Source organism: Arachis ipaensis, chromosome B1 (assembly GCF_059453495.1).
Source record: "Arachis ipaensis isolate K30076 ecotype BB chromosome B1, ASM5945349v1, whole genome shotgun sequence".
Classification (NCBI taxonomy): domain Eukaryota; kingdom Viridiplantae; phylum Streptophyta; class Magnoliopsida; order Fabales; family Fabaceae; genus Arachis; species Arachis ipaensis.
In genome coordinates, this window is record NC_142436.1 from 118,762,315 (window position 1) to 118,834,403 (window position 72,089).

Consider the following 72,089-nt stretch of genomic DNA (forward strand, 5'->3'; position numbering starts at 1 on the left):
TCCCAAACCCAACCCTAAATGGCCGAACCCTAAACCCCTCCCCACTCCTATATAAACCCCTCATTCCCTCTTCATTTTCACACAACAAAACCCTCTCTTCTTCCCCTTGGCTGAAACCATCTCTCTCTCCCTCTCCTCCATTTTTCTTCTTCTTCTACTTCTTTCTTTCTTCTTTTGCTCGGGGACGAGCAAATATTTTAAGTTGGTGTGGTAAAAGCATTGCTTTTTGTTTTTCCATAACTATTTATGGCACCTAAGGCCAGAGAAACCTCTAGAAAGAGGAAAGGGAAGGCAATTGCTTCCACCTCTGAGTCATGAGAGATGGAGAGATTCATCTCAAAGGTCCATCAAGACCACTTCTATGAAGTTGTGACCAAGAAGAAAGTGATCCCTGAGGTTCCTTTCAAGCTCAAGAAGAATGAGTATCCGGAGATCCGACTTGAAATTCAAAGAAGAGGTTGGGAAGTTCTCACCAACCCCATTCAACAAGTCGGGATCCTAATGGTTCAAGAGTTCTATGCAAACGCATGGATCACAAGGAACCATGATCAAAGTGTGAACCCAAATCCAAAGCATTGGCTTACTATGGTTTGGGGAAAATACTTAGATTTCAGTCCGGAAAATGTAAGGCTGGCATTCAACTTGCCAATAATGGAAGAAAACGCACGCCCCTACACAAGAAGGGTCAACTTTAATCAAAGGTTAGACCAAGTCCTCATAGACATATGTGAGGAAGGAGCTCAATGGAAAATTGACTCAAGAGGCAAGCCGGTTCAATTAAGAAGGCATGACCTCAAACTAGTGGCTAGGGGATGGCTAGAGTTCATTCAACGCTTAATCATTCCTACTAGTAACCGGTCTGAAGTTACTATAGACCGGGCCATCATGATCCATAGTATCATGATTAGAGAGGAGGTGGAAGTTCATGAGATTATACCTCAAGAACTTTACAAGGTGGCTGACAAGTCCTCCACTTGGGCAAGGTTAGCCTTTCCTCACCTCATTTGCCACCTCTGCAATTCAGCTGGAATTGACATAGAGGGAGACATCCTCATTGAAGAGGATAAGCCCATCACTAAGAAAAGGATAGAGCAAATAAGAGATCATGGGCCTCAACATGAGCATGAGGAGATTCCTCACCATGAAATCCCTGAGATGCCTCAGAGGATGCACTTTCCTCCACAGAATTATTGGGAACAAATCAACACTTCCCTAGGAGAATTAAGTTCCAATATTGGACAACTAAGGGTGGAGCACCAAGAGTACTCCATCATCCTCCATGAAATTAGAGAAGATCAAAGAGCTATGAGGGAGGAGCAAGAAAGATAAGGAAGAGACATAGAGGAGCTCAAGAGCACCATTGGTTCTTCAAGAAGAGGAAGACGCCACCCTCACTAAGGTGGACTCATTCCTTAATTATTTATTTTCCTGTTTTTCGATTTTGGAGCTTTATGTTTTATTTATGTTTGTGTCTTTACTATATGATCACTAGTGTCTAAGTGTCTATGCCTTAAAGTTATGAATATGAATCCATCACCTCTCTTGAATGAAAAATGTTTTAATTACAAAAGAACAAGAAGTACATGGTTTCGAATTCATCCTTGAAACTAGTTTAATTATTTTGATGTGGTGACAATACTTTTTATTTTCTGAATGAATGCTTGAACAGTGCATATGTCTTTTGAAGTTGATGTTTATGAATGTTAAATATGTTGGCTCTTGAAGAATAAGGAAAAAGGAGAAATGTTATTTGATAATCTGAAAAATCATAAAAATTATTCTTGAAGCAAGAAAAAGCAGTGAATACAGAAAGCTTGCGAAAAAAAATAGAAAAAAAAGAAAATAGAAAAAGAAAAAGCAAGCAGAAAAAGCCAAAAGCTTTTAAAACCAAAAGGCAAGAGCAAAAAGCCAATAGCCCTTAAAACTAAAAGGCAAGGGTAATAAAAAGGATCCAAGGCTTTGAGCATCAGTGGATAGGAGGGCCTAAAGGAATAAAATCCTGGCCTAAGCGGCTAAACCAAGCTGTCCCTAACCATGTGCTTGTGGCGTGAAGGTGTCAAGTGAAAACTTGAGACTGAGTGGTTAAAGTCAAGGTCCAAAGCAAAAAAAAAAAGAGTGTGCTTAAGAACTCTGGACACCTCTAATTAGGGACTTTAGCAAAGCTGAGTCACAATCTGAAATGGTTCACCCAGTTATATGTCTGTGGCTTTTATGTATCCGGTGGTAATACTGGAAAACAAAGTGCTTAGGGCCACGGCCAAGACTCATAAAGTAGCTGTGTTCAAGAATCAACATACTGAACTAGGAGAATCAATAACACTATATGAATTCTAAGTTCCTATAGATGCCAATCATTCTGAATTTCAATGGATAAAGTGAGATGCCAAAACTATTCAAGAGGCAAAAAGCTACAAGTCCCGCTCATCTGATTGGAGCTAAGTTTCATTGATATTTTGGAATTTATAGTATATTCTCTTCTTTTTATCCTATTTGATTTTCAGTTGCTTGGGGACAAGCAACAATTTAAGTTTGGTGTTGTGATGAGCGGATAATTTATACGCTTTTTGGCATTATTTTTACATAGTTTTTAGTATGATTTAGTTAGTTTTTAGTATATTTTTATTAGTTTTTAAATAAAATTCATATTTCTGGACTTTACTATGAGTTTGTGTATTTTTCTATAATTTTAGGTATTTTCTGGCTGAAATTAAGGGACTTGAGCAAAAATCAGATTCAGAGGTTGAAGAAGGACTGCAGATGCTGTTGGATTCTGACCTCCCTGCACTCAAAGTGGATTTTCTGGAGCTACAGAACTCTAAATGGCGCGCTCTCAATTGCGTTGGAAAGTAGACATCCAGGGCTTTCCAGAAATATATAATAGTCCATACTTTGATTAAGGATAGATAACGTAAACTGGCGTTGAACGCCAGTTCCATGCTGCATTCTAGAGTCAAACGCCAGAAACAGGTTGCAAAGTGGAGTTAAATGCCAGAAACAGGTTACAAACTGGCATTCAACTCCAAGAAAGACCTCTACACGTGTAAAGCTCAATGCTCAGTCCAAGCACACACCAAGTGGGCCCCAGAAGTGGATTTCTGCATCATTTACTCATTTCTGTAAACCCTAGTAACTAGTTTAGTATAAATAGGACTTTTTACTATTGTATTTACATCTTTTGATCATTTTAGATCTCTAGACCTCCATGGGAGGCTGGCCACTCGGCCATGTCTACCCTAGTATCACTTATGTATTTTCAACGGTAGAGTTTCTACACACCATAGATTAAGGTGTGGAGCTCTGCTGTTCCTCATGAATTAATACAAAGTACTACTGTTTTTCTATTCAATTCAAGCTTATTCCTATTCTAAGATATCCATTCGCACCCAAGAACATGATGAATGTGATGATTATGTGACGCTCATCATCATTCTCACTTATGAATGCGTGCTTGACAAACACTTCCGTTCTACATGCAAACAAGCTAGAATGAGTATCTCTTAGATATCTAATACAGGGGACCGAGTCCGAGATATTAGAATCTTCGTGGTATAAGTTAGAACCCATGGATGGCCATTCTTGAGATCCGGAAAATCTAAATCTTGTCTGTGGTATTCTGAGTAGGATCTGGGAAGGGATGGCTGTGACGAGCTTCAAACTCACGAGTGCTGGGCGTAGTGACAGATGTAAAAGGATAGTAAATCCTATTCCAGTATGATCGAGAACCGACAGATGATTAGCCATGCAGTGATAGCTCATTGGACCATTTTCACAGAGAGGATGGGATGTAGCCATTGACAACGGTGATGCCCTACATAAAGCTTGCCATGGAAAGGAGTAGGAATGATTGGATGAAGACAGCAGGAAAGCAGAGGTTCAGAGGAACGAAAGCATCTCTATACGCTTTTTTAAAATTCTCACCTATGAATTACATAAGTATCTCTATCCTTGTGTATGTTTTATTTATCTTTTAATTATTAAAATTCTATAACCATTTGAATCCGCCTCACTGAGATTTACAAGGTGACCATAGCTTGCTTCAAGCCGACAATCTTCGTGGGATCGACCCTTACTCATGTTAGGTTTATTACTTGGACGACCCAGTGCACTTGCTGGTTAGTTGTGCAAAGTTGTGACAAAGAATTAAGATTATGAACGTGCGTATAAAGTTTTCAGCACCGTTACCAAGGAATGGAACTGTCACGATTTCTGCGCACCAGTAAGTTAATGACTTTATTAGTCTTAATGACTTAGCCGTTAGCTAGTAACATAATTTTCTCATTGATTCGTATTCTCGAAAAGTCATTCTTGTCCAGAACAGTGTCCCAACTCGAGTTTGTTGACTTAAGGACTTTGTCAAAAATACCTGAATTTAATGGACCAAGCCCAAATAATTTTTTTGTTGCATTTATAAACTATCTCAATACATTTTTTAATGAACCATTTGGCGTCGTTCTTCCGACCTCCTTTGGTTGCATTCTGGAGAAAGACTTTCATTCTCCTGAGTTTGTAGACTCGTATATTATGACTGAGACTACCAAATCGGGGCTAGCTAAGATCCCCCTTGAAGACACATTGCCCCGAGTTTAAAGGATGCTTCTTTGCTCAACTACCCTTGTTAGGGATACCGAGGTGAAAATTTCAAATCTCCATTCTAAATTTTTGTCAAAGGATAAAGACGTTGACAATGCAATAATCCAGATTTAAGGTTTAAATGCATCTTTGGCCTCTCTTCAAGAGAAAAATACCATTCTTCAGAGAAAAGTTATAGGTTTGGAAGAAGCAAAGACTTCTTCTGATACCAAGATTGAGAATCTGAACAAACAGGTTGCCGAGTTCATGAAGGAGGTCGAAACCCTCAACCAGTCAATCACAAAAGCTGAATGTGCTGCTATAGATGGGTTATTCGATGCTGAGCATAACATGCTTGAGCAAGCAAAACTCTTAGCTCTCGACTTGGATGTCTCTCAAATCAGTGCTTTAAAGAAGGCTGTTAATGGAAAAGTGGTAGAGATCTTGTAAAAATCTTTATGATTTTTTTAGATTATTTGTACTTTAAGTTTTTGCACTTAGGACTTTTTATTTGCCTTTATAGACAAGGTTTTTTATTTATCTTTGTGGACAAATTCTTTTTCCTTTTTTCAGGAATTTTTTTACCTTTGTGGACAAATTCTTTTCTCGTTTTCTCAGGAAGTTCTTTTTTTTGTCTCTGTTGACAAGTTCTTTTTCTGTTTTCTCAGAAATTTTCTTTAGGTACACTTGCGGTACATAGCCGGTCCCAAGCCCGAATAAAGGAGGAGGGTTGTGTTAGGTCTTCGACAACCAACATAAAAATATAGTCGAACCCCCATGACATGAATCAAAGACATTATTGTGCTAAAGCTAGGTCGTTGTCCGGAAGTAACACACTGTATGGCTTGAGTACGGTGTCAAATGAGCAAGAGCCGCTGCATCGGTGCCCGGATGTAGTGTTAAATGAGCAAGGGTTCTCGTGTTTTTGTGAACGGACGAGGGTAAATAAGCTAGTTCACAAAGTAAAAGATAAAGAATAGGAAAGGTGAAGAATAGGAATGGGGTTGGAATAATTGTGGATAAGTAGTGGAAGAAGGACGTAGTGGATGTCAAGAGGATGGGAGATCGGATCATCTCTATCAAACTTGTGGTGGAGGGAGGTTCTTTCCATGTGATTAGTGCCTATGCACCGCAAGTGGGTTCGGACGAACAACACAAGATAAGGTTTTAGGAGAATTTAGAGAGTTTGGTTCAAGACAAACCTTTGGGAGATAAGATTTTCATAGGAGGAGATTTAAATGGCCATGTTGGTAGAGAAGTGACTGGATATGGGAGTATTCATGGAGGCCATGGTTTCGGGGTGATCAATGCCGATGGTAAAACTATTTTGGACTTTTCCTCAACCTTTGAACCTTTGATCTTCTCATCGCAAATACATGTTTTAAAAAGAGAGACGAACATCTTATAACCTATAAGAGTGGCATGACAAGCTCTCAAATCGACTTCTTCCTGTTGAGAAGAGTCGACCGAAAATTTTGCATTAATTGTAAAATTATCCTCGGAGAGAGTTTGACAACACAACATAGGGTGCTCGTCATGGATTTCCGCATTGAGCAAAAGTTGAGGAAAAAACATTATATGAAGAACCCAAGGACGAGGTGGTGGCGGATGAAAGGTGAGGAACAAAGAAGCTTCCTAAGACGGGTTGGAGAAGAGGCAAAGTGGGATGGAAATGGAAGTGCGGAAGAGATGTGGAGGAAAATGGCAGAAGTTATTAGAAGAACAGCAAAATAAAGCTTTGGTGAATCTAAAGGAATAGGACCAAGAGACAAGGAGTCCTGGTGGTGGAATGCCAGTGTACAAAAAAAGATAAAGATAAAAAGGGAGTGCTTTAAAGAGTGGTCTTTATGCCGCAATGCAGATAACTGGGAAAAATATAAGGCGGCTAAGAAAGAGACAAAAGTGGCTGTAAGTGAAGCAAGAACAAGAGCATATGAGAGTCTCTACCAGTCTTTGGGCACAAAAGAAGGAGAAAAAGGTATATATAGAATCGCAAAGAGCCGTGAAAGAAGAACGAGAGATTTGGATCAGGTTAAGTGCATAAAGGATAAGCATGGAAAGGTGTTGGCTCAAGAGGAGAAGATTAAGAAAAGGTGGAAGAGCTACTTCTACGAGTTATTTAATGAGGGACAGAAGACTCTTCCGAGCCTTGGTCGATTATGCACAAGGGAAGAAGATCAAAACTTTGACTACTATCGAAGAATTCGAGACTTCAAGGTAAAAGAGGCTCTAAAGCAGATGAAAAATGGCAGGGCAATAGGACCTGATAATATCCCGATTGTGGTTTAGAAGGGTCTTGGAGAAAAAGGTATCAACTGGTTAACCAAGCTTTTTAATGAGATTTTAAGGTCAAAGAAGATGCCTGATGAGTGAAGAAAGAGCACCTTGGTACCTATCTACAAGAATAAGGGGGATATACAAAGTTACGAAAACTATAGAGGGATCAAGCTTATGAGTCATACCATGAAGTTATGGGAAAGGGTGATAGAACGGAGATTGAGAAAAGAGACACAAGTAACAGAGAACCAATTTGGATTTATGCTAGGTAGATCTACCACTGAAACGGTATACCTTTTAAGAAGGATGATGGAGAGGTATCGTAGTAATAAAAGGGATCTACATATGGTGTTTATTGATTTGAAAAAAGCGTATGATAGGGTACCAAGGGAGGTCTTATGGAAGGTTTTAGAAAAGAGGAGGGTAAAGATCGCATATATTCGTGCAATTAAAGACATGTATAATGGGGCCACAACTAGTGTGAAGACTCAAGGTGGTGTGATAGAGGAATTTCCTATTGGTATAGGATTACACCAGGGATCATCCTTAAGTCCATACCTTTTCACATTAGTCTTGGAAGTACTCACAAAGCACATCCAAGAGCCTGTGCCATGGTGCATGCTTTTTGCCGATGATATCATCCTTATGGGAGAGTCAAGGGAAGACCTAAATAAGAAGTTGGAGTTATGGAGAGAAGCTTTAGAAGTGTATGGTCTGCGCATAAGTCGTAGCAAGACGGAATATATGGAATGTAAGTTCAGTCCGAGAAGGGAAAACCCTAATATAGAGGTGAAGATTAGAGAAAACACCCTACAAAAAGTTCAAAGTTTTAGGTATCTTGGGTGTATCATACAGGATAATGGAGAGATTGAACATGATGTAAATCATAGGATCCAAGCAGGGTGGTCAAAATGGCGGAGTGCATCTGGTTTTATATGCGACAAAAAAGTGCCTTTAAAACTTAAAGGTAAATTCTATCGCACCGCTATAAGACTGGCTATGCTTTATGGTACGGAGTGTTGGGCTGCTAAAGGGGAGCACGAACACAAGCTGAGTGTGGCAGAGATGAAGATGTTGAGATGGATGAGTGGTCATACGTGATTGGATAAAATAAGGAATGAAGATATAAGGGAGAGAGTTGGAGTAGCACCCATTTTGGAAAAGATGGTTGAATCGCGTCTTAGGTGGTTTGGACATGTGAGAAGAAGGCCGATAGAACATCCAGTCAGGAGGGTGGATGAGATGGAAGATGGACAAGGGGCGAAAGGGAGAGGAAGACCTAAGAAGACCATCCATGAGGTGGTCAAACGAGATCTACATGTAAATGGTCTCTCTGTAGACATGACACATGACAGAGCACAATGGCGTCGTTTGATTCATGTAGCCGACCCCACTTAATGGGACAAGGCTTTGTTGTTGTTGTTGTTGTTGTTGTATTTGCTGACAATTTCTTTTCCTATTTTTTCGGGAAGTTCTTTTTCCATTTTTTCGAAAAACTTTTTAGTTATTTTGAACTTTTGTTTAGACAATTAGGCTAAGTTTACTTAAAACTTTATTGCCTTTAAATTTCATAGGCTAAGTTTACTTGAAACTTTATTGCTTTTAAATTTTATGATTGTGCTTTTACTTTTTACTGCTTTTTTGATATTAGTATTAATTGAACTTTGTTACCGTTATACTGGTAGTGATATTGAATGTATTTTAAATATTTGTTATGCTATTGTACCGGCAATAACATTTATGCATATTAAATAGGTAATAATAAACAATAATATATGGAGTAATTGACAATCATTGATATATCAAATTGAATTATCTAACGTAATCAAGTACAAATAAACATAGGATTTAGGCCTCATTAAAAACATAAGTTAATAAAAAAAGAGCCCCTTTACTTCAATAGGTTTTTAAGAATAATACCTTTTGAGATGGATAGAACATTTGAGGTGGATAGAATTCGATGTTTCTCAGGAACATTTAAATTTTCTAACTTGTATGTCCTTTTATCCAGATTTTTCTTAATCCTAAAGGGTCTTTTTTAGATAGGGTTAACTTTCCTTGAGATACCGAGGTGCTGGTGATGCACCATTATTTCGTGGTACATTTTGTACTTAATTAAGTGGATTTTATCCACTAAACTCACACTTATTCATATAATTCGCATGTTTTACATTTTCCTTCCTAACTTTGTGCTATGATTGAAAACATGCTTCTTTGGCCTTAAAATTTCTAATTATTAATCCTCTCTTATTACCATCCGGTGTCGTGATATGTATGTTAAGTGATTTCAGGGTTTATAGGGCAGGAATGGCTTAGAGGATGGAAAGGAAACATGCAAAAATGGAAGGAATACAAGAAATTGAAGGAATTGTTAAGCTGTCAAGCCTGACCTCTTCGTACAAAATCGACCATAACTTGAGCTACAAAGGTCCGAATGAGGCGGTTCCAATTGTGTTAGAAAGCTAACATCCAGGGATTCAAAATGATATGCAATTTTCCATAGTTGCCATGTTGTTAGGCGATGCACACGTGTGATGTACGTGTACGCATGACACGCGCAGAAGACCATCGACGTGTACGCGTGATGTACGGGTACGCGTGACATGCGCCACGTGCAGAAATTGCAGAAGATGCTGGGGGCAATTTCTGGGCTCCTTTTGGTCCAATTTTTGGCCTAGAAAACACAGATTAGAGGCTACAGAGTGGGAGAATCATTCATTCAATCAAAGATACAACTTTCATTCACATAATTTTAGGTTTTAGATGTAGTTTTCTAGAGAGAGAGGCTCTCTCCTCTCTCTAGGTTTTAGGATTCTTAGGTTTAGCTATTCTCAATTTCAGATTTCTATCTTAGTTTAATTTAGTTTTCTCTTCTACTTTTATTTATTCTATTACTTTAGTTTATCTATTTCTCTTGTTGATCTCTTTATGTTGCTATTTTAGTTTATGAACTCTCATGTTAGATTTGATTTTCTATTTAATGCAATTTGAGGTATTTCATGTTTATTGCTTCTTCCTTTATTTGTTATCATTGATGCTTGCAATTGGTTGTTTAGATTTAATATTCCATGCTAGTTTTCTATGTTTTTATGTTATGCCTACCAAGTGTTTGATAAAATGCTTAGTTGGATTTTAAATTAGCTTTTTATGTTCTTAGCGTAGATTGAGTAATTGGATACTCTTGAGTTATCAGGCTCCTTTGTTGATTGATAATTGAAAGTTGCTAGTTGATTTGTATCCATCTAAATCTAGTCTTTCCTTAGGAGTTGACTAGGACTTGAGGAATCAAATTGATTCATCCACTTGACTTTCCTCCATAGTTAGAGGTTAACTAAGTGGGAACAATGGACAATTGATGTCACAATTGTTAAGGATAGCTAGGATAGGACTTCTAATTCTCATACCTTGCCAAGAACTTTCTTAGCTATTAATTTACTTTCTTGTAATTTACTTTTCTTGTTCCTTATTCAAAATCCCAAAAAGATACTTTTCCATAACCCATAATAACTACACTTCCCTGCAATTCCTTTGAGAGACGACCCGAGGTTTAAATACTTCGGTTATTATTTTTATTGGGGTTTGTTACTTGTGGCAAACAATTTTTTGCATGAAAGGATTCTTTGTTGGTTTAGATACTATACTTGCAACGAGGATTTATTGTGAAATTCTAAACTGTCAAAAATCCGTTTATCAAAATGACGCCGTTGCCGGGGAATTACAAATGTGTGTCTTATTATTGGTTATTGTGAATATTGTGAATAATTTTACTTTTTCGTTTCTTTGTTAGCTATTTTTAGTTTTAGGAGTTTATTCTCATAGTTTCTTATTAGTTTTTGTTTTTACTTTCTTTTGTTACTATGAATTCTCACCCCTTTGGCTATGAGTTTGGTTCAAATTATGTTGTAGGAAATGGAAGATATAATGAGAATATGCATCAAGGTTGGAACAATTAAAGATGGGGGGAGCCACAAGGATTTAATCAACCCTTTCGGCAACAACCTCCTCCAATGTGCCATGGGCAACGACCATTCTATGATGCATCCCAAGACAATGGTTATGGTGGACCTTTTCGTGACAACCAACCTCCACCAAATTACTATGGTCAAGAGCCATTCCAGGGTGCGTACCAAGACGATGGATATGGTGGACCCCCTTGTAGTTACCAACAAGCCACACCATATGCCTATAAACCCCCTCCTCAACATAGCCTTGAACCACCATACTCACAAGTACCCTACTACCAAACATCCTCATATGATCCTAACCCATATCCACCATATCAACCACCCTATGAGCTATATGAACCATACATAGAACCACCCCAATTCCAACCCAATTACTCCCAAGAACTACCACCTCCATATACACCATGTCCATATCCATCAACCCAAGAGCCATATGATCCTAATCATGCAATCCGAGCAGAACAAGAATCAAAGGATCGTCTCAAGGAAACAATGGATCAATTTCAAGCAAGCATTCATCAATTGGAGCGACTGGTATGCCGAAGAGCACACGAAGCTCTTATGGCTAAAGAATCTCAAATTGAGAACAAGGAACTGAAGTGTGTTGTGCAACAAGTGAAAAAGATGGAAAGTGATAAACTACCACATCTTTATTATGATGAATCACCCTCTTATCATGAACCTTTCCTCCCAAGTAATGAGCCCTCATATCCACCTCAATCTTCAATGCATGACACTCTTGGTGTTCTTCTTCAAGGGCAAAAGAAGATGAAAAGGGAAGTATTAGAATTATGGCTGCCTTGACCGAGGTAGTAAATCGATTAACTTTCCAACATTTGGACACTTAAAGTACTCCCATGGCTACATGTGGAGAATCAATAGAAGAGCCTAGCATGAAGGAGACACTAGAAACTCCGGTGGACAATGAGGAACGTGGCTTTGTATTGGAACAAGTGGAGGAAGCCGTAATAGTTGAAGAGGAAGAAGTGGTTGAAGACTTAGGAGATGCCGAACCTCCATGGGATTCTAGAGTTACAGAGTATCCCTCCAAGAAGATTGAAATTGATGTCAAGGAAGCTAGTGCACAACCTCCATGGCATATTCCCTATGAAGACTTAGATGGGATAGATCAAGAAGCAAGTTCCCTTGGTGATGAGGATCATGAATCAAGTCCTCCTAGTGATGAATCTACATCCGCAAATGAACTCCTTGAATATGAAGACTGATGAGTATTTTGGTGAAAAATAAATTTCTCCCAAAACACACAAATCTAACCGGCAAGTGTACCGGGTCGTATCAAGTAATAATAACTCACGGGAGTGAGGTCGATCCCACAGGGATTGATGGATCAAGCAACTTTAGTGGGTGATTAGTTTAGTCAAGCTAACATTGAGTGATTTGAGTGACCATTGAAGCCAACAGAATGTAAATGACAAGGAAAATTAAAGTGCAGAAAGTAAATTGCATTGAAACTTAAAGAGCAAGAAATGTAAATTGCATGAAAGTAAAGGGGATTGGGTGCAGGGAAATTAAATAAAAGCAATAAATCAAAGCTTAGAACAATTGCAAGAGAAATTAAAGAAAAGTAAATTGCAGAAGCCAAGAGAAGGTGAAGTAGTAAACAGGAATGAAAATTCAATTGTGCAGAGAAAGTAAACAAGAAAATTCTCAAAGTGAGATTGAAACAGAATTTCTTCAATTCTCAACCCAAGATTCAAAACGAAATTGAAAACTAAGAGAGAGCTCTCAAATCCTAATGCTCCCTCGTGGAGCCAGCCTCCTTAGAAATATGAAAATGATGCCTTATATAGGCTTTACAAAATGGAAATGAAAATGAAATTAAAAACAAATTACAATTAAATGAAATTCCTATTTTATCTATTTCTTGTGCCTTTGAGTGATGATCATTTGGTCCCTTGCTCTTGATGGAATTGGGTTGATAAAGGCCTTGGTTGATTGCTCTTGGAGTTTGAAGAGGAACCGAATTGAACCGGGTTGAGTTTGCAAAAGTTGGACCAAAAGTTGGAGCTAAAGTTAGGGGTCTATCTTTGGCTCCAACTTTTCATAGCAGCCCACAAAACTTGCTGGTATGAACGTTGGTGCCAACGTTAGGGGTCTAACTTTGACCTTAACGTTGGCCTCCCTTATGCACATTTATGGCGCCAACTTTGTCCTCTTGTCATGTTGCCAATTTTATGCCCAATATAGACTATCATATATGGTTGGAAAGCTCTGAATGTCAGCTTTCTAACCCATTTAGAATCATTTCAATTGGACATCTACAACTCAAGTTATGATCATTTGAAGAGGGCATGGTCGCTGGCTTTGGTGTGCAGCGTTTGAGGTAACGTTTGCCTCAAACGTTGGCGAAAACGCCAGTTCTGGAGGCTCAAACGTATTGTCCACCCCATACTATTATACATTGTTGGAAAGCCCTGAATGTCTACTTTCCAATGCCTTTGGAAGCACATCAATTGGAGCTCTACAGCTCGAGTTATACTCCGTTGAAGGTGCAGAGGTCAAGTGGCCTCACTGCAGGTTGCCACCATGTTCGTTTATGTACATTGCGGGGCAGTTTTCTCCCTCAATTTTAGTGTCCACCATGCAGTGCCATATATGCTTAGAAAGCTCTTGATTCCTACTTTCCAATGCTTCTTGAATCACCTCATTTGGAGCTCTGTAGCTCAAGTTATTCTTGTTAGAAGTATACCCCTTCAAGCTGTTGTGGTGTGTGGCGCCAACGTTAGCCTCAAAGTTAGGGGGCTAACGTTGGCGCAAACTTTTGCTCCTCCCCTTGTGAATTTCATGTTCCAACGTTAGCCACCAAGTTAGGGGGCTAACGTTGGCGCAAACTTTTGGTGCCCAGGGAGGTTCTCTTCATGCCAACGTTAGCCTCAAAGTTAGGGGTCTAACTTTGAGGCTAACTTTTCACCCAAAAGATTTTGCTTCCTGGTTCAACTTATTCCATTGTCCTCTCATTACTCCTAGCCATTCCTTCTTGCTTCACCCTTTCTCCAAGCCTTCTTCACCTATCATTAATCAACCAAACACATCAAAGCTATGCTCAAAATCATGAGATATTCATTCTTTCATAATATGTGACAATTTTAGCATAAAACCTCATGAAATAGCATGAATTCATACATGGTTGATTAAATCAAAGGAAGCATGAAAATCTACCCACTTGGCTTGCTTATGGCTCAAGAAAGTGCATAAAACCTATTGAAAACAAAGGAAAAAGGCATAGAAAAACATGACATGATGACATGTCATCAAAGACTCTTCTCTTATTGAGTCTAAAAATGATGTGGAAGCGGAAGTCCTTCGGAAAAGGGTGGTCGGAAGTTGAGTACGCTTTGTCAAGAATGTTGGAGACTTCTCCACCTAGGTGGCCATCTACTCCTTCATTTGAGTGGGTAAGACTTATCTCTATTCGCTTTACTGTCCCACTTGAATATGGTATTCTTGAAACGGATGGCCAACTTAGGAAGCTTTGTGGCATTAAGCGTAAGAGAAGGATATTTAATGGTTGGAGTTGTAAATCAAGGCTCATCAAGGACGATACTTCAAGAGCTAGATGCAAGGGTGGAGCTAGTGAACATTTGGTTGGATCTAAGAGAAGAGTTTGGTATTGCATTGAGAATTCGGATTGCTTGCCACCCAGTTGGAGCGATGATGAACAACTTACAGACGGGTGTAGGAACAAGATTTGGGATCTCGGCATACAAGGGGATCAACTTTGGGAGCTCAAAGCTTGTGGAGAACTTCATCAAGGCTTGGTAAATTTATTTGGAGATGTTAAAGCTTATTGGAAGTCCAAGCACTGGTGGTAGTTTCAAGATGAGTTCAAGCACAAGCCACCATGACAAGGAGCTCACCAAATGTCCAACTTAAGGACTTTAACTAAAAGTGCTAGGTGGGAGACAACCCACCATGGTATGATCGTCACTTTTTATTATTAGTTTTATTCAATTTTTTTTATCAGTGTTCATTTATAAAATTCTGCATAATTACCTGCATTCTGCATAAAAAAAATTTGCACCTGACGCGTAAGCGTCGATGACGCGCACGTGTCATGTGTCAGTGCGTGATATTGAGAAAATGGACAGAGAGTTATGCTGGAACGACGCGGGAGGGGTGCTAGGTGCACAGCCAGACCCACGTGTACACGTGCCTCACGCGTACGCGTCCCCTGCGTTTTTGTCAATCCACGCGTAAGCGTCAGCGACGCGTACGCGTGGAATGAAAAATCGGCGTAGTAAGGTAATTGAACAGAGAGTTGGGCTGCCACTGTGCTAGAATCGCGTGAGCAGTCACGCGTACACGTGACCAACGATCACGCGTCAGTGTGCATTTTTGGCCACCCACGCGTACGTGTCGCATGGCTAATTCCATTTTCACGCGCACGCGTGATGCGCGCGCATGCGTCGCGCCTTGTTTTTCATTTTTTTTACTTCTTTCTTCTCTCCTTTCTCCTTCTTTCCTCCTCCTTTCTTACTTTCTTCTTCTTCTTCATTCCTTTAACTTCTCATCCTTATTCTCTTTCATTCTATCTTGCTTATTGCATTTACATACTTCCACTCATTGTATTTTAATTTTGTGCATGTTTTTATATTCTTTTCTAAATTTGATACTTTTTCTTCGGTGTTGAATTTCCTTGCTCGACTGTTAAATATCTCTTGCATTATTCTCGTGCTTCATGACTTGTTTTATTCTGATTGGGTATTATTATTCATAAGTCAATGCTAATCTTTTATAATACTTGCATTCCATTTGCATTGATATGCACTTATACTATCTTGCATTACCCACACTCTCTCCCCTATTGTTACAATTTTTGCACTATTGATATGCCATTTGCTTCTACTATTTTCTCACTTGTATGTTGTAGCTACCATGTGGCTGAGATCCTCATTATTTGGCATTAACCCACTCATATTTTATTTGTTTTCTTATCTTTATTTCTGGGTTACTTTTCTTCCCTTTTCTCTTCTTTCAGGATGGCCACCGAGAAGGAAAAGGAAGAACTTCTATATGGGGCGACAAACAAGTTTCTCTGCACATTCTTTGGAGAGAAAAACGTCAATTGGAGCCACCCAACCACTTGCATATCTTAGCATGCACCGATGACGGTGCAATCTTTAAGTGTGGGGAGGTCAATGCCGACTTTCGTGGGTTAGTTATTTCCTATTTTAACACCAATGTTTAAATTTCCTTGTTAAATTTGTTGTTGCATTTGCATGTTTGATAGTATGTTTGTTTGATTTTGTGCATGCTCTTCTACCACTACTTGGTTGGAATGATAAGTTCTTTTTTTTAAAGACCTTTTTTATAGCATTTCGCTAATTTAAATTAAAACTTTTGTGTTAAACTTGTTTGAAGATTATAATTTGGAACATGGTTTATAGCTAAAAACACATAACCTGTGAGATTTTGAGCTTAATTATATGGTTACATCATTTAACCATGATTTTTATTCCTGTGTGTTTTCTTCCCTATGATTGCAATCTATAGTTTGTTCCATTCTATATGTCCATTGTTTAGTGTATATTCATGCATACATATGATTGAGGCCATCATTTGTTATTAGCTCACTTATCCCAAATAGCCCACCATTTCATTTACCTTTGTTTGCCACTTTGAGCCTTTTAACCCCCATTTGTTCTTTATATTACCACATCACTAGCCTTAAGCGGAAAAACAATTAATTATCCGATTTGAATCTTTAGTTAGCTTAAGATAGTGTGTGTCAACTAAGTGTGGGAAAATGTGGAAACTTGAATTGATGAGAATGTGTTGTGTTTTTACTGACAAATATTAGAAATTTGGGTGCTTACTCATGTGAAAAAATTGAAAAAAAAACCATTTGCATTGATATATTATGCTTTCATTTATATACATATATATATATATATATATATATATATATATAAAAGAAAAGAAAAAAAGAAATAAATAAATAGGGGATAAAATTACCCCAATGCTAAGTTCAATAAAAAGATCAATGCATATGCGATGGAATTAAAAAAAAAATTGATACATGAGTATATGATGCAAAAGTGGGATTTTTGAGTAGCTAAGCATGATTTTAGAATTATATAGAGTGTGTGTGTTAGGTGAGAACTTAGGTTAGTTAAAGATTCATATTATAGCTCACTTGGCCATACATATATCCTCACCCTTACCTTAGCCCCATTACAACCTTGAAAAGACCTCATGATGTTTGCATTTATACACTAAATATTTGTTGATTGGTTAAATGAAGAACAAAGTTTTAGAAAGTATGACTAGAGAAGAGTAGAGTGAATTAACCCTAGACACTTGAGCGATTAGAGTGAATATACACTTCCAGTGAGGGTTCAATGCTTGATTCTGTGTTCCCGGCTTTCATAAGCTATCTTCTTACAAGTTTACTTGTCTCTTATTGTGTGATTTGAATTAGTGAAATCTGATTTCTGTTTGTCTTGGAGAATTTGTTTACTTTTAACTAAGTAGGTAGAAGTATTTTTACATTTAGTTGTATTCATATAGATAGGTTTCATTTCATAAGTTTTACCATTCCTCTTCACTCCTTTATAGCTTCTCTAGAGCTTAGCATGAGGACATGCTAATGTTTAAGTGTGAGGAGATTTGATGCACTACTATTTCGTGGTACATTTTGTACTTAATTGAGTGGATTTGATCCACTAAACTCACACTTATTCATATAATTCGCATGTTTTACATTTTCCTTCCTAACTTTGTGCTATGATTGAAAACATGCTTCTTAGGCCTTAAAATTTCTAATTATTAATCCTCTCTTATTACCATTCGGTGTCGTGATATGTGTGTTAAGTGATTTTAGGGTTTATAGGGCAGGAATGGCTTAGAGGATGGAAAAGAAACGTGCAAAAGTGGAAGGAATACAAGAAATTGAAGGAATTGTTAAGCTGTCAAGCCTGACCTCTTTGTACTAAATTGACCATAACTTGAGCTACAAAGGTCCAAATGAGGCGGTTTTAGTTGCGTTGGAAAGCTAACATCCGGGGCTTCGAAATGACATACAATTTTCTATAGTTGCCATGCTGTTAGGCGACGCGCATGCGTGATGTACGCGTACGCGTGACACGCGCAGAAGACCATCGACGCGTACGCGTGATGTACGCGTACGCGTGACATGCGCCACGTGCAGAAATTACAGAAGACGCTGGGAGCGATTTTTGGGCTCCATTTGGTCCAGTTTTCGGCCCAGAAAACACATATTAGAGGCTGCAAAGTGGGGAAATCATTCATTCAATCAGAGACGCAACTTTTATTCACATAATTTTAGGTTTTAGATGTAGTTATTTAGAGAGAGAGGCTCTCTCTTCTCTCTATGTTTTAGGATTTTTAGGTTTAGTTATTCTCAATTTCAGATTTCTATCTTAGTTTAATTTAGTTTTCTCTTCTACTTTTATTTATTCTATTACTTTAGTTTATCTATTTCTCTTGTTGATCTCTTTATGTTGCTATTTTAGTTTATGAACTCTCATGTTAGATTTGATTTTCTATTTAATGCAATTTGAGGTATTTCATGTTTATTGCTTCTTCCTTTATTTGTTATCATTGATGCTTGCAATTGGTTATTTAGATTTAATATTCCTTGCTAGTTTTCTATATTTTTATGTTGTGCCTACCAAGTGTTTGATAAAATGCTTGGTTGGATTTTAAATTAGCTTTTTATGTTCTTAGCGTAGATTGAGTAATTGGAGACTCTTGAGTTATCAAGCTCCTTTGTTGATTGATAATTGAAAGTTGCTAGTTGATTTGGATCCCTCTAAAGCTAGTCTTTCCTTAGGAGTTGACTAGGACTTGAGGAATCAAATTGATTCATCCACTTGACTTTCCTCCATAGTTAGAGGTTAACTAAGTGGGAGCAATAGACAATTGATGTCACAATTGATAAGGATAGCTAGGATAGGACTTCTAATTCTCATACCTTGCCAAGAACTTTCTTAGCTATTAGTTTACTTTCTTGCAATTTACTTTTCTTGTTCCTTATTGAAAACCCCAAAAAGATACTTTTTCATAACCAATAATAACTACACTTTCCTGCAATTCCTTTGAGAGACGACCCGATGTTTAAATACTTCGGTTATTATTTTAATTGGGGTTTGTTACTTGTGATAAATAATTTTTTACATGAAAGGATTCTTTGTTTGTTTAGATACTATACTTGCAACGAGAATTTATTGTGAAATTCTAAACCGTCAAAAATCCGTTCATTAGCTGGCATAAGCATGTTTCAGTACCTGGTCTCCAGCTTGGAAGCTCCTACGTCTAACTTTGACATTATATCTCTTTGCAACCATTTGCTTTAATGCTTGTTAAGCTAAATTGGTTGTTGACTAACTTCATTAATAAGGTCAAGATTCATTCGATGATTGAAATTCTCGAGTAGCAATCTCGGACTAGGCTCTCCAAATTTTCATTGGATTCTGGTCTCAAATTCTCTAGAACTCGGGAGTCAAATTCCACAAAAAATACAACAATGGAATCTTTGGTTTTATCCTTTAAGGTCAAACTTGCTTTATTGCACTACAGCAGCTATCCGTTCTCCTCAGATAGTAGTTACATGACCTTCAAAGGTCATGACTTCATCCCAAAACTTTGCTGGTATAAATGCTCAAAGGTCATTTATTGTCTTCCTTTCCAAGATCACATTGTAACCTATTGAATCCTTTAGGATCACATTGTAACCTATTGAATCCTTTAGGATCACATTTATTATCTTCCTTTCCAACTTATGGTGTTGACAACCTTGGGGTTGAGGATTGTCCCAAACTTTCTGCCTTATTAGGTGATAGAGTTGTCCTGAACTTTTGGCCTTATTGGGTGATAGAGCTAGGTTTTACCTTTTAGTTGAAACCACCTTCGACACGTCTTCATCTCACATATATTCCAGTGCGATCTGATGAATTTTCTCGATAGACTTTACATCCTTGAAAGTCAACTATCTTTTGAAGTCACCTTCTAGCAAACCAGCAATGAGGAACAAGCACACGCCTTTAGGAGTCCGTGTGTTAACCTCTAGTAAGGCCTTATTAAAGTTATCCAAGTAATAGATGCTTTTTTCACTCTTTGCTCTTTGTCAAGTAAGAGAATCTGGTGCTTGGCCTGAGTTTCTCTAGTAGTGAAATGTGCTAAGAAATTTGTCTTGATGTTAGTAAAAGAGGATATGGATACAAAAGACAAAGTGTTGAACCAAGCCATAACTGGTCCTCATCACGTTGGGGTGAGTCTCTCTTATTTTTTTGTGGAGAGCGAGAACAACGACGATCATCCTCCTGACATTGAGAATGGGCCTCTCTAGGGTCCTCCTTTCTCGACTATGTTCCCGCCCTCTAGTCGTATGACTTCGGAAACGAGATTGCCTTGATTGTGATTGCTCTGCAAGTTGTCACTCTAACTGTCGCACTCAATGGCACATCTCTTTCATGGCATGGACATAGTTCTCACCTAAGCCAGTAAAATAGTGAACTACAAGGTTTTGAACTTCCTGACATTCGAACCCTGTGAAAACTTGATGATGTTCCTGATTAGCAGAGGGAGTAACATCGGTCTTATATCTATCATCTTATTTTGTTTCTCCTTGAAAGGAGTGTTTGGGTTAATTACTGATTGAATTTTGTGATTAGTTGTGGAACCAACAGTGTACAATACCCACAGACGGCACCAGTTAGGACCTTTTGCGGAGGTTACAAGCTGAGAAGATATAGAGATCTTAACTTAAGCAATGTTGGAACTAGGTGGGGAAGACAACCTGCAAAATACTCTGATGCTTAAGTCAGTAGTGTTTTAGGTGATAGAGTGAACCGTGTGTTACCTACCGTGTTACCTACTGAATTTTCCTTTCTTTTTTATTCTGTTTTTCTGGTGTAACATTATTAGAAATTTACTACCTTTAATGTATGCTTTTAATGACATCATTTTGTAGTTTTGTGAGTTAATGACTTAGCCATTAACTATTAGCGTAGTTTTCTCATTGATTTGTATTCTCGAAAGGTCATTCTTTTCTAGAACAACATGTAAATCAAATCAAGTTGATTCAATTTACTATGTGTATCCTATACAAGTAGTAAATCGAATCAACTTGATTCGATTTACTACTAATACAACATATACACAATACATCGAATCAAACTTTACTATTTATACAAATTATTTATGCATCATTAACTTTAAAACATAAATATTTTACATGATTACCAATTATCTTTGGTATATGGATAATATCTTTTTAAATGGACTTGATTTAATGTTTGAGTAAATGATTTCTTTTCATATTTATTAAAATTAGTATTGTTCGTACCTTTTGGTCAGAACGAGATGAAGTGTTCTGGAGACCCCAACTTGAACTGTGTCCACACCAGGCCAGGAAGGCTTCTTGCAAAGACATTCCATTGCCTAAGTTAGAAGTGTTCGTAGGAGATAGCGATGGATTTTTTGTTACCTGTCTCGAGTTCTCTTGTTCCATGTTTTATATCTTTCTCGGGTATTCTATTAGGGCATTTATTACCTCGGATGTGTGTTTCATTCTTTGTGATTTTTTGTTTTGCAGAGTAATGTCATTGATAAACTCCAATTTTGTGGTTTATTTTGTATTAAATTAGGTAGATTTTCTCAACTTTTTTCACATTTATTCAATGAAATAGCATGGTTTTGTAATTCTCCCTAAATTGTGCTTAATGATTAAAAACATGCTTTAGGCCATAAAATTGATAATTTAATTCACTTTAACTCCATTCAATGCCTTGATATGTGTGTTGAGTGATTTCATGTTTAGAAGGCAAAGATTGGACTGAAGGAATAAAGAAAAAGTATGTAAAAATGGAGAATTCATGAAGAAATGAAGTTTTGGAAATCTTCCATGCGAGGTGTACATGTGACCCAAGCGTACTCGTGACCAGAATTCAACAAGCGACGTGTACGTGTGACCCACGCGTACACGTGACAAGCAGCACATGACTTCATTAATGAAACACGATGGGGGCGATTTTTGGGACTGCAGAAGCCCAATTCAACTCATTTCTAAAGCTATTTCAAGCAAAATTCAAGAGAAAACAAGGGGAGAGCAATTAGGATAGTTTAGTAACATGCTTTAGGTTATATTCTAGAGAAAGAAGCTCTCTCTTCTCTCTAGAATTAGGATAGAATTATGTTGGATTTTCCTTAGATTTAGGTTTAATTCTTGTTTTCATTTACTTCTCCTTTTAATTTCTTGTTGCTACATCTTTGTTCTTTTAATTCTTCTTGTTAATTTCTTATTTTAGTCACTTTTATGTTTATGAACCTTTGTTGATTTTGATTTCTATTTAATGCAATTTGAGGTTATATGTTTCTTATTGATTGATTGAGTTATTATTGTTGCTTTCTTGCTTTTGGTAATTTTAGAATTTATTTTTCTTGCTATTTTACCATGCTTTTCTTTTAGTGCCTTCCAATTGTTTGATAAAATGCTTGGTTGGTTTTTAGAGTAGATTTTGGTACTCTTGCCTCTTGATTGAGGACTTATGTCCCTTGAGATTATTGATATCCAGTTCCATTGGTGATTTAGGGTTGTTAATTGGTTTTAGGACCAATTATGTCCACTTGACTTTCCTTCAATTGTTAGAGAATAACTACATAGAATTAATCCTTTGTAATCATCATATGTTATGGTCAATGGTCCAAGATAGGAAACCTTGACTCTTGATCCTTGCTATGAGTAGCCTTTTAGAATTTATATTTCTTTAATTGTTGGTTTTAATTTCTTGCTCATCAAACCCAAAAATCCCAAAATATACCTCATAACCAACACTACTAGAAAAATCACTTTTAGCGGCCATTTATTTTGCTTTTAGCGGCAATAAAAATAGCCACTAATACATTTACCGGTAATTAGACATTAGTCGTCTTATGCTTTGTCGCTAAAGGTTTTAGTGGCAATTATAACATTTGCCGGTAAAGACTGTTTTAATGGCCGCAAAAAGTATATAACTTTTAGCGACCATTTTCTTGGCAATTTATATGGCCACCAAAAGTAATTCTAAGATTGCAATATTATTCACTTTTAATAGCCATTACTATTGCCTCCAAAACCCATTTTACCGGCAATTTATATAGCCACTAAAAATAATTCTAAAATTGCAATATTATTCACTTTTAGTTGCCATTATTATTGCCGCTAAAATCTTAACTTTTTTAATTACACTCAATCTTTTAGAAATAATAACCTATCCTTTTTTAAAATTTCAAATTATTTTTACTAACAATTATTATTATTGTACATAATATAAATATACTAAAATTAATTACTATAAAATAAAATATTTCATTAAATTCAAAATATTTATACACAAATTTCCCTTAAAAAAGATACAAGGCCAAAATAATGAAGAAAATTTCCAAGAGAGAGGAGCACACTTATCAATAACTCATGGATTTCCCCACACCCAATGCAAATTATTTGTACAATCTCTTTATTATCTGCTTCTATAATCTCATTCGTATTGAAATTATTTGTATGTTGATCGGCTCTATCCTGACGGCATATATATTCTCCGCCGTCGTGTTTACTTCGTACAAGATCATCAGCAGAAGGAATGCTTGTAACTTAGGTAAGATCCTCCCTTTCCATAGTATTTGGTCCACTATTACTGCTATAAAGAGCTTGATGAACTCTAACATACAATGGTTCCTCCAAGACCTTGCTAAGTTGATCATTTTTCGTCATTGAAGCCACAGCCTATAACAATATTATATATATTTATATTAATTGCTCCATTTCAATAAATCAACTTGTGAAGAACTGCAATTAGAAATAAGGTCATCATCACCCGATTAGTAGAAATATAGTGGGAACCAACTAAATGAACTGTGGCAGTACGCTCATTCCTCACTTTAATGCTTGAAGAACCCATCATGCAACAAAAATGATATTATTACATGTAAGAAGTCAATTTTGAATTAAAATTGAAATCCTGTAATTTTATTACCAATTCTAACCCAAACCTAAATGACTTGCAAACAGTTGTCATTTCTCAAAGTATGAAAAACCAAAAAACCAAAAAATGATACTCACAGTTGTACTCGGTCCACCCAATAACTTGACTTTTAAGGTTGTAAATGACAAGTTTATTTGAAAGCACCAAATCTGCAATAGATAAATGAAAAGTATTGTTGAAATTCAGACATTACTAAGCATAATAGTAATAATCATAAAGTTGGCAAGGGCAAATGTTTTTAAGAAAAATACCACCCAGTAAAGTCATATTCTTGTTATCTCTGGACTGAGTCCTACTGTTTTGCCAACCAATGCACCAGAAGTTACCCTGTAGATAGGCCATGTTAGTATTTAACTTATATAAGTATTATACATAACATCTTCAAAACCACTCCCACTATAGGCCCTTCCTTTCAAATCTAGCCACCAAACAAAGGATTTTCATAGTGCATATGTTGTTCCATCCAATAGCAGAACACCATATATAAGCAGAACATGAATGCATAAACATTTTATTTTTAGATGTGTACTCAAGAAAGATAAGATTATGATAAAATCCCGTCAAAGCACTAATACTGTAGAAGGATGAGCCAATGCATATTAATGCGTCATACCTTCCAGTGTACTAAAAGCATGTATACTCGTCATGGAGAGTCTGGACTTTTAAGTCAGGTTATTGAGTAATTATCTATCCCAAGAATGCAATTTAAATTAAAATACACAAAGTTGTAACATAAAGTTTCTCAAAACAATGAAACTCTTATATACCTTAAACACTAGTGGCTCATAAATTGCTTCAGGTAGATAGGCCAAGGTTGTGCCACTGTCAATTATTGTCTCTTTTCTGTCCCCTTGTTGAGATGCATCTGTTGATAGACTAAGAAAAGTATGACCAACTTGAACCCCCTGTCATATTGACATTGTAATAAGGCCTAATTTTTTTCCCATGTCAGATATCTCAAAATATGGATTTTTGAAAAGGAAATATCATAAACAGAAGAATAAAGACTTAGTATCCAAGTCTGGAAAACCTTTCACATGTTAAAAAACAAAATTATCCTAAATGAGCAATTTATAACACCAAACATAGTATATTTGATAAATGACATACTGGTCTTGTAATAATCGAGTCACATTCACTTTAAGCTGCACAACATGCCCAATAGCAAAAATACCACCTCCATTTACTCCATTTAAACAATGAGCAAATATCTTTTTCACTTTGCCAGAAGAAGCAAGTTGTGAAATCAATGAAGAATCAGCTTTTCCAAATCCAAGTATTCCATCAAGTGCTTTCTTCATTTGATGAGCTTATATCTCCAGACTGTCTAGCACCACACCTTAAAAAATCAAAATCTCATGTTAAATTGGAAGGATGGAAAAATAAAAAATAGAGGACCTATTTAAGTATATCAAGTTAATTTATCATACACAATTACCTATGAACACAATTACCTACATCATAAGGCTTCATAGAGAAAGAAACCTTAAGCATATGGAATGTAGGTATAAAGAAAAAATTTCCAAGCTTTTTGCTTACTCCATTGAAGTAACTTCTTAAGTACTGACTAAAAACTCACCGAAAGTAACTTCTTTCGGGTGTCACCTTCTGCAAAGTGAAGTCTCCAACCACATCAATTCTCACAGCATCCTTGACATCAGGAATTACATCAATATTGAAGCCAGTGATGCTTTTTGAGTCAGAAACCTAAAAGCAAATTAAGCAATAAGCATTAAGCATAAGTGTCTTAAAACTTGGATCTACATTGGAATTAACTTCCTTAAAGAAAAGACAAAAGAAGAAATAAAGAGAGAAGGGTCTAAGCGCATACCGAATTCAAAAGAATAACTACCAAGTCATCTTGATAGTACTCAAACAGATAATAGTGCAATATAGCCTCCCATGATTCTAAAGCACATATTGTACCATGATTCTTACCATTTGTTATAAAGAGGTGTCTCCCATGAAAGGCATAAACCTGTAACAAAGAAAAGAATTCATCATTATCCTATTTTATCTATTTAAAGAAGTAAAATTACAACAATGCAAATGACTGATTTCAAGTTCTAGATCTAAAAGAATGGACAACAAAAATATAGCATAGTTATAGTGTAGATAGCATGCTTTTCAATCAGTGCGTGATGGTGTACTTGTACTAGACCCTTCATTATATTCAGAAACACTCCTCAACATATCAAGAAAGTTAGATACTTCTGCTGTCTTGGTCTCTACTAAATTATCTCTATCTCTTGCAACAACCAAATATAGGAATAAATCATAATTAGCAAAACATCATACTCATCAACATTGTACTCATCAACATCAAAATAAGCTACCCTTAAAGCAGTGGTATCATATACTTTGACTTCAGAGTGAGACCTTCCATTATAGTCAAAAGTCAACAACCACTCATAACTCCAAATAATTTATAGAATTTGCAATCCACTTTGATCACTACATCCTTTCACAGAGTCCATGTTCTTAAGACTTTCAAGCAACACCAGGAAACCTCAAACAAGAAAGAACAAGTACAGAAATTCGATACAGCACTAAACCAGATACCTCACCATTGTTGCTGTCAACAATCTCATAATAAACAAAATTAACCATACTGACTGAAACCAAGGTTGTGCAGACCAAAATCTAGATTTAGAAGAGAAAAAGAAAGGAACATTCGACGACGAGTAATCATTCAATTCAACCATTATTTCAGAAATCTAGTATCTCAGAATAAGCAAAAATTAACAAACTCAAACAGAAATTAGAAAATCTAGAAACTCGTATTATTAACAAAAGTACAAAACAAGCAAAATTAAATTGAAGCAGCAATGCTTACCGGCAGCGAAGGAGGAAGGCAAGTGATGGTGACGGAGGAATCGGAAGTGACAACGATGGAGGAAAGAAAGTGAGCTCGAAGAGTGCATGTTGACCTCAGAGAGAGAGAGAGAGAGAGAGAGAGAGGGGGGGAAGGAGAGAGAGAGAGAGGGAGAGCTCAAAAACACGACAACCGACTGAGCAACCTTCGCGATGGCAACGCCACGGGATCAACGCTTCCTTTGTGCGACGGCGATGAGAAGAGGAACGATGAGAACTGAGAAGAGTTCGGTGATGAGAAGAGTTTAACGGCACCCACTTTCTGTCCCGCCGGCGGCGACAACACCCTCTACCGAAGGAGAAGAGTTTGGCGATGAGGGATGGTGATGGTGGCTGGGTTTAGGGCTAGGTTTCTTAGAGAGTAAGAGAAAACAGGTGACTGGTGAGGTAGTAGGTGTCCGTGGGTTTTGTTTTTTTTACTAATTGTTATGAATAAATTATTTTAATAAAAATAATACCAGCCATAGTATAATGGCCACTGAAAATTTTTCATTAAAGATAATTTTTCTTATATTTTGATAAAAGTAATACCAGCCATAGTAGTGTGGCTACTAAAATTTTTTTATTAAAAATAGTTTTCCTTATATTTTTAGTGGGCAATAGTAATAATTGCCATTATAATATATAATATTAATGAAAAATATATAATAGCCACAAAAACATAACTTAAATAAAAAAATAGCGGCCATTGTATTGTTGCCGCTAAAAGTTTGTCGCTAAAACTAATTATTCTTGTAGTGCAATAACATGAACACTTCCTGACAATTCCTTTGAGAGATGACCCGAGGTTTAAATACTCTCAGTTTTTATTGGGTTTGCTTAAGTGACAAACAAATTAAACTTTGATTGAAGGTTGTTTGTCGATTTGGATCTTGTTCACACCCTGGTTCGAGCTATCCGATCCGGGATGATCAACAATAAAGCGACCGACCTCTTCAGGTCAGGCTATCCGACCTCTTCTCAAAAGAAGTCGGTCAAATCGACAGAAAAGCCCAGTAAAGGGCCCAAATAGAGGAACATGACCCAAATCCAAAGGCAGTCCAAGCCTATAGAGATAAAGGCGGTTCCCTTGAAGATAAGCTTACCACAACTCAAAGATAAAGATAAGATAAGATAACTAACTTATCTTATCTAGAAAGGTCACTCTACAACCACTATAAATACACTGGAGCACCCAGGTATAACTCATACTCTGATTCTACAATAAACCTGCTTAATACCCGTGCTAACTTAAGCATCGGAGTCTCTTGCAGGTACCCCCCACCCTCCGGTGACCAAGGATCAGAAGTGCGGCCAGTCCAACAAGTCGGACACAACAGCTTCGGCCGCTACCAGCCAGCCAGACACGTCATCTCCGACCAGTACGGAAGATCTCATCCGAGATCAACCTACAGTTTCAGGTAACCCTCGGAACATTGGCACCGTTGTCGGGGAACTTGGAAGTCATCCCATCCCATGGCGGACGACCATGACAACGACCACGATTCAGATCTGGAGGTTAGAACACCGCACAAAAACACGGATGCTACACCAAAAGATACTCCAGAATCTAACGGAGACAAAAACTCATCAAATCCAGGAGTAATAGAAGCACTTCAAAATCGTTTAAAGCAACTTGAAAAAGAAAGCCAGCATCAACGAGAAGTTGGCAAGGATCTACAAAGAGAGGTAAGGCGACGTCGAGAGCTAGAAGATAAAATCCTACAACTCGAAGCCGATCTCAAAGCAAAGGCTACCCGGACCACCCCTGAGGACAATTCACGCAAAGATCAAGATCCATTCACTAGGGACATCATGAAAACTAAAATTCCTAAGGACTTCAAACTCCCGGATATGACTCTGTATGATGGCACCACAGATCCCAACCATCACCTCAGCAACTTCAGAAGTAGAATGTACTTCACCGACGCCTCGGACGCTGTTCGCTGCAAAGCTTTTCCAACGACCCTCACGAAGACAGCAATTAGATGGTTCGACAACTTACCTCCTAAGTCCATCTCAAGCTTTGACGACCTAGCCAAAAAATTCCTGGCCAGATTCTCCATCCAAAAAGACAAGGTCAAGCACGCCCCCAGTCTACTAGGAATCAGGCAAGGAGATCGGGAAAGTCTTCGCAACTACGTGGAGAGATTCAATAAAACATGCCTAGACATACAAAGCTTGCCAATAGAGGCCGCCATCATGGGCCTCATCAATGGCCTACGAGAGGGACCTTTTAGCCAATCTATATCGAAGAAATATCCCACATCTCTGGATGAGGTGCAGGAGCGAGCGAAAAAATATATCAACATGGAAGAAAACTCTCGGTTGGGAGAAACCTCAAAATCCGGATTCTCCTACCGAGACAAAGATAAAGAATCCAAAAAGAAGGAAGATCGACAAGGGGAGAAAATTAAAAAATATCACAATTACACCCCTCTTAGGGTATCCCTGGTAGATGTCTACAAAGAAGTCTGCCATACGGAAAAGATACCCCCAGCTCGACCACTCAAAGGCAAAAGAGGAGGAGGAAATCGGAACGAATACTGTGAATATCACCGAGTCCGAGGGCATTCCACCAACGAATGCTTTGACTTAAAAAACATCATAGAAAAATTAGTGAGAGAAGGAAAACTAGATCGGTTTCTGGTCACCCGAGATGATGATCAAAGAAAGAGAAGAAGGGATGAAGATGTCGGACGAATCGAGCGATCACTTCGTACGCCAGAAAGACATGTCCATATGATACACGGAGGATTTGTAGGAGGAGGAATCTCCAAATCATCCCGCAAAAGATATCTCAAAGAAGTATATCATGTCGAAGGAAAGAAGGAAGCACCCAACATCCCTGCAATCACATTCACCAAAGAAGACGCATCCGGTATCATCTCAGGACACGACGACCCCATGGTCATCACCATCATACTGGCAAACGCCAATCTCCACCGCACATTAATAGACCAAGGGAGCTCCGCCAACATCTTATTCAAAACTGCCTTCGACAAGCTCGGCTTAGAAGAAAAGGAGCTTAGAGCATACCCTAACAGCCTGTTCAGACTGGGAGATACCCCAGTACAACCGCTGGGATACGTGTCACTACATACAACTTTCGGAAAAGGGAACCAATCCAGAACACTCAAGATATACTACATCGTGGTCGACGTGAGTTCAGCTTACAATGCCCTAATAGGTCGGACAACACTAAATCAACTCGGTGCAATAGTCTCAACTCCACATCTATGCATGAAATTCCCAACTACAGAAGGGATAGCTATGATAAAAGCAGATCAAAAGATGGCACGCCGCTGTTATAACGAAAGTCTAAACCTCAGAGGCAGAAGAGAAGAGTTCCATACAATTGAGCTTGGTGGAGTTCAGAGACGAGAAGAACTCCATCCACAGCCCGAAGGAGAAATAGAGAAAGTTCAGATCGAAGATACCTCGGACAAAACAACTAATATTGGCACGATCCTGAAGGGAGACGCAAAAGAATTACTAGTACAGTTCTTACGAGATAATGTCGATCTCTTCGCATGGAAAGCTACAGACATGCCAGGCATAGACCCCAAGCTAATGTGTCACAAGTTGACGGTCTATCCAGGATCTCGGCCGGTACAGTAGAGACGAAGAAAACTTGGACCAAAACAATCCCAAGCTGTGGAAGAACAGGTACAAGCACTACTGGAGGCAGGATTTATAAGAGAAGTCAAGTACCCACTATGGCTAGCTAATGTCGTCTTGGTGAAAAAATCAAATGGGAAATGGTGAATGTGCACCGACTATACCGATCTCAACAAAGCCTGCCCAAAAGATCCTTACCCACTCCCAAGTATCGACGCTCTGGTAGATGCTTCATCCGGATATAGATACCTCTTGTTTATGGATGCATATTCCGGATACAACCAAATCCCCATGTATCCACCAGATCAAGAAAAGACCTCGTTTTTGACACCAAAAATTACTGCTACATTGTGATGCCTTTCGGTCTCAAGAATGCGGGAGCTACTTATCAAAGGCTAATGAATAAAGTCTTTTCAAATCATATCATAAAAATCATAGAAGTCTACGTGGACGATATGTTAATAAAGACACAAAACAAAGAGACATTACTGTCCGACTTGGCTCAAGTGTTCGACACTATAAGGAAGCATGACATGCGACTCAATCCCGCAAAATGCACCTTTGCAGTAGAAGCGGGCAAATTCTTAGGTTTCATGCTCACACAAAGAGGAATTGAAGCAAATCCGGACAAATGCCAGGCCATACTCAACATGAAGAGCCCAACTTGTGTCAGAGAGGTACAACAACTCAACGGGAGATTGGCAGCCTTATCCAGATTCTTAGTGGGATCAGCGATAAGATCTCTCCCCTTCTATGCCACTTTAAGGAAAGGAAAGAAGTTCGAATGGACAATGGAATGCGAGCAAGCCTTCCAGGATTTCAAAAATTTCCTGGGACGACCACCTATCCTAACTCGACCACGAGAGGAAGAACCACTCGTATTGTACCTTGCGGTAGGAAGTCAGGCAGTAGCCTTGATGCCGGCGGAAATTGGCGAGTTAAGAATGATTATAAATTATGCGTTGCCAGTATAGTTTTCAACCAACCAGAAATCCGCTTATCAATTTAAAAAGGGGCGTCACAGAAATTAAAATTAAAATACTGGGAGTATGAATCCCAGGTCGTCTCCGAACGAGTTGCAGGAAAGTGTGCTATTTTATTAATTAGAAGGTTTTCAAAAAGGTTTGAGTTGAATGACAGAAAATTAAATTAGAGAATGTATACAAATATAAATAAAAGCCTTGACTGGGAGTTGATTAGACGGAAGCCCTATTCTTATTGCAGTACTCTCAAGATTAATTGACAATTGAGATTTATTGTGTTTAGTTGTCCCTTACTAAGTAAGGGAAAGTCAAACAAGTTGGAATGCTGTTCTATCCACAGGTTCCAATCCACTCTTGGGAGGATTGGTGTTAGTCACTGCGATTTGCTCTTCTCCGCGCGGTCGCGTCATCCATGCGGCCGCGTCGCTTCTTGCTGGTCATCTCCTCAATTTCTTGTGTTCCTTCCATTTTTGCAAGCTTCCTTCCCAATCTCCAACTCATTCATGCCCTATAAAGCCTGAAACACTTAACACACAGATCACGGCATCGAATGGAATAAAGGGGAAATAAAATACATAATTAAAAGTCTCTAGGAAGCAAATTTTCAATCATGCAATAACTTTAGGAAGGAAATATAAATGCATGCTTATTTAATGAATAAGTGGGCAAAGATCATGATAAAACCACACAATTAAACACAATATAAACCATAAAATAGTGGTTTATCAACCTCCCCACACTTAAACATTAGCATGTCCTCATGCTTAGTTGAAGGAGATAAAATAAATGAGTAAGAACATGTAAAACCTATGCAATGCAATGCAACCTATATATATGAATGCAGCTGTATGATTTTTGTCCACTTGATCAAAAGTAAGTAAGCTCTTCAAAATAATTACAAATCAAATTCCACTAACTCAATTTTTATACAGTAAGAACAGATAAAAGTACAAGAAGATAGCTCATGAAAGCAGGGAACATAGAAATTCAAGCATGGAACCCTCACTGATGAAGTATGTACACTCTAATCTCTCTAGTATATAGGGTAATCACTCTATTTTTCTCTAATCACGCTCTCTAATTTTTGTTCTTCTCCTAACCAATCAACAACATTTAATATACCAATGCAAACATCATGAGGTTTTTTCAAGGTTGTAATGGGGTCAAGGTAAGGGTAAGGATACATATATGGCTAAGTAAGCTTATAAATTGAATCTTTAATTAACCCAAGCTTTAACATAATCTATATATATTCTATATAACATAGAATTCACACCTAGCTACCTAGAATTTTCCTTTCACATTCCATACTCATGTTTCAACTTTTCATTTTGATTTTATCATACATGCATTGATTTTTGAATTCTTAATCTAACATTGGGGTAATTTTGTCCCCTTATTTATTTATTGAATATTTTTGGATTTTTTTTAACATAAACATAAACATAAACATAGCTTATCAATGCACATAGATTTTTTATTCTTATAGTTTCACATGAGTAGGTATCCAAATTCCCATTATATTATCCTCATTCCTTTATTATCCTTTGTTCCCACAATTTCCCATACTTAAATAACACACACAATTCTATCTTAAGCTAACCAAAGATTCAATTTGGGATATATAATTTTTTTCCGCTTAAGGCTAGTAATGTGGTAAAATATAGAACAAATGGGATTCAAAGGCTCAAAGTAGCTAACAAAGGTAATTGAAAGGGTAGGATTATTTTGGATAAGTAAGCTGAACAAATAATGGCCTCAATCATATGCAAGCATGTAAATATAATAAACATTGGACATATAAGATGAAACAAAATATAGATTACAATCATAGAGAAGTAAACACACAAGAATAAAATAATTATGGTAAAATAATGTAACCATTCATAAAGGCTCAAATCTCACAGGTTGTGTGTTCTTTAGCTCAAAAATCATGTTCCAAATACAACTTCAAGCAAATTTAACATAAAAGTTTTAATTAAAATTAGTGAAATTTTGTTCCAAAGATAGAGTCTTAGAAGAAACTTATTGTCTTTTCAATCAATCAGAACATGCATGCAACTAATCTATTACTATGCAATTTATCCTATTCTACAAAAGAAAAACTAACTAAATATCCTAATTTATTGGTGTATAGGGAAGAGAAATTACCTCCGGAAGTCAGGTACTGACCGACCTCCCCACACTTAAGGCTTTGCACCGTCCTCGGTGCCATCTGTCAAGAACAAAGGTGGACTGGTAGTAGTATCTCCACAGTCGAGACCATCATGGCTCCCTGTGCTGGTAAAAGAAGTGGATTCCGGGGTGTCTTGAGTCCTTGAATTTTCTCATGATCAGCTCCTTGAGGTATATGAATCGGCGCTTGTTACGGTGCTATCTCAGCTTAGCTTTCTGTTCATGCCGATCTAACTTTTCAAGTATCTGCTGGAGCAGTTGGGTTGTTGTGGGTGCTTGTGGTGTTGAAGAAGGAATATCTTCAACTGGTTCAGTAGGCTGGCTGGTAGTGGCTGCTGGAAGTCTAAGGTACTTCCCGTTGGGGACATACTGATCATCTCGTGGAAGCATGGCTTTGGTGTCGCCAGCTCTGTAGGAGACTCCGGCTGCTGAGACAAGATCTGAGACTAGGGCGGGAAAAGGTAAGTTGTCCGCAATTTGTATGTGTTCCATAGCATTCCGGATATGTCTTGGTAGATTCAGAGGTTGGTTTGTAAGGATGCACCATAGTAGAACGGCCATGTCCGCAGTGAAGGAGGACTCGTGAGTGCTCGGGAAGACGTCATGGGACATGATCTGTGCCCATACGCGAGCCTCCAAGGTAAGTGCTGAAGCCGATATTCCCTTAGGGCGGGTACGATGGTATCCGTAGATCCATCTGCTGCCAGGTAATGCGATAACTCTGAGAACAGCGTCCCAGTCAAATTGGTACATCTGGCGCTTGAGTGCAGCTTCTTGAAAGGCGTCCAATCCTTCTGGAATAGTGGAAAGACTTAGAGCTTTCTGAATGGCTTCTTCTGTAATGGGGACATGTTTCTGACGAACATAGACAGACTGCAGAGTGGGCAAGTGGAAATTGGAGTAGAACTCGACTACCCAAGAAAGATTGACCTGCCTTGGCTGTCTCTGTAGGAAACCCCATTGTCTTCGGGCAATTTGCGGCTCAACGAAGGTAGCAATATTAGGCGGGAGGAGAAGAAGGTATTCGTTGTTGTAATTCCTTTCTGCCAGGATGGGGAACATCTGCTCACAGTAGCGATTGGAAAATCGCGCAGTGTCCTTTGCTGGGAAGGCTCTTTCTTTATCATCAACCTTTATGATCCTCTTAATTTTCTTTGTTGAGGGCTTTACTGCAGTTGAAGAGTGTTCTGCCACTAATGCTCTTTTTGTACCTCTTCTTGCTAGTTGTTTGGGAGTAGCTTTCTCCTTTCCTTTTTTTAGTGGCCATCCTGAAAAAGGGAAGAGAAAGTAAAATAAATTGAAAGGAATAGAGCAAGGAAGAGGGTGGTGTAAGTGATAAACAATGCACAATAAAGAAGAATGATGTTAACACATGGTCTGGACGACATGGAAAAGTCATCAATGGAAACATAGTAAGGGCATATAGGGACAAGTAAATGCAAGGGGTTTATTGGCATGCAGGCAAAGGCATGAGTAGCGTAGATCAAGCATTCAATGTCCAATTTAAATATGTTATCACTCGTAACTAACTATCACGTTAGTATTGACAATTAAATTCAATTAATAAAGTAGTAAAGGGATTTTGTGAAAAGCAAGCATTGAATATTAGAGTAGAAAAATGTAGAGAAGTTCATAACGCTATATGGGCTTTTTCACAAACACATAGCATGCATGTAGAATAAGCTCTTGAAAATAATAATTTGAACATGCAAGTAATCCCTTAAAAAGTAATATATAATTGTCAAACAAATTTACAATAATCCACAAGCATATAATTATAAATAATGACTCAATTAAATTTATAACACCAAGTAAAAAGGAAAAGGAAAGAAAAAGAAAATAAGAACAATGAAGGTAAAAAGAAAAGAAAACAAGATAACATATAAAAATAAGAAGAATAATAAAAAAGTGAGGAGGGAAGAAGAAAAGAAAAACCTTGTTAATGGGGGTGAGAGAAAGTAAAAAGTGAGAAAGAAGGAAGAAGGTAGGGAGGAAGAAAGGTAGAAGAAATAAGGAGAAAAAGAGAAAATAGGATTTGGGGAGAAAAAGATAAGATAGTTGGCAGAATTAGGGAGGCTGTGCGACGCAAGCGACGCGATCGCGTGGGGCACGCGGTCGCGCGACTTGCGCTTAAAGTGAATGACGCGGTCGCGTTGGTCACGCGATCGCGTGACCCGTTTTATGCCATTGGCGCAAGGGTAGCCTCGCACTCGTACAAGTCTCTGTTCAAAACCATTAAATGCAAAATTTTGGGTGACGCGATCGCATGGGCATGCGATCGCGTGAGTGGGCAATTTTTGGGATGTGACGCGGCCGCGTGGGGCACGCGGTCGCGTGAGTAGACTGCGCGTCCAGCGCGAGTCCAGCACCACTCTAGCACAACTTTCAGCTGTGCACCATTATTACGTCGAATTCCTTGGTCACGCGGCAGCGTAGGGCACGCGGTCGCGTGGGAGGCCACTGATCCCATATGATGCGGTCGTGTCAGCGACGCGATCGCGTGGGCCGAATTGTGCCATTGGCACACCTCCAGCCACGCTCCTGCATGACTCTCTGTTCATTTTTAATTGTCTCTCCCAACACCTGCGACGCGAACGCGTCAATGATGCGGTCGCTTCGCGTGACATTTTTTTTAAATAAAAATAAGAGTATGTAAATGTAGATGCACGAAATGTACTAATGAAGAGAAGAGTTATTGAATAAGAAAACTAAAAATAGAGAAAAGAACGATCATACCATGGTGGGTTGTCTCCCACCTAGAACTTTGCTTTAACGTCCGTAAGTTGGACGCTCCACTAGCTCATTCTTCGGCTATGTGGGGATCTTCCAAGCGGAAGACTTCGAGCTCCTTGTCTTTCTTCCGCTTCTCGCCATGGTACAGCTTTAAACGATGTCCATTAACTTTGATAAGTTCAGAGCTTGAAGGATGGCTAAGGTGATAAACTTTGTATGGTTCGGCCTTCTCTACTCTGTATGGACCTTCCCATCTCGATCTCAACTTGCCTGGCATGAGCCTCAGTCGAGATTTGTAAAGGAGGACTAAGTCCCCAGGTTGGAACTCTTTCCTCTTGATGTGCTGATCATGTACGGCCTTCATCTTCTCCTTGTATAGTCTTGAATTCTCATAAGCTTCTAGGCGAAGGCTTTCCAGTTCTTGCAGTTGCAACTTTCTTTCAGCTCCGGCTCTTTCAATTCCCATGTTGCATTCCTTTACCGCCCAAAAGACTTTGTGCTCTACTTCAACAGGGAGATGACAAGCTTTTCCATAAACTAAGCGGAAAGGACTCATCCCAATGGGTGTTTTGTATGCTGTTCTGTATGCCCAGAGTGCATCTTGTAGCCTGGTGCTCCAGTCTCTTCTATGAGGTTTGACTATCTTTTGCAAGATACGCTTTATCTCTCTATTTGACACCTCGGCTTGCCCATTAGTCTGAGGATGGTAAGCTGTTGCAACTTTATGGATTATCCCATGTTTCTTCATCACTCCTGTTAGTCTCTTGTTACAAAAATGGGTGCCTTGATTGCTCATGATTGCTCGTGGTGATCCAAAGCGACAAATAATATGGTTTCTCACAAAGAAAACAACAGTGTTAGCATCATCAGTGCGGGTAGAAATCGCTTCCACCCATTTGGAAACGTAATCTACAGCTAACAATATATAAAAATAACCATTGGAATTTGGAAATGGACCCATAAAGTCAATGCCCCAAACATAAAAAATTTCACAGAAAAGCATAATCTGTTGAGGCATCTCATCCCTCCTGGATATATTACCAAATTTCTGGCATGGGAAACAGGATTTACAAAATTCAGCAGCGTCCCTAAAAAGAGTAGGCCACCAGAATCCATAGTCTAAGATTTTTCTAGCAGTTCTTTGAGGGCCAAAATGTCCTCCACTCTCAGATGAGTGACAGGCCTCTAAGATGGACTGGAATTCCGATTGAGGCACACACCGTCTAATTACCTGGTCAGCGCCACATCTCCATAAATATGGGTCGTCCCATATATAATATTTAGACTCGCTTTTCAGCTTGTCTCTTTGATGCTTAGAAAAGTATGGAGGAAAGGTACGGCTAACTAGATAATTAGCTATAGGTGCATACCAAGGGACTATCTCAGATACTGCTTGCAGGTTATCAAATGGGAAATTATCAGCTATAGGAGTGGAGTCATCTGTAATGTGCTCAAGGCGACTCAAGTGGTCTGCCACTAAATTTTGGTTACCACTCCTGTCCTTAATTTCTAAATCAAATTCTTGTAATAGCAGTATCCAACGTATAAGCCTTGGTTTGGACTCCTTTTTAGATAATAGATACTTTAGAGCTGCGTGGTCTGAATATACTACTACCTTCGTACCAAGTAAATAGGCTCAGAATTTATCCAGAGCAAAATCAATAGCAAGAAGCTCTTTCTCAGTAGTAGTATAATTAGACTGAGCGGCATCTAAAGTTTTAGACGCATAAGCAATAACAAAGGGGTCCTTACCTTCACGCTGAGCTAGTGCTGCTCCTACTGCATGGTTGAAAGCATCATACATAATTTCAAATGGTTGGCTCCAGTCTGGTCCTCTTACAATTGGGGCTTGAGTCAGTGCGGTCTTCAGCTTATCAAACGCTTGTTTGCAATTGTCACTGAACTCGAACTCAATGTCTTTCTGCAGTAATCTTGATAAGGGAAGTGTTATCTTACTGAAGTCCTTAATGAATCTCCTGTAAAAACCTGCATGGCCAAGGAAAGAACGGACCTCCCTCACAGAAAAGGGGTAAGGTAAAGTAGAAATAACATACACCTTTGCTGGATCTATAGAAATTCCAGTATTAGACACAACATGTCCTAGTACAATCCCTTGTTTAACCATAAAGTGACATTTTTCAAATTTTAATACAAGGTTTGTACTGACACATCTATCTAATACTCTAGATAATCCATATAAGCAAAGGCTAAAGGAATCACCGTATACTCTAAAATCATCCATAAAAACCTCCATACAATCCTCAATAAGATCAGAGAAAAGACTCATCATGCACCTTTGGAAAGTAGCTAGTGCATTGCACAAGCCAAAGGGCATTCTCTTGTAAGCATAAGTCCCAAAAGGACATGTAAAAGTGGTCTTTTCTTGATCCTCAGGGGCTATATGAATCTGGAAATAACCTGTGTAACCATCTAAAAAACAATAATGCGATTTACCTGACAGGCGATCCAGCATTTGATCAATGAATGGAAGAGGATAGTGATCCTTACAGGTTGCTTGGTTGAGGCGTCTGTAGTCAATGCAGACCCTCCAGGTGTTCTGAACTCTGGTTGTCAGGAGCTCTCCATGCTCATTCTTCACTGCAATGACTCCAGACTTCTTTGGCACCACTTGTACTGAACTTACCCATTCACTGTCTGAGATAGGATAGATGATATCTGCCTCTAGTAGTTTGGTCACTTCCTTTTTGATAACCTCTAGGATAGTGGGGTTCAGTCTTCTTTGGGGTTGACGGACAGGTCTTGCTCCCTCTTCTAAAAATATTCTATGCTCACATACTTGAGGGTTGATGCCTACTATGTCTGCCAAACTCTACCCAATTGCCTTCTTGTGCCTCCTCAGCACACCAAGTAGCTGCTCTTCCTGTTGAGAAGTGAGTTCCCTTGCAATGATAACCGGAAACTTCTGCCCGTCTTCAAGGTAAGAATATTTGAGGTGTGGAGGAAGGGGTTTTAATTCTAACTTCTGATCGTGTTCTGGCTCTGGGTTGTCTGGAGCTGGTAACAATGGCAAAGCACTGTCATTGTCCTCTGAAAATGTCCCCACACTTGGACCTTGTCCTGTGTGCTTCTCTTCAAATTCCTCCTGGTGAACTTTAGCTACGGTTTCATCTATAATGTCACACTGGAGGATGGAATGATCCTCCGGAGGATGCTTCATAACTCCATTCAGATTGAAGATCACTACTCGGCCATCTATTTCAAAAGAGTATGTTCCTGAAAAAGCATCTAATTTGAACTTTGAGGTCTTCAGGAATGGTCTTCCGAGTAGGATTGATGATGGCTTATCTGAGGCATTCTGGGGCATCTCCAGGATATAAAAATCAATGGGAAATGTGAGCCCTTTAATGCCCACTAATACATCTTCAGCAACTCCAGCCACTGTGATAATGCTTTTATCTGCTAATACAAAACGAGCTGCCGACCTTTTTAAGGGAGGAAGCCTCAAAATATCATATATAGACAAAGGCATTATACTTACACATGCTCCTAAATCACACATGCAATCAGAAAATACTACACCACCTATAGTACAATTAACCATACAAGGACCTGGGTCACTACACTTCTCAGGTAAACCTCCCATTAAAGCAGATATGGAACTTCCTAAGGGAATAGTTTCTAATTCATTAATTTTGTCTTTATGTATACATAAATCTTTTAGAAACTTTGCATATTTAGGTACCTATTGAATAACATCAAAAAGGGGAACAGTTACCTCAACCTTTTTGAATATCTCTACCATTTTGGGATCAGGTTCCAACTGCTTCCTGGGCTTCCTTGCAAGTTGTGGAAATGGAATGGGAGTGGTATCTTCTGCAGTGTCTGTGCCTTTTGGTGCTTCCTCTTGTGGTTGCACTTCTTCTTCTTCAGCTATGTCCTGTATGTCCTCTTCTTCTTCAACATCTTCTATTTCCACTACCTCTTCAGCTCAGGCGTGCTCTGGTGGGTTTGACTCCTCCTGATTCCTCTCCTGTAGTGTGGTTCCGGACCTCAGGGTGATAGCATTGATACCACCTTTGGGATTGGGTAATGGTTGAGAGGGAATTCCACTGGAACTTGAAGGTTGGTTATTAGAGTTATTCATTGATCCTATCTGGGAGACAAGAGCCTGCAAAGTAGCAGTCGGACCATTCAAAGTGGCATTAATGTTATTTTCCATGGTCTGGTGTCTCTGCTCAATAGATTGTAGTAAGTCATCATTGGCAGATGAAGAAGGATAGGTAATTTGAGAGGTCTGCTGTTGGGTATTCTGTGGTCCTTGGGATTGCCTCAGGTGAGGTGCTCTGTAAGGCTGATTCTGACTCTGCTGCCTATTGTTGTTATTATTCCACCTCTGATATCCCTGATTATCTCTGCCTTCTCTGTTGTTGTTGTCTCTCCAATTCTGGTTAGAATTGTCCTGCCATCCATGGTTGTAATTGCCACCTTGATTGTACCCTTGGTTGGGGCGGTCATAGAAGTTATGAGTGGCTGCCACGGTGTTGTCTTCCTGTTGGAGCTATGGATATTCATCAGTATAATGATTGTAATCAGCATAGATTTTGCAAACTCTCTGTGGGACTAACTGTTAGTTTTGCTGTGCTGGAGAAGGTTGAGCTTGCTGAACGTGTTGTTGATTCAATTGCATTTGCTTCAGCAAGTTGGTCATTTCACAGATACTCTGAGTTAGAGCAGTAGTCTCTCTGCTAGAGGATACTTCTGCAATGGCTTTTGAACGGCCTTGTTTCTGCCTGTGATTCCTGGTAGATTCAGCTAAGTCACTAATCAATTGTCACGCCTCATCAGTGGTCTTGTACTTTTTCATAGACCCATTGCTAGCACTTTCCAATGTGGTCTTATCTTGGGGCCTCATGCCCTGTGTGACATAACCGAGTAACACTATCTTGTCAATCATATGGTGGGGGCATGCTTCCAGAAGATTATTGAAGCGCTTCCAGTATTCATAAAGCGTCTCGGATTCATCCTGAACAATCATGGAAATATCTTTCCTCAGTTTATCAGTAACTTCAGCTAGAAAGAATTTTTCCAAAAATTCTCTTCTGAGTGTATCCCAGTTGGATACAGTTATTGCTGGTTGAGTGTAGTACCACTCTCTTGCCTTTCCCTCAAGAGAAAACGGGAAAGCTTTTAGCAAAATTGAAGTTTCATCTGCACCATCACGCCTGACAGTAGAACAGGTTGCCTGAAAATCTCTCAGGTGCTTGATAGGCTCTTGAGCAGGTAAGCCATGAAACTTGGGCATCAAATTGACCAGTGCGGTCTTTATTTCAAAATCTGTAGCCACCGCTGGATGATGCGCTTGGAACGGTTGCATTGAAAAATTAGGGGCTCCAGCCTCCTGGATAGTAACTCTTCTGGCGGCCGCCATGTTACCTGTACGTAAATCAACCGAATCAGTAGAACGGGAGCTGGTTTCTTCCTTAAATGGCGTTTCAAATCCGCCCTCAGAGAGGGCTAACCGATGCCGAGCATGCCTTATTTGTGAAATAGTTCTTTCAATCTCAGGATCGAATAATGGAAAGCTTGGATCAGGAAGTGAACGCGTCATCTAACGAAAGAAACAAGCAGCTCATAGTAGCAAAATAAAATAAAATGCAAATAAATAAATTCCAATTAATAACTTTAGCACTCTATTGCAACTCCCCGGCAACGGTGCCAAAAATTGATGCTGGTGGAAATTGGTGAGTTAAGAATGATTATAAATTATGCGTTGCCAGTATAGTTCTCAACCAACCAGAAATCCGCTTATCAATTTAAAAAGGGGTGTCACAGAAATTAAAATTAAAATACTGGGAGTATGAATCCCAGGTCATCTCCCAACGAGTTGCAGGAAAGTGTGCTATTTTATAATTAGAAGGTTTTCAAAAAGGTTTGAGTTGAATGACAGAAAATTAAATTAGAGAATGTATACAAATATAAATAAAAGCCTTGACTGGGAGTTGATTAGATGGAAGCCCTATTCTTGTTGCAGTACTCTCAAGATTAATTGACAATTGAGATTTATTGTGTTTAGTTGTCCCTTACTAAGTAAGGGAAAGTCAAACAAGTTGGAATGCTGTTCTATCCACAGGTTCCAATCCACTCTTGGGAAGATTGGTGTTAGTGACTAGAGAGCAATCCAACAATAAACCTAATCACAATCATTCTCTTGAGCATTCCAACTCAAGGATTCCTTACATCGACTCTCCATCAAGTTAGGGGACTACTCGCTCATTGTAAATGTAAAATTCATAACGTAAGAAAGGGAATTAAAGAAAGACATGATAAATAATGCTCAAAAGATTAATTTAAAATAAAAGTGATTCTTGTATTAATAAATGCTAAAATAATCCAATAGTAAAATTAAGTAAATTAAGGAACATGGAAGAGTAAAAGACAAGTGAAGAGAACGAACTAGAATGTCGAAGTCTTGATGAGGTAATAACTCTTCTCAATATCCCAATGCAAAGATAACGAAAAATAACTAATCCTAAAAACTATGAATGTGTAGAGAGAAAACCTAGAGGAGGAGTAGAACTAGATCTAAAAATTAAAAACTATGTGGAATGAATATTTTCTCTGGTTTCTGCATGTTCTCTGGCTCTAGTCTGCTTTTCTGGGCCAAAAACTGGGTCAAAATGGGGCCCAAAATCGCCCCCAGCGATTCTGCAGATTATGCAGATCGCGCATGTCATGCGATCGCGTCGCTCATGCGGACGCGTCATTTGGCGTTCTGCTTTGTCACGCGGTCGCGTCATCCATGCGGCTGCGTCGCTCGTGCTATTCCATGCCGCGCGGTCACGTCGTCCATGCGGCCGCGTTACTGCGATTTGCTCTTCTCCACGCGGTCACGTCATCCTTGCGGCCGCGTCGCTTCTCGCTGGTCATCTCCTCAATTTCTTGTGTTCCTTCCATTTTTGCAAGCTTCCTTCCCAATCTCCAACTCATTCATGCCCTATAAAGCCTGAAATACTTAACACACAGATCACGGCATCGAATGGAATAAAGGGGAAATAAATTACATAATTAAAAGTCTCTAGGAAGCAAGTTTTCAATCATGCAATAACTTTAGGAAGGAAATATAAATGCATGCTTATTTAATGAATAAGTGGGCAAAGATCATGATAAAACCACACAATTAAACACAATATAAACCATAAAATAGTGGTTTATCAAGCCTCAGCACTGGTTCGAGAGGACGACAAAGGGCAACAACCTGTATACTTCATTAGTAAAGCGCTGTAGGGATCCGAGCTGAACTACCAAAAAATAGAAAAGTTCGCCTATACTCTCATACTGACATCTCGATGACTTCGTCCGTACTTCCAGGCTCACACCATTAAGGTTCGGACCGACCAGCCCATAAAATGGATACTGCAGAAAACAGATCTAGCAGGCAGAATTTTACAATGGGCTGTCGAGTTATCCGAGTTCGACCTCCAATATGAAGCTCGGACAGCCATCAAATCACAATACTTGGCCGACTTCATTGCAGAATTCACAGATACCCTAGAAACCCCCATAGAATGGAATCTCTACGTGGACGGGTCTTCAAATAAGACTGAAAGCGGCGCAGGTGTGATAATAGAAAGCAACCAAGGAACCCAAGTTGAGCTTTCCCTCAAATTTGGGTTCCCGGCCTCAAACAACCAGGCGGAATATGAAGCGTTACTAGCTGGTTTGAAGCTGGCTAAGGAGGTTGGAGCTCAAAAACTCAACATCTTCAGCGATTCACAAGTAGTCACCTCATAAATAACAGGGAGCTACCAAGCCAAAGATCCCACCATGAAAAAGTATTTGGATAAAACCAAGGAACAGCTCGGACAACTCGGGGAATATAAGATCTGCCACATACCCCGCGAACAAAATGCCCGAGCTGATGCACTCTCGAAACTAGCCAGCACCAAACCAGGAGGCAATAATAGAAGCCTCATCTAGGAAATGCTGCAGAACCCGTCAATCTCGGAAGAGGAAAAAGTCCTAGCCATAACAAGTCGGGATCAAGGATGGATGACCCCCATAATTAATTACCTCAAAACAGAAACACTCCCCACAAATGAGGAGGCAAAGAGGTTAAAAAGGGAGGCTCAGTACTACACTATCATAAACAACACCCTATATAAAAGAGGGATTTCAATACCACTATTAAAATGTGTGCCGACCTCCAACACAAGGGAAGTTTTAGAGGAAGTACACAGTGGCATTTTTGGTAATCATCTCGGAGCACAAGCTCTCACCAAAAAAGTAGTCCGGGCAGGATTTTATTGGCCAACTCTACAAAATGAAGCTACAGAGTTTGTAAGGACATGCCCACCATGCCAGAAACATGCCAACTTTCACATTGCCCCACCAGAAGAGCTCATCAGCGTAACCTCGCCTTGGCCATTTGCAAAATGGGGACTCGATCTTCTCGGACCCTTTTTCCAGGGATCGGGACAAGTTAAATTCCTCATAGTCGGGGTAGACTACTTCACAAAGTGGATCGAGGCAGAGCCCCTAGCCAACGCCACTGCTCAAAGGAGCCAGAAATTCCTATATAGGAATATTGTCACAAGGTTTGGGGTTCCATACTCCATCACTACAGACAATGGCACCCAATTCACAGACGTGGGCTTCAGAAAGTTAGTAGCCGATTTAAACATAAAACACCAGTTCACCTCCGTTGAACATCCCCAAGCCAATGGACAAGCCGAAGCGGCCAACAAAGTCATATTGGGCATATCGAACAACGCCATATTCCACCACAAACGAATTACCATTTCGACTAGCATAGGGAGTGGAGGCAATGATCCCAGTAGAGGTCGAGGAAAGGTCACCTAGAGTGGTTCATTACAATGAGGAAGCCAACTCCCAACTTCAAAGGGAAGAGCTCGACCTACTTCCTGAAACCCAAGAAAAAGCTCGGATCAGGGAAGAAGCACTAAAACGTCAAATGGCTTCCAGATATAATCAAAAGGTAGTGCCGAGAGGTTTCGCTGAGAATGATCTCATCCTAATCCGAAATGATATTGGAACAACTCGACCCGGAGAAGGAAAGCTGGCAGCAAACTGGAAAGGACCCTACCGAGTCATAGAAGTACTTGGGAAGGGCTACTACAGACTGTCCGAACTCGAGGGACGAGAGCTTCCCAGATCATGGCACGCCTGCAACCTAAGAAGGTACTATAGCTAGAAAAAGTAAAAGATCTCATCATAGGATGCACTCTTTTTCCTGAAAAGGTTTTTTAATGAGGCACCAAGTTGAGATTAAGAAATTATCCGACTTAAAGGGATAAAAAACTCCCACATGTATATATTTGCATTTTCTTTTAAATAAAGCATATTTTAGATATTCTACAAATTCTCAAGACGCATTAATCTGAAGCATTCATCGTCCGATTATAAAGCAACAGATCGGCAGAAAAGTGAAAAACAGATTCACTGCACGATCACCATAAAGACCAATAGAGATGAAAACGCGATTCATCTAAAGGTCGACCAAACAAAGATAGAAACCACCTTCTACAAATCGGCAAAGATGAACATAGAATAATGCAAGAATTATCGAAAGTGATCCGGAAAAAAAACCTGACGAGGTCTTATGGATTGCTAAATAATAACTTAAAGACTGACCGATGTTAAAAAGTCGGACCAAGTCAACCCAAGTTATCAGCAAATCCCTGAAAAGAGGTCTGGCCAACCCTATAAAAAAGGAATTGCTATAACTTAGAAGATATCGACATGACGAAGTTGGTCTCCTACAAAAACAAGTTATAAAAGTAATCCCTGAAAGAGACCTGACAAAGGTCCAAGAAAGAGGATTACAAAAATAACTTAGAAGAGATCGACATGACGAAGTCGGTCTCCTACAACGGACAAGTTATAAAAGTAATCCCTAAAAGAGACCTGACAAAGGTCCAAGAAAGAGGATTACAAAAATAACTTAGAAGAGATCGACATAAAGAAGTTGGTCTCCTACAACGGACAAGTTATAAAAGTAATCCCTGAAAGAGACCTGACAAAGGTCCAAGAAAGAGGATTACAAAAATAACTTAGAAGAGATCGACATAAAGAAGTCGGTCTCCTACAAACGAACAAGTTATAAAAGTAATCTCTGAAAGAGACCTGACAAAGGTCCAAGAAAGAGGATTACAAAAATAACTTAGAAAAGATCGACATAAAGAAGTCGGTCTCCTACAAACGAACAAGTTATAAAAGTAATCTCTGAAAGAGACCTGACAAAGATCCAAGAAAGAGGATTACAAAATAACTTATAAGAAATCGACATAAAGAAGTCGGTCTCCTGCAACAAACAAGTTATAAAAGTAGTCCCTAAAAGAGACCTAACAAAGGTCCATAAAAGAGGACTACAAAAATAACTGGAAAGAGGACCAACGTAAAGAAATCGGTTATGGATGGCCAGAAATAAATACAAGAGCCAGAAAACTGAAATACAAGTTGGATCCACACATCCACAACCTCAAAGGATCCAAGCTACAAGCAATAGGTACAAAGCAATCCAAAGAGGTCGAGCAGCAAGGCTTCAGCATTCTCAAAACCCAGAAAGGTGCCAAGACAAGTGCAAACAAGCATGATATGAAATACAATATTATAAACAAGCTTCAGGATCAGGCCCAAAGCTTGAAAGCTACTTGTTGTTTTTTCAAAACGAAAAGTTGCTAAACAAGCAACCAGAAGGAGTATCAACAGTCAGCAAAATATTCAAATTACAAAATAAAGAGTTTAAAAGCCCACAAGTCGGGCCATCTACACAAACATCCAAGAAAGATCAGCTAAGATCGGGAGCCTTCTCGGCAGCATCAGTACGGGGAGAAGGAGGGCGAATCTGAATAGGCACCGCATCCACGGTACCATCATTCCGGTTCAAGATCTGACAGTCCGGATCAGAAACAGAATGACCGACCTCACCTGGAGGAACAACAGAAGTTGACACTTTGACAGAAGGCACAGGGGGAGTCTCGATATCGTCATCATCCTGGTCATCAGGGACAATCTTACCATCCCTCACAACATTATCCAGGCTAAAAAGAGTAAGGTCGGCCTCAGGAGCAATAATTCGAACCTGCTCCTTCAGGTTCTCGTAAGCAGCATTCACATTGCCAACAAGATGACCCTGAAGCTCAGAATAATCGGCTCGGGCGTTCTCCAACTCCCCCTTCAAACGCATTCCCTCCCGATAGAACGTAACGTAGCTGTCTTTATGCCTCAATGCCGTGTCCTCGGCTAACCGCACAGAAGCCGCCAGAGCAAGGGAACTCGCCTTCTCATTCTCCAGATCCTTCTCCAGTTTGGCCACCTTCACCTCAAGCTCCTCTTTCAAGCCCTTCATCCGATCAAATTCCTGTTTTGAGCCGTTCGGTACAAGGCAGCTCCCATATGTGCCATTTTTACACTACTCCAAGTTATAAAGTCCAAATGACGAAGGAGTGATACATCATCCATAGGGAGGACACCGTATGGACCGATCTGCTGATCTACAAACTCGACCACGTCAAAATCAGGGGCATCAAGGTTGAAAGGCTCAATTGTTTTTTGTTTCTTGTTGGGAAGAGCACCAGAAGTAGCAGCGGAAGATTGTGGAGGCTCGGCCAGGAGAACCCTAGGAGTGGGAATTACCCTCCTCGGGCCAAGAGAACTCGGCACGGGCGGCTTCACCGGAACTTGAGAAGATCCCTCTCCCGCCACCTTGGCCGAGATATTTTGAGTAGCTGCAGCCTTCTTTGCTTTCTTGTAGGCCTTCATAGAATCGTTGTTTTTCGACATCTCTGAAAATACAGAATCGACCACAGCAATGGGTTACAATCACAAAAAGAAGAAGCAAAACTAAAAAGCAAGTATAAAAACAAGTCAGACAGTACCCAAAGCAGTTCGAATCAAAGATGGATCACTCAAAAATCTTTTCGTATCAAGATGGGGTGGTTCCCCCCATAAATCTTCAAGAACAATTACAAAAGCCTGCTCAACCTCGTCAAGCATCTCCTCTCAACAGCACAGACTCGGAAGAAATAATTCTTAAAATCTTTAAAAGACTCATCATACATGGCAAAAACTTTATGCCCCTGGGCCGACCTGAAAGAAACCCAGGAAGCTTTCTTTTTGGAAGACCCTCCGGGCTTGGCAGAAACAAAAAGATAGAGGAAAAGAGTCTGAGAAGCTGTTATGCCTAACTCTTGGCAAAGCAGCTGAAAAATCTTGATAAAACCCCAGGAATTCGGATGAAGCTGGGATGGGGCAATATTACACGACCACAACAAGTCGGTCTCGAAAACAGTAAAAGGAAAGGTAATGTCCAACTGGCTGAAGAAATATTCATAGGCGTAGAAAAAGGGACGCTCCCCCTCGACAGAAGTAGGAAAGCAAACCCTCTCGTCAGAGTCGAGCGCCACAAGCTCATAATCTCTCTCCCGGGCACCACCACCACAAATCCTATGACGTTTCCTCAGCTCTACACAAAACTTAGCATCCACAACAGAGACACACATTAAGACAAGGGAGTCCAGCCAATCGGACATCCCCTCGAGAACTTTAGAAGACATCTCTACAATGTTATGGCGAGAAGACATAAGGCCAACTAATCCTACAATAAGAAAAGAAGATTGGATTACTAAAAAACATCTCGGACGAGGGGCAAAACAACTCGACTAATATGATACAGAAGAACAAACAAAAAAGGGAAACCCCAAGACTCAAACCAAAGCCCTGGGGCATCCTTTGGAACCAGTAACAAAGCAAGGATTCAGGAAAAATCTACAGCTTACGTCCCGGCATCTCTCAAATACAAAAAGTCAACAAAGCCACTATCTTTTTACAGTCTATCAGCAAAAAGCATCGACAACATCAAACACGCCAAGCGAAAATCGTCAAAGGCACAACCTTTTATCAGAATCAAACAAAATCATCATCAAAGGCACAAAAAGAAACGGTGATAACATGCAAAAGCCTTAAGAACATCAAGCAACAGGAAAGACAAAAAGGTTCATGCAAAAGGGCGAAGAAACTCCCAGAACACACATTACAACAGCAATCAGGCACAACAAAAGCAGAAAGATTCAAACTTTCTCCAAACAAAATCAAAACTTTCTCAAAACCAGATAGGAAAATGACGTGAGAAAGGAAGAAAAACCAACCTGAACAAAGAAAGAAGCTTCAAAGGAGATTGAAGATGGAAAGATGGAATCACCCAGAGAATCGCCAAATGATGCTGAGGCAAAATGCAGGAGAAAACAGAAAGTGAGAGAGTGAAGGGAGAAGTTATGAAGAAAGACGAAGAAGAGAAACCATTTTTTGATCGTGAATTTCAAAAATAAAAGCCAAAGAAACGGGCAAACAAAACCAATTAATGAAGGTATTTAAAGCTTCGCATATTCCCAAAGCCAAAGCACTGATATAAAAACGCGCGCTCTTAGAGGAAAGCGTTCCACATTCAAAAAGGTTCTACAAAGAAAGGAATCGACAAAATGCTCGAGTTCAACTTCACTAGAGAAAGATCGAAGTCAAGGACTCGACCTCAAAGCAGAAGACCGAGCTCGAGCAGGGGCACTGTTCACACCCTGGTTCGAGCTATCCGATCCGGGATGATCAGCAATAAAGCGACCGACCTCTTCAGGTCAGGCTATCCGACCTCTTCTCAAAAGAAGTCGGTCAAATCGACAGAAAAGCCCAGTAAAGGGCCCAAATAGAGGAACACGACCCAAATCCAAAGGCAGTCCAAGCCTATAGAGATAAGGGCGGTTCCCTTGAAGATAAGCTGACCACAACTCAAAGATAAAGATAAGATAAGATAACTAACTTATCTTATCTAGAAAGGTCACTCTACAACCACTATAAATACACTGGAGCACCCAGGTATAACTCATACTCTGATTCTACAATAAACATGCTTAATACTCGTGCTAACTTAAGCATCGGAGTCTCTTGCAGGTACCCCCCACCCTCCGGTGACCAAGGATCAAAAGTGCAGCCAGTTCAACAAGTCGGACACAACAGCTCCGGCCGCCACCAGCCAGCCGGACATGTCATCTCCGACCAGTACGGAAGATCTCATCCGAGATCGACCTACAGTTTCAGGTAACCCTCGGAACAGATCTATACTTGCAACGAAATTATTTTAGTGAAAATTTCTAGACCGACATTTATCCTTCATCAAGTTTTTGGCACCGTTGCCGGGGAATTGCAATGTGTGCTTGTTATTGGTTATTGTTCATATGTGAATATTGTGAATAGTTTGCTTTTTATTTGTTTGCTAGTTTTGGTTTAGGAGTTTATTTTCTTTGTCTCTTGTTAGCTTTTATTTTTGTTTTCCCTTTTCTACTATGAATTCTCACCCTTTTGGCTATGAGTTCGGTTCTAACTATGTTATAGGAGATGGGAATTACAATAAGAGCATACATCAAGGATGGAACAATCAAAGGTGAGAGGAGCCTCAAGCATATAATCAATCTTCATGGCAACAACCTCTACCAATGTATTATGAGCATGAACCACCCCTTGATGCATACCAAGACAATAGTTATGGTGGATCTCCTTGTGATTATCAACAACCACTACCATATACCTATGAACTTCCTCCTCAATATAGCCCTCAACCACCATACTCACAAGCACCATACCACCAAACACCTTCATATGATCCTCATCCATACCCATCATACCAATAACCTTATGAGCCATACTTAGAGCCACCATAATTCTAACACTAATACTCTCAAGAACCACCACCTCTATACCATTACCAAGATGAACCACCTCCCATATATGAGAATTTTCAACCACACAATGAATTCTCCCTTCCACTACAATGCTCCATAGAATAATATCCATATCTATCAATCCAAGACCAATATGATCCTACCTATATTAGCCAAGTAGAACAAGAGCCAAGGGATCGTCTCATGAAAGTGATGGATCGGCTTAGAGCAATATTGGTTCAAAAGAAGCAAGAGAAAGCCCAAAAGTGGCATGAAACTATCATGGATAACCTTGCCAAAATTAAAGCCAACTTGGACTCATGAGACTCATGCAACAAACAAAGCATTTCCACGGATGAATGTGGAGCATCAACCGAAGAGCGGAGCATGAAGAAGATCTTAGAATCTCAACTTGAGAACAAGAAGATGTAGTGTGTTTTGCAACAAGTAGAAGGGATGGAGATTGTTAAAGAAGAAGAAGTGGTTGAAGACCTATGCGAAGTTGAACAAGAGGTGGATTCCAATCTTGACAACACTTCCACACTGGTGCACGAAATCATGATCGTTCATTCCTTGGTAACGGCGCTAAAAACTTTATGCGCACGTTCATAATTTTAGTTCTTTGTCACAACTTCGCACAACTAACCAGCAAGTGCACTGGGTCGCCAAAGTAATAAACCTTACGTGAGTAAGGGTCGATCCCACGGAGATTGTCGGCGTGAAGTAAGCTATGGTCACCTTGTAAATCTCAGTCAGGCGGATTTAAATGGTTATGGTGAATTGATAATTAAAATATAATTAAAATATAAAATAGAACAGAGATACTTATACAATTCATTGGTGAGAGTTTCAGATAAGCGTATAGAGATGCTTTTGTTCCTTCTGAACCTCTGCTTTCCTGCTGTCTTCATTCAATCATTCCTACTCCTTTCCATGGCAAGCTGTATGTTGGGCATCACCGTTGTCAATGGCTACTTCCCGTCCTCTCAGTGAAAATGGTCCAAATGCACTGTCACCGCACGGCTAATCATCTGTCGGTTCTCACTCATGTTGGAATAGGATCCATTGATCATTTTGCGTCTGTCACTACGCCCAGCACTCGTGACTTTGAAGCTCGTCATAGTCATCCCTTCCCAGATCCTACTCAGAATACCACAGACAAGGTTTAGACTTTCCGGATCTCAAGAATGGCCGCCAATAATTCTAGCTTATACCACGAAGACTCTAATCTGAACCAGGAGTCCAAGAGATAAATGCTCCATCTAAGGTAGAACGGAAGTGGTTGTCAGGCACGCGTTAATAGGTTGAGAATAGTGATGAGTGTCACGGATCATCACATTCATCATGTTGAAGTACAAGCAAATATCTTAGAATAGGAATAAGCTTGAATTGAATAGGAAAACGATAGTACTTTACATTAATTCATGAGGAACAGCAGAGCTCCACACCTTAATCTATGGGGTGCAGAAACTCCACCGTTGAAAATACATAAGTGAAAATAGTGTTCATTGGCTTCGGCCCCAGAAAGGGAACCAGAATAACCAAGACCTCTAATACAATAGTAAAAAGTCCTATTTATACTAAAGTAATTACTAGGGTTTACAAAGATAAGTAAATGATGCAGAAATCCACTTCTGGGCCCATTTGGTGTGTGCTTGGGCTGAGCATTGAGCTTTCATGTGTAGAGACTCTTTTTGGAGTTAAACGCCAGGTTGTAGCCTGTTTCTGGCGTTTAACTCTGATTTGCAGCCTGTTTCTGGCGTTTAACTCCAGAATAGCGCAGGAAGTTGGCGTTTGAACGCCAGTTTACATCATCAAAACTCGGACAAAGTATGGACTATTATATATTACTGGAAAGTCCTGGATGTCTACTTTCCAACTCAATTAAGAGCGTGCCATTTGGACTCTCGTAGCTCCAGAAAATCTACTTTGAGTGCAGGGAGGTCAGAATCCAACAGCATTTACAGTCCTTCTTCAGCCTCTGAATCTGATTTTTGCTCAAATCCCTCAATTTCAGCTAGAAAATACCTGAAATCACAGAAAAACACAAAAACTCATAGTAAAGTCCAGAAATATGATTTTTATTTAAAAACTAATAAAAATATATTAAAAACTAACTAAATCATACTAAAAACTATGTAAAAACAATGCCAAAAAGCATATAAATTATCCGCTCATCACAACACCAAACTTAAATTGTTGCTTGTCCCCAAGCAACTGAAAATCAAATAGGATAAAAAGAAGAGAATATACTATAAATTCCAAAATATCAATGAAACTTAGCTCCAACTAGATGAGCCGGAGTAGTAGTTTTTTGCCTCTTGAATATTTTTGGCGTCTCACTTTATCCATTGAAGTTTAGAATGATTGGCATCTATAGGAAGTTAGAATTCAGATAGTGTTATTGATTCTCTTAGTTCAGTATGTTGATTCTTAAACACAGCTACTTTATGAGTCTTGGTCGTGGCCCTAAGCACTTTGTTTTCCAGTATTACCACCGGATACATAAATGCCACATACACAACTGGGTGAACCTTTTCAGATTGTGACTCAGCTTTGCTAAAGTCCCCAATTAGAGGTGTCCAGGGTTCTTAAGCACACTCTTTTTTTGCTTTGGACCTCGACTTTAACCGCTCAGTCTCAAGCTTTTGGCTTGACACCTTCACGCCACAAGCACATGGTTAGGGACAGCTTGGTTTAGTCGCTTAGGCCAGGATTTTATTCCTTTAGGCCCTCCTATCCATTGATGCTCAAAGCCTTGGATCCTTTTTATTACCCTTGCCTTTTGGTTTAAAGGGTTACTGGCTTTTTGCTCTTGCTTTTTGGTTTAAGAGCTTTTGGCTTTTTCTGCTTGCTTTTTCTTTTTCTTTCTTCTTTTTTTTTCGCCATTTTTTTTCGCAAGCTTTTGTATTCACTGCTTTTTCTTGCTTCAAGAATCATTTTTATGATTTTTCAGATTATCAAATAACATTTCTCCTTTTTCATCATTCTTCAAGAGCCAACAATTTTAACATTCATCAACAAAAAATTCAAAAGACATATGCACTGTTCAAGAATTCATTCATAAAACAAAAAGTATTGTCACCACATCAAAATAATTAAACTAATTTCACGGATGAATTCGAAATCATGTACTTCTTGTTCTTTTGTTTTTAGAACAGTTTTCATTTAAGAGAGGTGATGGACTCATAGGACATTCATAGCTTTAAGACATAGACACTTAAACACTAATGATCATGTAATAAAGACACAAACATAAACATAAACATAAAGCATAGTAAACGAAAAATAGAAAAATAAGAACAAGGAGATTAAGGAACAGGTCCACCTTAGTGAGGGTGGCGTCTTCTTCCTCTTGAAGAACCAATGGTGTTCTTGAGCTCCTCTATGTCTCTTCCTTGTCTTTGTTGCTCCTCCCTCATAGCTCTTTGATATTCTCTAATCTCATGGAGGATGATGAAGTGCTCTTGGTGCTCCATCCTTAGTTGTCCCATGTTGGAACTTAATTCTCCTAGGGAGGTGTTGATTTGCTCCCAATAGTTTTGTGGAGGAAAGCGCATCCCCTGAGGCATCTCAGGGATTTCATGGTGAGGAATTTCCTCATGCTCTTGTTGAGGTCCATGATCTCTTGTTTGCTCCATCCTTTTCTTAGTGATGGGCTTGTCCTCATCAATGAGGATATCTCCCTCTATGTCAATTCCAGCCAAATTGTAGAGGTGGCAAATGAGGTGAGGAAAGGCTAACCTTGCCAAAGTGGAGGACTTGTTAGTCACCTTGTAGAGTTCTTGAGGTATAATCTCATGAACTTCCACTTCCTCCCCAATCATGATACTATGGATCATGATGGCCCGGTCTACAGTAACTTCAGACCGATTGCTAGTAGGAATAATTGAGCATTGGATAAACTCCAACCATCCTCTAGCTACAGGCTTAAGGTCCGGTCTTCTCAATTGAACCGGCTTGCCTCTTGAATCAACTTTTCATTGAGCTCCTTCCACACATATGTCCATGAGGACTTGGTCCAACCTTTGATCAAAGTTGACCCTTCTAGTGTAGGGGCGTGCGTTTTCTTGCATCATTGGCAAGTTGAACACCAACCTTACATTTTCCGGACTGAAATCTAAGTATTTTCCCCGAACCATGGTAAGCCAATTCTTTAGATTCGGGTTCACACTTTGATCATGGTTCCTAGTGATCCATGTGTTTGCATAGAATTCTTGAACCATTAAGATCCTGACTTGTTGAATATGATTAGCGAGAACTTCCCATCCTCTTCTTCTAATCTCTTGTCGGATCTTCGGATATTCGCTCTTTTTGAGCTTAAAAGGGACCTCAGGGATCACCTTTTTCTTGGCCATAACTTCATAGAAGTGGTCTTGATGGACCTTAGAGATGAATCTCTCCATCTTCTATGACTCATAAGTGGAAGCAATTGCCTTCCCTTTCCTCTTTCTTGAGGTTTCTCTGGCCTTAGATGCCATTAATGGTTATGAAAAAACAAAAAGCAATGCTTTTACCACACCAAACTTAAAAGGTTTGCTCGTCCCCGAGCAAAAGAAGAAAGAAAGTAGTAGAAAAAGAAGAAAATGGAGGTGATGGAGGGAGAAAGTGTATTCGGCCAAGGGGGAGAAGTGATGGTTGTAATGTGTGAAAATGGAGTAGTGTTGAGGGGTTTATATAGGGGTGGGGTGGAGGGTAGGTTTCGGCCATTAGGGTTGGGTTTGGGAGGGAAAAGAATTTGAATTTTGGAGGTAGGTGGGGTTTATGGGGAAGAGTGGATGGATGTGAGTGGTTAAGGGCATTTGGGGGAGAGGTATGGAGGTGATTGGTGAAGGATATTTGGGGAAGAGTGTTATGAAAAGGTGTGAAGAGAAGAGAAGAAGAGGTGGGGTAGGTGGGGATACTGTGGGGTCTACAGATCCAGAGGGGTCAAGGATGTATCATCCCTGCTCCTATTAGGTGTGTAAACGCCCTTGCAGTGTAATCCTAGCGTTTAACGCCAGACTGCTGCCTGTTTTTGGCGTTAAACGGCCAAATGTAGCCTGTTTCTGGCGTTTAACGCCAGGTTGATGCTTGTTTCTAGCATTAAACGCCAGCTTGGTGCTTGGTTCTAGCGTTAAACGCCAGACAGATGCTTGTTTCTGGCGTTTAAATGCCAGAATGCTCTTCCTCCAGGGTGTGCTTTTTTTTTTATGCTGTTTTTCATTCTGTTTTCAATTTTTCAGTAGTTTTTATGACTCCACATGATCATCAACCTAAAAAAATAAAATAACAATAGAAAATAAATAAATATAATTAAATAACATTGGGTTGCCTCCCAGCAAGCGCTTCTTTAAAGTCACTAGCTTGACAGTAAGCTCTCATGGAGCTTCACAGATGTTCAGAGCATTGTCGAGACCTCCCAACACCAAACTTAGAGTTTGAATATGGGGGTTCAACACCAAACTTAGAGTTTGGTTATGGCCTCCCAACACCAAACTTAGAGTTTGACTGTGGGGGCTTTGGTTGACTCTGCAGTGAAAGAAGCTTTTCATGCTTTCTCTCCATGGTTACCGAAGGAGATCCTTGAGTTTTAAACACCAGGTTGTCCTCATTCAGTTGAAGGACCAACTCTCCTCTGTCTACATCAATCACAGCTTTTGCTGTGGCTAGGAAGGGTCTTCCAAGGATGATGGATTCATCCTCATCCTTCCCAGTGTCTAGGATTATGAAATCAACAGGGATGTAAAGGTCTTCAACCTTTACTAACATGTCCTCTATGAGTCCATAAGCCTGTTTCATGGATTTGTCTGCCATCTCTAATGAGAATTTGGCAGCCTGTACCTCAAAGATTCTTAGTTTCTCCATTATTGAGAGTGGCATTAAGTTTATGCCTGACCCCAGGTCACACAGAGCCTTCTCAAAGGTCATGGTGCCTATGTTACAGGGAATTAGGAATTTACCAGGATCCTGTTTCTTTTGAGGTAGAGTTTGCTGAACCAAGGCATTTAGTTCCTTGATGAGCAATGGAGGTTCATCCTCCCAAGTCTCATTAACAAATAATTTGGCATTTAGCTTCATGATTGCTCCTAAATATTGAGCAACTTGCTCTTCAGCAATGTCTTCATCTTCTTCAGAAGATGAATAGTCATCAGAGCTCATGAAAGGTAAAAGGAGGTTCAATGGAATCTCTATGGTCTCTAGATGAGCCTCAGATTCCTTTGGTTCCTCAAAGGGAAACTCCTTATTAGTTAGTGAACGTCCCAGGAGGTCTTCCTCACTAGGATTCACGTCCTCCTCCTCCTCGTTGGGTTCGGCCACACCAAGTAAGGTAATGGCCTTGCACTCTCTTTTTGGATTCTCTTCTGTATTGCTTGGGAGAGTACTAGGAAGGGTTTCAGTGACTCTTTTACTCATCTGGCCCACTTGTGCCTCCAAATTTCTAATAGAGGACCTTATTTCATTCATGAAACTTAAACTGGCCTTAGATAGATCAGAGACTATATTTGCTAAGCTAGATGGATTCTGCTCAGAATTCTCTGTCTGTTGCTGAGTAGATGATGGAAAAGGCTTGCTATTGCTAAACCTGTTTCTTCCACCATTATTAAAGCCTTGTTGAGGCTTTTGTTGATCCTTCCATGAGAAATTTGGATGATTTCTCCATGAGGGATTATAGGTATTTTCATAGGATTCACCCATGTAATTCACCTCTGCTATTGCAGGGTTCTCAGGATCATAAGCTTCTTCTTCAGAAGATGCCTCTTTAGTATTGTTTGATGCAGCTTGCAATCCATTCAGACTCTAAGAAATCATATTGACTTGCTGAGTTGATATTTTGTTCTGAGCCAATATGGCATTCAGAGCATCAATTTCTAGAACTCTCTTCCTCTGAGGCGTCCCATTACTCACAGGATTCCTTTCAGAAGTGTACATGAACTGGTTATTTGCAACCATGTCAATGAGTTCCTGAGCTTCTGCAGGCATTTTCTTTAGGTGAATTGATCCACCTGCAGAATGGTCCAATGACATCTTAGCTAATTCAGACAGACCATCATAGAATATATCCAGGATGGTCCATTCTAAAAGCATGTCAGAGGGACACTTTTTGGTCAGTTGCTTGTATCTCTCCCAAGCTTCATAGAGGGATTCACCTTCTTTCTGTCTGAAGGTTTGAACATCCACTCTAAGCTTACTCAGCTTTTGAGGAGGAAAGAACTTGGCTAAGAAAGCCGTGACCAGCTTATCCCAAGAGTTCAGGCTATCTTTAGGTTGAGAGTCCAACCATATTCTAGCTCTGTCTCTTACAGCAAATGGGAAAAGCATAAGCATGTAGACCTCGGGATCAACCCCATTGGTCTTAACAGTATCACAGATCTGCAAGAATTTAGTTAAGAACTGAAAAGGATCTTCTGATGAAAGTCCATGAAACTTGCAATTCTGTTGCATCAGAGAAACTAATTGAGGTTTTAGCTCAAAATTATTTGCTTCAATGGCAGGGATTGAGATGATTTTTCCATGTAAGTTGGAATTTGGTGCAGTAAAGTCACCAAGCATCTTCCTTGCACCTCCACCATTATTATTGTTTTCGGCCATGTCTCCTTCTTTTTCGAAAAATTCTGTTAGATTTTCTCCAGAGAGTTGTGCTTTAGCTTCCCTTAGCTTCCTCTTCAGAGTCCTTTCAGGTTCAGGATCAGCTTCAACAAGAATGTTCTTATCCTTGTTCCTGCTCATGTGAAAAAGAAGAGAACAGAAAAGAAGAGGAATCCTCTATGTCACAGTATAGAGATTCCTTTATGTGAGTAGAAAAAGAAAAGAATAGAAGAAGAAAAATTCGAACACAGAGAAGAAGAGTGGGTTCGAATTTTTGAGTAGAAGAGAAGTGTTAGTAGATAAATAAATAATTAGAAGGAGATGAGAGAGGGAAGAATTCGAAAATTAAATAAAATAAAATTAAAATATTTTTGTTTTTAATTTAAAATTAAAGTTAGAATTCAAAAATTAAAAAAAAGAAAAATTAAATTAAATTGAATTAAAATTTAAAACAATTAGTTAATTAAAAAGGAATTTTGAAAAAGAGGAAGGTGATTTTCGAAAATTAGAGAGAAAATTAGTTAGGTTGTTTTGAAAAAGATATGATTGAAATAGTAAACTTTTAAAATCAAACAAAAAGTTAAGTGGTTAATTGAAAAAGATTTGAAAATCAAATTTTGAAAAGATAAGAAGTTAGAAAAAAGATTTTTGAAATTAAGTTTTGAAAAATATATGATTGAAAATTTAATTTGAAAAAGATTTTTTTTTTAAAAAAAAGAAATTAAAAAGATTTGATTTTTGAAAATTAAAGTTGATTACTTGACTAACAAGAAACTAAAAGATAGGATTTTAAAATTTAAAGATTGAACCTTTCTTAATAGGCAAGTAACAAACTTTAAAATTTTTGAATTTAAATGCTGGTAATCAATTAAAAAATATGAAACAAAAATAAGAAAAAGATTTTGATAATCAATTTGAAGTTTTCGAAAATATGAAAGAAAAAGTGAAAAAGATTTGATTTTTAAAGAAAGGATTTGAAAAAGATAGAATTTTTAAATAGAAAATTTGACTTGACTCATAAGAAACAACTAAATTTTAAAAAGTTTTGAAAAAGTCAACTCAAATTTTCGAAAATTATGAGTGAAAAAGGGAAGATATTTTTTTGATTTTTGAATTTTAATGATGAGAGAGAAAAACATCAAAAAGACTCAATGCATGAAAATTTTGGACCAAAACAAATGATGCATGCAAGAACACTATGAATGTCAAGATGAACAACAAGAACACTTTGACTGTCAAGATGAACACCAAGAACTTATTTTTGAAAATTTTTAAGAAAATAAAACATGCAAGACACCAAACTTAGAAATTTTTAATTTTTTAGACACTATGAATGCAAGAATGCATATGAAAAACAAAATGCAACATACAACAAGAAAATGTGAAGATCAAACAAGAGGATTCGTCAAGAACAACTTGAAGATCATGAAAAATGCAATGCATGAATTTTCGAAAAATGCAAGAAAGAGATAAACATGCAATTGATACCAAACTTATGACTTGACACTAGACTCAAATAAGAAACACAAAATTAATTTTTTTGATTTTATGATTTTATAATTTTTTTGGATTTTTTAGAAAATTATTTTGGTAAAAACGAAAAAGAAGAAAAAAAATTTTTTTTTTGTACTTTTCAAAAAAAAGAAATAAAAAGCTTAAAATTAAAATAAAATTACCTAATCTGAGCAACAAGATGAACTGTCAGTTGTTCAAACTCGAACAATCCCCGGCAACAGCACCAAAAACTTGGTGCACGATATTGTGATCGTTCATTCCTTGGTAACGGCGCTAAAAACTTCATGCGCACGTTCATAATTTTAGTTCTTTGTCACAACTTTGCACAACTAACCAACAAGTGCACTGGGTCATCCAAGTAATAAACCTTATGTGAGTAAGGGTCGATCCCACGGAGATTGTCGGCTTGAAGCAAGCTATGGTCACCTTGTAAATCTCAGTCAGGCGGATTTAAATGGTTATGGTGAATTGATAATTAAAATATAATTAAAATATAAAATAGAACAGAGATACTTATGCAATTCATTGGTGAGAGTTTCAGATAAGCGTATAGAGATGCTTTTGTTCCTTCTGAACCTCTGCTTTCCTGCTGTCTTCATCCAATCATTCCTACTCTTTTCTATGGCAAGCTGTATGTTGGGCATCACCATTGTCAATGGCTACTTCCTGTCCTCTCAGTGAAAATGGTCCAAATGCACTGTCACCGCACGGCTAATCATCTGTCGGTTCTCACTCATGTTGGAATAGGATCCATTGATCCTTTTGCGTCTGTCACAATGCCCAGCACTCATGAGTTTGAAGCTCGTCACAGTCATCCCTTCTCAGATCCTACTCAGAATACCACAGACAAGGTTTAGACTTTCCAGATCTCAAGAATGGCCGCCAATAATTCTAGCTTATACCACAAAGACTCTGATCTGAACCAGGAGTCCAAGAGATAAACTCTCCATCTAAGGTAGAACGGAAGTGGTTGTCAGGCACGCGTTCATAGGTTGAGAATAGTGATGAGTGTCACGGATCATCACATTCATCATGTTGAAGTGCAAGCGAATATCTTAGAATAGGAATAAGCTTGAATTAAATAGGAAAACGATAGTACTTTGCATTAATTCATGAGGAACAGTAGAACTCCACACCTTAATCTATGGGGTGCAGAAACTCTACCGTTGAAAATACATAAGTGAAAATAGTGTTCATTGGCTTCGGCCCCAGAAAGGGAACCAGAATAACCAAGACCTCTAATACAATAGTAAAAAGTCCTATTTATACTAAAGTAATTACTAGGGTTTACAGAGATAAGTAAATGATGCAGAAATCCACTTCCGGGCCTACTTGGTGTGTGCTTGGGCTGATCATTGAGCTTTCATGTGTAGAGACTCTTTTTGGAGTTAAACGCCAGGTTGTAGCCTGTTTCTGGCGTTTAACTCTGATTTGCAACCTGTTTCTGGCGTTTAACTCCAGAATAGGGCAGGAAGTTGGCGTTTGAATGCCAGTTTGCGTCGTCAAAACGCGGACATAGTATAGACTATTATATATTGCTAGAAAGCCCTGGATGTCTACTTTCCAACTCAATTGAGAGCGCACCATTTGGACTCCCATAGCTCCAGAAAATCCACTTTGAGTGCAGAGTGGTCAGAATCCAATAGCATCTGCAGTCCTTCTTCAGCCTCTGAATATGATTTTTGCTCAAGTCCCTCAATTTCAGCCAGAAAATGCCTGAAATCACAGAAAAACACACAAACTTATAGTAAAGTCTAGAAATGTAATTTTTATTTAAAAACTAATAAAAATATATTAAAAACTAACTAAATTATACTAAAAACTATGTAAAAACAATGCCAAAAAGCATATAAATTATCCGCTCTTCACACACCAAGTAATATTTATGATGATTTTGTGGAAGTTGTTGAACCTTCTTCCATTGAGCTTGAATTTGATGTTGAGGAGGATAATGTGCAACCTCCTAGGCACATTGTGGAAAATGAAAGATTGGAAGATGTTGAGAAAGAAGCAAGCTCCACCATTGAAGATGATTTCGTACCAACCAATGTGCTAATTGAGGTTGTTGAACTTTCCTCATTACGTTGTGAAATTGAGGACAAGGAGGACCATGAACAACCTCCAATACATCACTTGAGCATTGAGGAATGTGTATATAAGAAGTTGGTGAACAAAGAATTGAAATTGAAGACTCTTGCCAATAGGTAGAGGTAGTCAAGGAGGAGCAAAAGAGGTAGTCAATCACCTTGCCAAAGCCGGTTGGAGTATCTGATAAACCACTATTTTATGATATATTTTGGACTGAATTGAGTGGATTTTATTAACTATTCTCATACTTATTCATGTAAATTGCATGTTTTTAAGTTTCCTTCCCAAATTTGTGCTATGATTAAAAACATGTTTCTTAGGCCTTAAAATTGTTAATTTTTAATTCTCCTTTATTACCATTCGATGTCGTGATGTGTTTGTTAAGTGTTTTCATATTTAAAGGACATAGACGACTTAAAGGATGAAGATGAAGCATGTTAAAGGGAAAGGAGCACAAGAAATTGAAGATTTGAGAAGCGAGGAGCGATGCGCACGCAAGGCCGACGTGTGCGCGTGACCAGGAGCGTTGTTCAGCGACGCGTACGCGTGACTGATGCGTACGTGTGAACAGGTGCAAGGTTTAGCGACGCACACACGTGGCCGACACATACGCGTGAAAGAGTGTCACGTGCTGCACTTAACAGAACTCACTGGGATGGAGCTGAGACTGGGGGACTTCACTTTTCCATTTTTATTTTTTGATTAATTTCGAGTTCTAGAGAGAAAAACTACTACTTCTCCTAGGGTTTTTAACATTCTTAGTTCATCTTCGAATTAGATCTTGAGAGAGCTGCCACTACCTTCAATTGGAGCCAATTCCCTTCTAGTTTTCTATTCTAATTTCTCTATTACTCTATTCTATTTGATTATTTTGCATTCATGTTTGGATCTTGCCACTCTTAAATTTAATTAATGCATTGAATTATTTTTATGTTTACTTTTATTGCTTCTTTGATCTTGTTAATTAATTGTCAATGCCAATTTTGATTTTATTAATTTATCATAATTACCATGTCTTTTATTTACTCCTATTGTATGCTTATGAAAATGGCATTCATGTTAATGGAGTAGACTTTTCAACTTGGCTTAGGGTTTGATTAATTGGGGTCCCTTGAGTTGTGATACTCAAGTATTAGTCTGTAATTGGACATTGCTGGCTAACTCGATTTTCACCAACGCTAGTCCTTCCCCATGAAGTGACTAGGACTTGTGAGTCAGAGTTAGTGACAGCCACTTAACTTTCCTTCAATTGTTAGAGGATAACTAAGTGGGAGCAATGAACATTTACTATTCTACTTGGGAAAGACAACAAGGATAGAAACTCCAATTCTCTCCCCTGACCAAGGCCTTTTATTTAAATACATAACACCTCTTGTTAGTATTCGTTGCTTTAATTCCTAGCCATTTATTTTTTTGTTCTCAATTTCAAAAACATTTAGGAAAATCCTAACCAATAATTTACATCTTGTGTCAACTCTTTGGGAAACGACCCGAGATTCTACTCCTGGTTATTTATTCTTAATTGTGACATATTCTAAATTGATAGTGAAAATTTCGTTGGTTAAGACTGTACCTGCAACGCTATTTATATCATAAATTCTTAATTGGCATTTTTCCTCCCATCAGTATCTCCCCCTAAGCCATCACCATCTATTACATAATTCAAGTGGCTAAATTTTATATCCCTAAGCTTCATTGTCCCACTTGAATATGGTTTGCTTGAGACGGATGGTCAACTTAGGAAAATTTGTGGATTGAAGAGTAGAAGAAAGTTATGTAGTGGTTGGAAATACAATCCTAGGCTCATTTTGGTTGAGTCATCAAGGTTGAATTGAAAAGGTTGGAATCATGCTAAATTGAATGGGTCTAGGATGATAGTTTGGGGCCTAAAGGACAATTCTAAGGACTTGCCACCCGAGTGGAATAATATTGATCAACTTGAAGACGGGTGTAAAAATAAGGTTTAGGATCCCGGAATAGAAAAGGATCAACTTTGTGAGCCCTTAGCTTGTGTGGAACTTCATCAAAGCTTGGTGCTATTAATTCTGAACTTTGGAACTTATTGGAAATCCAAGCACCGGTGGAAGTTCAAGGATGAATTCAAGTACAAGCCACCATGACAAGGAGCTTCCCAATTGTCCAACATAAGGACAATAAATAAAAGTGCTAGGTGGGAGACACCCTACCATGGTAAACTCTTTTCATTTTTCTCTTTTTTAAATATTGGTAAAATTAGTTTAATTTCATGTTTAGCTTAGTTTGTTGAGTTTATTTGGTAGTTTAGTATGTTTAATAAGGTTTGGTGATGTTTTGGTGACTGTTTGGATGTTTGAAATGCTTGATTTGGTGCAAGAAATTGGAAAATTTTGAAAAACAGAGCACCTTGTCACGCGTGCGCGTGCCCCACGCGTATGTGTGACCCCAAGATTTTGAACGTGCCAGGATCGCGCGAGCACTATGCCATCGCACGGTCCTAATAGTGAGTTGTGCGAAAGGCATGCGGGAACAGTGTCTAGCGCAAATTCTCTCCATGCGTACGCGTGACCCACCCATACGCGTCACCTTTTATTTTCCCATTCCACGCCTACGCGTGCCTGACGCATACGTAGCATCCCATTTCTGCCATTCACGTGTACGCGTGTCGTGTGATATCCCGCGTACGCATGACGTCCTGCCCTATTTCACACTCTTCTTTTCTTCTTTTCTCTTTTCCTCTCTTCTTTCCTTCTTCCAACCATCAAGCACCACCACCATTTACCAACCACCATCATCTGTTTTAGTTAGTTTGTTAGTTAGTTATTTAGTTAGTTTAATTTCTGTTTAATTTTCTGTTTTGGTGGTAAGTGTTGGATTATTAATCTTGTTTACTGTTTATTGCTGCTGATCATAGATAGGATGTTATTTTAACATCATTGTTGTTAATCTTTATTGTTGGAATTCTTTGTTGAGGTTATACTTTGTTGCTTGGTATTGAGCTCTTCATGCTTAGTATTTGTGAATACCAAGTACTTGTAAATTGCCTTCAAGAATATTTTTGGATTTTCATATTGCATGTTATAGCTAGCCACCATGTGATTTGATTTCATTATCTATCATAAGGCAATTACTTCTATTCAATGCATTTTTTGTTAGGTGATACTTGTTTATGATTGATCTTTATTTACGTCACCTATTTCATGCATTGAGATTTTAAAATTGTGAAATTGGATTGTAAGCTTACCTAGTGATATATTTTTGAGCTTTTTAAGCTTTGTGGACCATGCTTGCTATGTGATAGATTTCAACTTTTATCTCTTTTCCTAAATTACATAGCAGCCATATCTTCCACTTTCTATGTCACTTAGGTGATGCAAACTAAACTTCAAAGTGTATCATTGATTGATGTGTGAATTTTATATTTCACTTGGTTCATTAAATTTTCTTACACATCAATCAATGTCCACTCATTATCCCTTTCACAATTGTTTGATTATTGCTTGAATGCTTTTATGTTCTTTATTGCTTATTTATTTATCTTAACCTACAAGTTTCCTTAAAGCATTTCAGGCACACTAGAATGAGTGAAGTGTATGTTTCTTTTATAATTGTGACATAGCTTTTCATGCTAGTGTGTGTGTTCTACCGTGCGCAACTAAGAATACACACTTGTTTCCTTCATGTCACAAACTTATTCACTCACTTCATTTTAGTGATCATCACCTCATTCCAACAACCTATGCTTTCTTGCTTTTGCATTTACTTGTCTTCTTATCTTGTTTTCTATTTTCAAAATAAGTCACCATAAGCGAAAAGGGAAGCGGAAGAAAGAACATTAAGCAACTGGTTGATCCACTAGCTGAAGGTGGCAATTCAGAAATTCGCCGTACCCCCTTGCTCATCTTCAAATGCACCGAGGATGGTGTAAACTTTTAAGTGTGGGGAGGTCGTCCGACCGATCTGCCGTTTTTGGGTGGATATTTTCTAATCCCGACACTTTCACATTTCATTTTTTCTTCTTCTTTCATTAGGTATTTTAGAATTTTTAGTTGCATTTTCTTAGTTTCCATATATATAAGCTTAGTCAAAATAATGGAATTTTCCAAGGATTTTATCTATAGGGCATTGACATCCCAATTGATTTGAGTACATTTTTTTTTCATTGGAACTTGCTTGAATTATATATTGTGGAACATGTTTTTGAGCTAAGAACACATAAGCATGTGAGTTTTGAGCCTAATTGTGTGGTTACATCATATAACCACTATTTTCATTCTTGTGTGTGTTATTTTTTCTCTATGATTGTAATCTTTGATTTGTTTAATTCTTTATGTCCATTATTTTGTGTATGAATGCATCTATATGATTGAGGCCTTTATTTCATTTGAGCTCACTTAACTAAATGGCCTTACCTTTTTATCCAGCATTGTTAGCCAACTTTGAGCCTATGTTAATCCCTTTTTTTTGTAATTTTAGCACATCACTACCCTTAAGTGAAAAATAATAAATGTCCTCTAGTTTGGATCTTTGATTAGTTTAGGCTAGTGAGACTGTGCATCATTTAAGTGTGGAGAAGCTTGGAAACATTGGTTGGGATAAAAGTGTGTTTTTGTATTTTTGTTGAAGATCTTGGAAATTGGATACATACTCATGCATTAAGTATTTAAACCATATGGATTGATACTCTTGTATATATTTAACTTTGTTAAAAAAAGTATGTTTCCACCGATTTCTCATTATCTGTGTAACGTTCAAGCCCGCATCGTCAGTTCCTCATTATCCGTTCTTATCCAGAATAATGCCCCAATTCGAGTTTATTGACTTGCAAACTTGTCAAGTATACCCGAGTTTTAATGGATCAAGCCCAATTGGATTTTTTTTATTTTTTGGGCACCAAAAAACTTTGGGAGGGAGCCTTCTCAGTTTCTTCAAGCGATTCTAACTTCTCCTTGGTTTTCGAACCATCAGCTTTATTTCACATCCCTCTCTCTTACCATCAATTAATATCACATTTAATTGTACTAGAAAGACCTTCCACTTCCACTTCTTCCATTCTTAACTTCATTCTGAAAATTATTCTTCTTTTCTAAGAGAAAATACCTCCCCTTCCTCTCTTTTCCTATGATTTCTTGGGCGTTCAGAGTTCCTTCTTCTTCTTTTCTTGGTGGCTGTTAATTGTATCCAGGAAAGAAAATTTGTCTTTTCTATATTTTTTTCTTATCTTGCTGCTTATGAATTCAGAAATGGTTCGTAGAAGGAATTTTTCTTCCTTTCATTATTCTTGCATGTGTGTGACTTCACTTGAATTGTTTCATTCTTCGCTGCTTATTTCGAATATTTCGAGTGTTTAAGTAATCGATTGTTTTAGTAGAGGTACTAATTTTTAGTTTCCCCTACTTAATACACCAGTGATTTTAGGCTTTCCTTCTTCTTTCTTGGAAATTGTAGTGTATTTATTCTCTAGAAGAAACATAGATAATTTCCCTCTTTGTGACAAAGTGGTGGTGCCTCTATAGGTGTACTCGGGATGCCGAGGAAGAAACTAATAGCTTTTCATGAACAAGATGGAACATCATCATTAGGACCACCTCCACGTCCTGCCCCGACTCAGCAGGTGGATCCCTAATGAGCGGCTATTTTATACGCTTTTTGGCATCATTTTCATATAGTTTTTTTTATGTTTTGTTTAAGTTTTATTATATTTTCATAGGTTTTAGTGAAAAATTCATATTTTTGGATTTTACTTTGAGTTTTTGTGTTTTATGATGATTTCAGGTATTTTCTAACTGAAATTGAGGAGTTTTGGCAAAGTTTGATTCAGAGATAGAGAAAAGACTGCAGATGCTGTCAGATTCTGACCTCCATACACTCGAAAGAGCATTTCTAGAGATACATAAGTCCAAATAGCGCACTCTCAATGGCTATGGAAAGCTAACATCCAGGGCTTTCCAGAAATATATAATAGTCTATACTTTACTTTGGAAATAAAGGCCCAAAATGGACGTTCAACGCCAGCCACCAACCCTATTCCTGGCGTCCAACGTCCAAAAGGGAGCAGCTGGCGTCCAACGCCCATTCAGGAGTCCAAAGCTGGCGTTGGACGCCCAAAAGGGAGCACCAAGTGGGCCTGAAAAGTGGATTTTCGCACTACAAGACTAGTTTATGTTATTTCTATAATTCTTAGTTATCAGATTAGTATATATAGGATGAGATCATCCTTATTTAGGATCTTCTTCCCCACTTTTACATTCGAACCTTACCTTTTGTAAGCTATGAGTCACTAACCTCCTAGGTAAAGGTTAGGAGCTCTGTTGATTCTTATGGATTAATAATATCACTATTCTATTTCAATCTATGCTTGATTCCATTCTAAGATGTATCTTCATTCTTCATCCTAATGAATTGGGAGTGTAACTTGACCGTCATTCCTATTCACATGGGTTCTTGCGAGTCCTTGAAGGGATAGTACTGAATCACAAACTTGATTATACATCTCTTAGACAGCTAATCCACGACTTCGTTGGGTAGTTAGAGACATCCGTACAACCGAAGTACGGGGCAATTAGGGCCTTTGTGGTATAGGCTAGAACTAGGACGCAGCATTCTCTAATCCGGAAGATTCGACCTTGTCTATGGCACTTTGAGTAGGATTACCAAAGGAATGGACTGCATGAGCTTCACCCCTGTTCAAATTGGATGACCGCTGACCTGGCGTTTGATCTGAAGTAGAGGAGATTAATGACCGCTGACCCGACGTTAATCATTTATAGCCTGCCATGGAATGAATCAATCAGAAATTGGAGTAGATGGTGAGAAAAGTTGATCCAGAAGAAAGAAGCATCCCGAAGTCTCAACCGTTCTCTCATCCCTGATTTAACATCTATCTAGTAATGTTTTATTTATTTATCTGTTTTATGCATTTTTTGTGACAACTATCATCTTTTTGAATTGCCTGACTAAGATCTACAAGATAGCCATTGCTTGTTCAAACCAACAATCTCTGTGGGATCGACCTTCACTCACCTGAGGTATTACTTGGATGACCCGGTGTACTTGCCAGTCTATCTGTGCAAATATTGTAGAGTCAATTTCGTGCACCAATCCCTATTCTTGGGTTTCCAAGGAAGTGAAGTCCACTCCTTCCATGGTTACCCAAGATGAGTTAGATGCCATGTGAGAATCCGGGGTTATCTTTAATTCTGACTTGGAGAATTTTATATGTCCTTTTTGTTCCTCACAGAAATGACCGTCTCTGTCACTATAACCATCATGCAGGCTCCCGACCTGATTGACTATGGATGTATGAGACTCTCTTTACCCACCTCGGAGTTCGTCTTCCCTTCATCGACTTTCAGTGAGATATCTTATGATATACTAGATGCACTCATTCACAATTGTATCTAAATACTTGGGCCATCATCCAAAGCTTTGAGCTTTTGTGTTCTTTTTTGGGATTGGACACCTCATATAGATTTTTTTTCTAATTTTTTACCTTAAAATGCCCTTTAGCTCTCAAGGTCATAGGTTTATCTCCTTCCAAAGTGATCTGAATAGGAGAATTTTTAACATTTTTGAAGAATCCTACCAAGGTTTCAAAGAGAGTTTTTTTAGGATAGAAAGATTAGAAGGAAATGTACCTTTTTTTCATGGCTTTGGAAGATGAAAAAAGATTGAATTTGCAGTGGAACTTTAATGTTTCTTCTCCCAAGATTCAGTTAGAAGGCATTAACGCTTCCGAGTTTGCAAGTATTCAAATACTTTTAGCACTCTGGAATAACCGACCTCTGAGTCTTCGGACTATTTTGGCCGACGAACATGCTGCTCGAAATGATGTTGGTAAATGTTCTCTCTCTCTCTCTCTCTCTCTCTCTCTCTCTCTCTCTCTCTCTCTCTCTCTCTCTCTCTCTCTCTCTCTCTCTCCCTTTTTTTATTTTTTTCATAATGACCTTACACTTCCTTTTTGTAGTTAACATAGCCAACGACTTAGAAGCTATTATAGCAATAAAGAGAAGGTTGGCTCCTTCTGATCCTACCCAAGTTGTGAACCGGGGTAGTGGGACGGGATTTCTTCTTCTGCTACTTTAAGCAACATACCTCCCCCCCCCCCCCATTTTAATTCGGGAGCTAGTCCTGAGATTCATGATGTTGACGACTTTTCTCCTATCAACTTTCCCAAAAATAAGAAGAAAAAGAAAGGGAGGTCAAGTTAAAGTAAAGGAAATTCCTTCTCTGACCTCCTTCGGTTGTATTTTGGAAAAGGAGTTTCAAGCTCTTGAATTTGTCTATGAGTATCTGCTAACTTAGATGGCTAAGTCAGAGTTAGCCAAACTTTTCCTTGAGGAAACCTTACCTCGGGTCCAAAGGATGTTTCTTCGATCAACTACTTACATTACAGATGCCAAGAAAGGGTTTGCTATTTTTCGATTTGAGGTTTTGGAGCATGTGAAAGAGTTGAAAGAGGCTAAGTCGGAGGCTCAAAGTTTGAATGGATCTTTAATTATTCTTAAGGAGGAGAAACAGAGCCTTCAAGCCAAAGTTGCGACTTTGGAAGAGGCAAAAAATACTTCTGAAGAGAGATACAAGAAACATATCTCCAAGCTTATGAGGCATATTGACGATCTCTCCACCTCGATCAAGAAAGCCGAATAGGCTGCTGTGGATGGAGTGTTTGATGTCGAGAAGAACATGCTTGAGAAGGTTAAACTTTTAGCTCCCGAATTGGATGTCTCGAAGTCGGTTCTTTCAAGAAAGTAATTGATGGAAAGATAGTTAATATATTTTAACTTCCCTTTGTAAGGTTTTCTAAGTTTTATTTTGTATCTTATGAACAAAACTTTGTTTCCATTTCTTCGGAATTTATTTGGTTGCAGTAGACACTTTAGATTGTTACTTACAATTTTAGTGTTTTAATTATATTTTACCATTTTTCCGGCTTTGCGTATGTTATCTTCAGATGAGCTCTTCCCGTTGTTTAGCTTTTTTAGTGTTAACTCATGTGATCAAATTTAAACTATGCAGTTACTTTTTGACAATTGTTTTATTATCATATAATGAATTCAACATAGAAAGTTTAAAGTAAGGCCTCATTAAAAACCTAAATTAATAGGAAAAGAGTGCCTTTTATTCTAAATTCAAAAATACCTAAGGACAACACTTACTCTAATGTCCAAACTTCTAAGGATAATACTTCTTTAAGTGAACAACATTCCACGCCCTCAGGATCTCGAAACCATCCAAGCTTTCTAACTTATAGGCCCCTTTGCCTAGACTTTCTTTGATTCTGAAAGGTCCTTTCCATGTGGGAGCCAACTTTTCTTGAGTACCCAAGGCTCCGGTGTCAGCTTCTCTTAGCACGAGGTTGCCAATCTATAAGCTCCCTGGTTTAACCCTGGTGTTATACTGTTTTACAATTATTTTCTTTAAGGCCTGCTCAGCTAAGTTAGTTGTAGATCTCACTTCATCAATGAGATCTAAATCAGAGTGATTTCATGTACCTTCGAGAAGTAACTGGGGCCTAGGCTCACCGATTTCTACTTGTATTATTGCTTCTTCTCTAAAAGTAAGTTGGAATGCCATTTCTTCTGTAGAAGTTTGAGGTGTAGTGCTATAAGGCCATAGTACCAACCATATCTTATTAGCCCATGATCATAGAAAGTGATGTGTGTGCATCTTATGTCCTTTTTCTTAGAATTTTCTAGTTGTTTTAAGTAATATTTTATTAAGTTTTATTGTGTTTTAGTGAAAAATTCATCTTTGGATGCTAATTTGAGTTTTTGTGTTATTTTTATGATTTTAGATGAATTTCAGGCGAATTTAGCAGAATCTTGTTCAGAGACGAAGAAAGCAGAGCAGATGCTGTTAATCCTGACCTCCGTACATTCCAACAAGCATATCTTAAGCTATAGAGGTCCAATTGATGCGGTCACAACAATGTTAAAAAGCTAACTTCTAGAGATTTCTAGCAATATATAATAGTTTATACTTTTTTTTCCAGAATGACTGCCAAAACTGGTGTTAAACGCCAAGCTTGGGGTTTTAACGCCCAAGAAGGACTGACCTCCCAAGTTAAACGCC

At 38.7% G+C, this 72,089-nt stretch overlaps 1 non-coding gene and 1 pseudogene across 2 annotated transcripts; one reads left to right on the forward strand and one right to left on the reverse strand.

Annotated features, from left to right (window-relative positions):
* Window positions 1-23,122: 23,122 nt before the first annotated feature.
* LOC107610383 (aspartic proteinase 36-like) lies at window positions 23,123-26,520 on the reverse strand (annotated as a pseudogene). The gene is made up of 10 exons (XR_015902697.1): window positions 26,378-26,520; window positions 26,107-26,194; window positions 25,647-25,793; window positions 25,395-25,522; window positions 24,926-25,154; window positions 24,583-24,746; window positions 24,067-24,142; window positions 23,893-23,964; window positions 23,648-23,727; window positions 23,123-23,556 (listed from the first exon to the last, which is right to left on the reverse strand). The product of XR_015902697.1 is annotated as an aspartic proteinase 36-like (transcript).
* A 31,409-nt stretch (window positions 26,521-57,929) lies between these two features.
* On the forward strand, window positions 57,930-58,037 carry LOC148578106 (small nucleolar RNA R71). Its single transcript, XR_015903795.1, has one exon. It is a non-coding gene; the product is annotated as a small nucleolar RNA R71 (small nucleolar RNA).
* Window positions 58,038-72,089: the final 14,052 nt, after the last annotated feature.